Source organism: Hypanus sabinus, unplaced genomic scaffold (assembly GCF_030144855.1).
Source record: "Hypanus sabinus isolate sHypSab1 unplaced genomic scaffold, sHypSab1.hap1 scaffold_467, whole genome shotgun sequence".
NCBI classification, from domain to species: domain Eukaryota; kingdom Metazoa; phylum Chordata; class Chondrichthyes; order Myliobatiformes; family Dasyatidae; genus Hypanus; species Hypanus sabinus.
Window position 1 is genome coordinate 219,557 of NW_026781338.1, and position 58,742 is coordinate 278,298.

At 43.8% G+C, this 58,742-nt stretch overlaps 2 protein-coding genes across 3 annotated transcripts; one reads left to right on the forward strand and one right to left on the reverse strand.

Annotated features, from left to right (window-relative positions):
• Nucleotides 1-5,285: 5,285 nt before the first annotated feature.
• LOC132389052 (NACHT, LRR and PYD domains-containing protein 3-like) lies at nt 5,286-16,310 on the forward strand. The gene is made up of 8 exons (XM_059961464.1): nt 5,286-5,312; nt 6,014-6,185; nt 6,283-6,348; nt 12,459-14,196; nt 15,199-15,285; nt 15,433-15,603; nt 15,759-15,929; nt 16,085-16,310. The coding sequence occupies exons 1-8, from the start codon at nt 5,286-5,288 to the stop codon at nt 16,254-16,256; spliced, it is 2,604 nt and encodes an 867-aa protein (XP_059817447.1). The 3' UTR covers nt 16,257-16,310.
• An 8,817-nt stretch (nt 16,311-25,127) lies between these two features.
• LOC132389048 (zinc finger protein 235-like) lies at nt 25,128-36,954 on the reverse strand. Of its 2 annotated transcripts, none has more exons than XM_059961457.1 (2): nt 36,908-36,954; nt 25,128-29,014 (listed from the first exon to the last, which is right to left on the reverse strand). In XM_059961457.1, exon 2 carries the CDS (start codon nt 28,605-28,607, stop codon nt 27,477-27,479), a length of 1,131 nt encoding a protein of 376 aa, XP_059817440.1. In that variant the 5' UTR covers nt 28,608-29,014; nt 36,908-36,954; the 3' UTR covers nt 25,128-27,476. The 2 variants fall into 2 exon arrangements, with proteins under 2 accessions (XP_059817440.1, XP_059817441.1); XM_059961458.1 differs by lacking the exon at nt 36,908-36,954 and adding an exon at nt 34,811-34,994.
• Between the last annotated feature and the right edge of the window lie 21,788 nt (nt 36,955-58,742).

A 58,742-nucleotide genomic window follows, 5' to 3' on the forward strand; every position in this document is an offset into this window, starting at 1 on the left:
GCTCAAATCTGTGATTTTAGGTGGAATAAAATGGAGATTACAGTGTGGAAACTGGTCTTCAGCCCAACTAATTCATGCTGTTCTAAATGTCTCTGAGCTTGTCGAATTTCCCAGCAGCTTTTCCCAAATTTCCCTTGCAGACTTCTTCTATCCTTTTTCCTTCCACATATTCTCAACTTTGTAATTTTATTTGTGTTTGCACCCTCCCCTGGCTGCATGTAACCCATCACCCGCAATGTGGCAAAATGCCCCTTCAGTCCCTTTTAAATTTCTGCCCTCGAGTCTCAGACTCACCTACCCTGAGGAAAAGACTACGACCATCTACCCTATCTGCACCCTGATTATTTTATGTACGTGTATAAGGTTACCCTTTAGCTCCCATGAGCGGCGGCAAACTGTCCCAGCCGAACCATATAACACAAAAACCAAACAGCCCCGTCCAGTAATGTACTTGTCAATCTCCTCTGCACTCTCTAGCTGAATCACACCCATCCTATAGATTAGCAACTGCAAGAGGGAGACTTGAAGTTTAGCTCCTAGAACTTCACTCAAGACTCTCCCTTTGCCAATGACTTGTATAGCTGTTCCATGACAATCACCATCCAGGAGACCGGATGGGTCCTGGGGACCAGGCATCACGGGCTTCAAGGTTATGGTCAGTCTGTAACCCAGGGGACTGGACATTGTTCCTCTCAAGGCAGTGGTCATTCTGTGACACAGGGGACAAGACTGTGTGACAAAGCAAACGGAGAACGTGTGATCTAGAGGATCGGACAATGAGTAATCCAGTGGCTTGTCTGTGAGTGACACAGGTGACTGGACAGTTTGTGATCCAGGGAGATTTATACTTGTGGAAGATAATCCCAGTGATAATTCCCAGTATCACCCGGGAATTAACTAATGCGTATTCTGATATCAGTATTACTGTGTCTTTCCAGTTCCTTTTCTGGGTGTGGATGTGTCCAGACACCGGCTTATCATAATGTTCACCTGGCAAGAATTGTGGTTCACACTTACCAGCACAGTCCCACTCAAAATCTGGTCAGCCGAAGTCTCAGCTCCATTGCAGACACCCAATGTTAATCCTTGTTTAAGTAGAAATTTCTCTAAACCTGCAATTCATCATTTATTTCAGGTGGGAAATTGAATCGGATACGGAAAGTACTCAAGAGGTTTATTTCAGGCAACTCATCGAGGGAAGATGATCAGGACATGGGAAGCAAGATACTAAAGCGGGGTCAGACTGAGAGCAATGTCCCAATGGAAAGCAGTCCAGCCGCAGAAAAGGAGGAGCAAATTCACCCCAGAGACAGTGACGTCAGAGACACCAATCAGGAATCTGGAACCAGCACAAGAGAGGTGATCGCCTGTCAGCTCAGAAGCTCATTGATCACGGAATTGTCCAGGCCCCACCAAGGAGCAGGTGAGTGAAACCTCAGGGTGATGTGCTTGCAGAATGAGGCAGGAAGCGGGTAAATGCTATTCCTTGTTGGAGGGTTGTTCAGAAAGGTGAAATGCGTGGGAGTGGTGTATGTGGCATACTGAGGCACCCGTTACCCTACTACAGGAAATGTACTACCTGCTGAGATGATTTCCAGGATGTGTATCGGAGGAAATGCAGCAATCCGGATAAGGGGATATGAGTTATGGGAAATGTATTCACCAGGATGGAGAGAGTATCTCTGGGAAGCGACTATCATTGACATTCCCAGCATTTATTGCCCATCTGAAACTGAAATCAGTGAGTAGGTGGGACGGTAGGAGAGACAGGTTTCTAAGGAATATGTTCTTTCTGGTAACGTCATGCCCAGCACATTGATAGGTGGGTTATAAGGCCAGTGTTGGAGATTAGGGCAAAAGATGTGTTTCCAGCTGAAAGCAGGTGAACACTGAGGTTCAAGAGATGACTGGTTTGTTGAGTTGGGTGAGAGCGGTGGAGACAAGCGATATTTGAGTTTGTGATTACATTCACTTTTATATTCCCAGAGCCAGAGTTTACAATCTCCGACCTCCTGGCAGAGGGGGGCGAGTATCGACTGTACCAGCTGACAAAGTTCTACAGGGACAGACTCAAACAAGCGATTGAAGAAAAAGTTGAAAGACTAGGTTGGATGTTGACAAAGGAGGGACATTTCAGTAGAGAAGAAAATGAGGCAAGTATAGTTTGTGTATTGTCACCAAACTGCTGGTATCATAGGTAATAGTGATCGATATTAATCTCCTGCACATTCTAGGTGTTCTACATGGCAATGGAGACTTTGATCTCTGACGTCTCCAGCAGATCTGGTTTCAGCTGTTAAGGTGGTGAGCACTGGGAACTACAGGTTCAGCGTCACCATTTCCTCTCACACCTGCTGTATTTATCAGTGTGATTTAAGAGCAGTGGCTGCATACCTGGACTGTTGAACAGACATTCAGTCTAAATTTAATTTTTCATCTTATCAGGACCGTCGGTCAAATTCACCTCAGCTCATTAATCCAGGATGAATATTAAACTGTCAGATTGTAAATTGGGTCAACTGGCTTCACTGCGGTACTGCTGGTCTGGTCTCCGTCTAAGTTCCTGCACAATAAGTGGCTGATTTGTCATAGTCATAGAAAAGTACAGCACAGAAACAGGCCATTTAGCCCATCTATTCCATGCCAGACTACTTAAACTGCCTATTCCCATTGGCCTGCACTGGGCCATAGTGTTCTATACCCTTATCATTCATGTATCTATCTAGACTACTCTTAACCATTTGTGCCACTTGCGCTGCTAGCTCAGTCCACACTCTCACCACCCTTTGATTGAAGAAGTTTCCCCTCATGTGTCCCTTAAACTTTTCACCACTCATCCTTTACTGAAGACCTCTTGTTGTAGTACTTCTTTACTTTGTTGCAGAATGTCTGCTTGCATTTTCCTTATCTATACCCGTCATGATTTTGTGTACCTCTATCAAATCTCCCCTCAGTTTTCTGCATTCCAAGGCATAATGTGTTCAATCTTTTCCTGTCACTCAGGTCCTCCAGTCCCGCAACATCCTTGTAATTTTTTTCTGTACTCTTCCAAACTTCTTTACATCTGTCCTGTAAGTCGGTGACCGGTAATGCACAGAATCTCAAAATTAGGCCTCAACAACGTCTTACACACATTCAACATCAATCTTACCTCCTGTACTCAATATTTTCATTTATGAAGGCTTGTGTGCCAAATACTTTCTTTCCGATCCATCTACCTTTTCTGCCACTGTTAAGGAGTCGTGGACCTGTAATCCCAGATCACTTTGTTCTACCACACTACTCAGTGCCCTACTAGTCACTGAAGAAGATCGACCCTGCTTGGTCATTCGAAAGTACAACATGTTGCACTTGTCTGCATTAAATTCCATCAGTCATTTTTCAGCCCATTTCTCAGCCGGTTTAGACACCACTGCAAGCTTTGGTCGTCTTCCTCACTCTCCACTACACGTTCCCACTCTTGGTGTCATCAGCAAATTTGCTGATCCAGTTAATCACATTTTCACCAGATTGTTGATATAGATGACAAAGACAATGGACCCAGCACCGATCCCAGGCAGTGATTCAACCATCTATAACCACTCTGTCTTCTTCCAAAAAGCCAGTGTCAAATCCAATTTACCATTTTACCTTGAATGCGGAGCAAATAAACTTTCTTGACAACCTTCCTATGCAATACCTTGTCAAATGCCGTGCGAAAGTCCATGCAGACAGGACCCACTTCCATTGATTCATCAACTTTCCCGGTAACTTCCTTGGAAAAACTTTAATATTGGTTGGACATGAACTACCATACACAAAGCTGATATCTCATGACCCCAAAAATCAATAGGTTGTCCGAAAAGAACATATATATCAGGAAAACCTTTTGGTGAGCCATTTTACATTATTAGGTAGCCTACTTTCATATTTCATATTTTGTATACTTACAGCTTATTTGTTGTTTTCTGCTGGTTAGTAAAAGCTTCCCAGTCCTCCAGCTTTCCACTATATTTTCCTATATTCTATGTCCTCTCCTGTGCATTTGCACTGATATTGACTTCCTCATCAGCCACGGTTGCTCATCCTCCCTCTGGTATAATTTTTCATCTTTGGGATTATCAACCTCTACCTGCACCTTCCGAATCCCTCCCAGAATCTTCATCTATTCCTGCTTTGCTGTTGCCTCTGCTAGTGTCCTCTTCCAATTAGGTTTTGCTCAACTCCTCTCACATGCCTCTGTAATTCCTTTATTCCACTGTAATATGTATACATCTAACTTTTACCTTCTCCCTCTCAAACTGCTGTGTGAGTTCTGCTATTTGCTGATCACTGCCTCTTAAGGGTTTATTTAGCTGAAGCTTCCCAATCAAATCTGGTGCAATACACTACACAGACTCAAGATACGCCATTCCTATAGTGGGCTCAACCACAGGCTTCTCTCAAAAGCCATCTCAGAGGCATTCTATGAATTATCTCTCTTGGGATTCAGCACCAACCTGATTTTCCAAAGCTACCTGCATATTGAAATTCCCCATGACTATTTTAACATGCCTCTTCTCTCTCCCACTGGAATTTGTAGCTCACATCCTGGTTACTGTTCCATCAGGGTCATTTTCAGGGTCCTATGCAGTTACTTAACATCTACATCGTCCAATCCGATTTCACCTCTTTATAAGGACTTTTATTTTCATGACAACAGAGTCAACACAACCCTTTCACCCACCTGCCTACACTTCTGGTGAAATATTTATCCTTGGATGTAATCACCAAAATATGATCTTCTTTCATCCAGAATTCAGTGATGCCCACCATCCATTTTTGCTCTGTCGCTCTCCCCTCACTTCCATTCTTGTAGTCACATCTTTTTGATGTAATGTTGCACATTGATGGACAAGTAAATTAATCATGTTGAATATTCTGTAGGTTGTCAGTGAATCCTTATCCTTACTGGCGGGGTCCTGAATTACTCCTGTGAACTGTGTTTTTGAAAAGAGAGGGAGTTGTTGTTGAACCGCGGACACTGTGTGTGTGTGTGCGTGTGTGTGTGTGTGTGTGGGTGTGTGTGAGAGAGAGAGAGACTGACTGACTGACTGCTCGGAGATGGTGTTATGATTTCTCTGCAAGCTTGTTTACACTTTTACAAGGACATTGCCTGCTTGTGAGTTCTTACGGAGAGAGAGCAGTGAGCAGCTCGTGGGTCGCCATGGTGACCGAGGGCGGCATTATTTGGTGGACAGCTGGAGTTCAGCACGGTGAGATAAGTAGGAGGTCCGCTGATAGACCTACAGACACATGGACGCTGAATGAGCTTTGTTGTGGCCACAGAAAAGGTGGGTTTTGTAGGATCGATAAGGAGAATCGAACAGTGGCTCTCACAGTGTGAAAAAGGTGTGACCGGTGGGGGGGTTATTCGTGTGTCCAACCCTCACCTGTGTTAATAATTCCACGACAGAATGGTCCCCTTTGTTGCGGTCACAATCGGTGACTTCCAAAGGATTTCGGACCACAACAGGATGATCGATGGTGTCATAACCTGAAGACTCAAAACTCTTCCTCTCTTTCTCTCCATCACTACTTAACTCAATACCACGAACTGAACTGAACTTCATTCATCATCATAAGACTGCATCCATTTACCCCTAGGATTGAAGAAACTTGGTTTTCCTATTTCCACACTTATATATACTAACTATATATATTGCTAACCTGTTTGATATATCTGCATTTATATTAATGTATTGCGTAGTTACTAATAAATAGCATTAGTTTATAGCAAAACCAGACTCTACGGTATTTTCTATTTCTGTTGGTTTTTTAACCAGTCACGGGGTACGTGACACTTCCACAATATTGATTTAGAATTTCCTTCAGTTATGGTTTCTCTGTTAATGACTGAACCCAGAGAGGATGAGGCAGCAGCCCAGTGACTGCATCTGTTCTGAAGCTACCGGGACCAAGAACAGATATTTTCCTGCACATTCTCCATGTCTGTCCGTCTGCTCCATAATAAATTCATTTTTTCCTTTTGTAGAAAGTCACTGAACTGACAGAGAAGGGAAACCGGACCGAGAGTTCCAGACTCTTCCTCAGTTTGGTGAATGGCAAAGGCTCCCGGGCCCGGAGGGCCATGTGGGAATCCTTTGTGACATGGAGGACTGAGTTACTGAAGTTGGACAGAATACTGAGGGAAATACAGGAACTCGGTATGTTAAAACCACACACTGAACACACAGGCACATTGAAATAAACAGGTTTATTTATTCGAGCTCTGTTTTCATGGACATATTTTGATTCAAACAGGTCCGGATCCACAGGAATACATGAACATCGGCCAAGTGTTATCTGAGTTACCTACTGAACTGCTTGGTGAGTGATGAAATTGTCAGTTCAAACCGCATCTCAGAATTTTGACTGTGACTTGGTGGAATCTGGGAAGGAAAATTCACCATTAATCACTCACTGATCTCTGGTTTCAAGTTACAATTCAGAGAATCTCTCGTTGCAACCTGAATATTCTACATTGTATTTTACTATTAATCCAACTGTTGATTCTGGTGAAGCCTTCACTCCAGGTCCTCACGTTCTAGGAATCCCCACACACTTCTGACAGGCTCCTGATACACTTTATGACCCAGTCCAGGTGACTTTTCTATCTTCAGACCTTTCATCTTCCAAGCCCCTTTTCCTTTGTAATAGCACTACACACAATTCTGTTCACTGACGTTCTTCACCTTTTGTAATTCCGCTAGTGACTTGCACAGAGCTTGTCTGGCATTTCCTTTTCACCCGCTACTGCAACTACAGCATCATTTGTCAGGGTTCCCATACAGCCCTTTCTCTCTTTTTTACTCTTTATATATCTGGGAACGAAAAAAATGACTTTAGTATCCTTTCTTATATTATTGACCATATCCTTGCATTTCATGCACATTCATGTATAACTTGGAGCACCTTTAGCATAGTTGCCCCCGACATGACCCAGACAGTAAATTCCAGGCACCTGCAACTCTGTGAAAAAAAAACTACCCACAAGTGCTGTAAATTTACCCCATCTCACCTTAACCAAATTCCCTCTGGTATTAGACACAGGTCTTAAGTAAAAAAATAACAAACAAAATACAGGCTGTCGACCCAAACTCTTATCTCTCAAACCTGTACACCTCTGTTAGATCTCTGTTCTACCACCAGGGTAAACAAACCAAGTTTATCAAACTTCTACTTGTAGCACATGCCACCGAATCCAGGCAACACCCGATGAACCTGTTCTGCACCCTCTCCAATCCTTCCAAGAGCTGGACAATCAGGTGTATAAAATTCCCCAGATTCTCCCTAAAACCATAAGATCCAGGAGCAGAATTAAGCTATTCGGCTCAGTGAATTTGCTCTTCAATTCCTCTCTACCCCATTACCACAGTAAACGTTGACACTTTACCTCATCAGGAACATATCGACTTGCATTTTAAATATACCCAATGTCATGTCTTCCATAATTTCACAGATTCACCGCCCGCCAGCCAAGAAATTTCTCCCAGTGTGGGTCCCCGCCAGCCAGGACAATTCACACAGTTCCCAGGCATGTTAATATTCTGTATGAGCCTCCCATGTGGGGCCTTGTCAAAGACTCTACCAATATACAAGTAGACAACATCCATGTGTAATCAGGTTGGCAAGACGCTAACCCCACCCAAAGCCTTGCTGCTGAACCCCAAACCACCTCAAATATTCTTTCTTTCATACTCCCATGGGGGCAGAAGATATAAAAGGCTTAAGGACACCAGCCTCAAGGACAGCTTTAATTCTGCATTTATAAGACTACTGTTATTATTGGCTCTTAATAATAAGACCATTTTTTAATATGTAAATTGCAGCATCGTGCATCTTGTAACTAATTACAACTCACTTAGATAACCACAATATACTCACAGGAGAGCAGAAAGAATACCGGTCGGGTATGAACAACAGAAAACAGCTTATGTAATTCTACTTCAAACTCTGTGGAAAGCAGAAATCTTTCAGTGTTTTACTGTCTATCAAAAAACATTTGTTTCTCTCCCCCACATGGTTAAGAGATATTCCAAGTATATATAAGATTCATCCAATATTTGTGAAATTTCCACACAATCTGATGAATCATTGGTGGAAAATAATCGTCCTATTAACAACCATGAAGGAACAACCACCATTATCAAAATAAATTGAGGGATTTTCCAGAGTGATTCACTGAACCCACCATGGCTTTGTCTAGCTTTAAACCCGCTCATTATTCACTGAAACGGACAAAAATCAGGTATCAAATCAGAAGAAAATACGAATTGTACCTTGAGACAGCTATATATTGGTGCTTTGAAATTATTTGCTCTTGCTAAAGCTAAAACAATTAATTCAAATAATGGAACTAATTTCCAAATATATATAAGGATGAACTTCAGACTAGAAAAGTGCAGAACGTTAAACATAAAGAAAGGTGCAATAGAGCCAGTAGAATTTCAAACAGAGCATCAGAAAAGCAAAGCAACAGAATATGAAACATATATTTAGGGTATCAATTAGCAAAGAAAATAGATCATCGTGTGATAAAGGAAAACCTTACAACAAAATTTACTTCAAGGCTGAAGAAGATCTGAATTTACATTAAGGATCAAGAAAATCTGCCAAACAGAGCTGAACAGTAAAAATATAACAAAGGTTGTAAACACTCACTGTGCCCATATTGACATATAATTTTGGTACAGTATCCTGGTCTGAAGCAGATCTGGAAAATATGCAAAGAAAAATAAGAAATAACAATTTGTAGAAAACACCATGTGCACTGGAGCGCACTTAGATTGATATGCAAGAGGACAGTATGAGGATGATGAAGGACAGATCTAAAAAAATGAGACAACAGCCAGATAAAAATTCTCAGAATCAGGGTTAATATCACGGACACATGTCGTGAAAATTGTTTTTCTGTGCCAGCAGCACAATTACGTGTGCATGTGTGGTGAGCGTGTATTTATGTATACAATTATAGGGATAGAATTGTATCAGCGTGAATTAATCAGTCTGATGGCCTGGTGGGAGAAGCTGTCCTGGAGTCTGTCGGTCCTGGCTTTTATGCTGCGGTACCGTTTCCCGGATGCTATCAGCTGGAAAAGTTTGTGGGTGGCGCGACTTGGGTACAGGATGATCCTTCGGGCCCTTTTTACCCCCGTCTATGAAATTACCTGAATAATAGGAAGTTCACAACTACAGATGTGCTGGACTGTCCGCACCACTCTCTGCAGAGTTCTGCGATTGAGAGAAGTACAGTTCCCATACCAGGCAATGATGCAGCCAACGATGCTTTCAGTTGTGGCCCTGTAGAAAATCATTAGCATTTGGGGTCCATACCAAACTTCATCAACCATCTGAGGTGAAAGAGTTGCTGTTGAGCCTTTTTTCACCACACAGCTGGTGTGTACAGACCACGTGAGGTCCTCAGTGATGTGAAAGCTGTTTACCCTCTCAACCCCAGATCCACTGGTGTCAATAGTGGTTAGCCTGTCTCCAGTCCTCTTGTTTCTGTGACATTGCAACCAGCTCCTTTGTTTTTGCAACATAGACGGACAAGTTGCTTTCTTGTCACCAGTGTGTCAGGGTGATCACTTCTCAACATAATCATACATCACATAATCATACATGATTATGATTTGAGATTTGGCCAATAAATATAGTATCATCTACAACACAATCATGCGTATACAGAGAGTAAAGGAGGGAGCACAGGACTCAGCCCTGAGGGGCTCCTGTGTTGAGGGACGGAAGTGAAGGAGCCCACTCTTACCACTTGCCGGTGATCCAGCAGGAACTCCAGGATCCAGCTGCAGAAGGCAGGCTCAAGGCTGATGTCTCTGAGCTTCTTGTCAAACCTGGAGGGAATGGAGGTATTGATTGCTGAATTGTAGTTCAAGAACAGCATTCTCACATAAGCATCCCTCTTCTCCAGATGTTTAAGGTGGTGTGCAGAACAGTGACTATTGTGTCATCTGACGTTCGGTTGTGTCAGTAGATGAATTGTAGTTGGTCCAGTGTGGGTGACAGCATGCGGCAGATCTAGTCCTTGACCCGCCTCTCAAAGCATTTGCTTATTTTTGAGGTGAGAGCGACAGGACGCCAGACGTTCAGACATGTTGCCTTCGTAGTTTTAGGTACAGGGACAATGGTGGATGTTTTGAAGCAGGACGGCACTCGACACTTGGAGAGGGAGAGATTAAAATTATCCGTAAACTCACCAGCCATTTGCGCCGTGCACATCCTGAGTGCCCGCCCTGGGATGCCGTCCGGTCCCGCAGGCTTGCGACTGTCCACTCGTTGGAAACACATGTGAACTTCAGCCTCAGAGATGACCAATGTGCAGGTCGCTTTGTCAGCTCTCCTCGGGGCCTCAGTGTTGGCGATATTGAACCGAGCGTATAAAAGATTTGGCTCATCTGGGAGAGATGCAGCGATGCTTGGCTTTGAAGTCCACGATGGTGTGCAGACCTTACTCTAAGCTGTGTGTGTTGTTGGAGGAGAGTTGTGCCTGAATCCTGTCTCGGTGTTGTCGTTTCGCTGTCTGGCTGATATTCCACAAATCGGAGCTGCATTTCTTGAGCTCCTGCTGATTACCGACAATGTAAGCTGTCAGTCATGCAATACGTGCTGTTCGCACGGAACTGCTGATGCAGCATTTCTGGTTTGGGCAGTCCTGACCGGTTTCTGGTGGAAAACATCACCCTCTGTGATAATAACACACAGGTAGGTGTGTGTGTGTGTTTGTGTGTGCGGGTGTGTGTGTGTGTGTGCGAACGTACGTACTGGATGACGGCACGATCGTTGCAGACTGCTGGGGCCAATGCTGGATCTGCACACCCGGGAGCAGTTGGAACACAGATGTCGCTAGGAGACGAGCATTTCGGTAGTTGGATCCTTCTTGCATCTCCTCTTCTTTCCAGCAGTCGCTCTTCTGGGTTCCTCTGAATTCTTGGTTTTTCCGTGGACAACCTCCATATTTGCCTGAGGGAGCTGTTGCTTAATTTGGTCCTTGTATCTCTTGCGTTGGACACCACCATCTCTCTTGCCCTGAGTGAGTTCTCCTTAGATACTGCTTTCGGTAACCTGGAATTGTCCATGCGAGGCACGTGGCCTGTCCAGTGGAGCTGGCTGAGCAGCAAAATGGCATCAGGGCCTGAAAGTTGTGCATGTAGAGTTATGCATGACTGCGTGATTATATGAAATGTTAAATTAAATAAGTTGTACAGAAATGGAAATAAAAAAAGTGATTTCTGAGGCACTATCGAGGGGTTGAATGTCCATTAGGAAACTGGATGGCAGAGGTGAAGTTGTTCCTGAATCGTTGAGTGTGACTTACTCTGATCCTGTGCAGTGGTCCCCATGAACCAGACGGTGATGCAGCCAGTTACAATGCCCAGTTACAAATTCGAGTGATTTTGGAAATTCCTGATAGCCACTGTTGTGTCTTCTTTGTAGCTGTATTGATATACTGGCTCCAGTTTTGATCCTCAGAGATATTGACAGCCAGCAATTTAAAATTGCACACTCTTTCCACTTCTGATCCCTCTATGAGGATTGCTGTGTTGTGTACCCTCATCTTGCCTTTTCTGAAATCCACAATTAGCTCTAAGGATAGATTTTCATCAACACAAGGGGGATTCAGCACTCCATACAAGCATATGCAAATATGATCATGGGTAGACATTGCTGAATGGAAATGAAGGGGTCAGGACATCCATGGTCGACTTTGACAGACGGAGGCCTCATAAGACAGCGCCCCACACCGCCACAGCAAGACTGATGAGTAGCAGTTGCCAAGACTTCACCACCCTCTCCACATAAACAATGTCCATCACTGAGACAGACGCTTCTGGCTTCTTCCAATAACAGAGATTTCACCTTTCCACCAATCCTCCATCACTGCGATTGAAAACTACCCATTTTCTTTCTTGTCATTCTGATGGGTTATCAATCCGCAATGTCACTGTGATTCTCCCCCACCCGCTGCCCGACTTGAGTATTTTCCATATATTCTGCTCTTGTTGTGATGTAAGAGCAATGGACTCCCCAGTGTGCAGCTTTGCCAAAATTCACAGTGTCCTTCTCTCCATATTTCCATGCCAGATCAACATTAACATCATCTGTTAATGATGCAAGCAATGCTTGAAATATAGTGAAATGTTGTTGCAACGGGAGTGCAGTCAGGATTGGAATAGGATATCAGGGGAAAGTTCACCTTCACAAATAACTAGTATCAGAATATGAAAAATGGACATTTTCTGAGACATCCATCGCTGTCAATTCCAGTGTCTGTGAACAGAATTTTACTTTCTGCCTAATATCCATGTAAGCATTGAATTAATTCATGTAATCTCAAACACTGAATGTTGAAATGCAGTTATAATATTCTTTGTCCGTTGAACCATTTAACATTTTGACTATGTTCTCTGTTCCCATGGAAGATGTTCAACAGAAACACAAGGAGACTCTGCGGGCACAAACTGAAACACTGAGAGTGAACACGATCCTGATGAGGGAGAAGGTGAAGGTTTTCCAGCTGGTTGATCGATACGCTGAGCTCACGGTCATTTCTACTGTTCGAGATCGGAGACTGGTGGAACATGAGCTGCTGGCAAGAGGCAGAGACCACGAGGAGTGGAGACAGAAACATCTCCGCAGAGAGCTGGAAAAAATCCGGACTGATCAGTTACTCCAGAGCAGCTTTTCCCGGAGTAAATCCAAAACTGGGAATTCAGCAGCAGTGGCTGGAGTCCTGGGGATTGGGAAAACAACAATGGTACAAAAGATTGTTTATGACTGGGCCACGGGGAAAATATACGAACAATTCCAGTTTTTCTTCAGTTTCAAATTCCGGGATTTAAACACCATTAACTGTCGAATAAACCTGAGGGAACTGATTCTGGATCAGTATCCTTACTTTGGGAATATCCTGAGAGAGGTCTGGAAGAACCCAGAGGGATTGCTGTTTATATTCGATGGTTTGGACGAATTCAAACACAGAATCGATTTTGCTGACAGTCGGAGAGATACAGAACCCAAGCACCAGTGCCCAGATCCCGAGTGGTGGTGTGAAGTGTCTGACATTGTGTACAGTTTAATCCAGGGCAAGCTGCTCCCAGGGTGTTCAGTGCTGGTGACCACCCGTCCCACTGCGTTACATTTATTGGAAAAGGCAGAGATCAGTGTCTGGGCTGAAATCCTGGGATTGGTTGGTGAGGAAAGGAAGGAATATTTCAGCAGGCATTTTGAAGATCAGACGGTGGCGGCAGCTGTTTTCAAACATGTGAAGGAGAACGAGATCCTGTACACCATGAGCTACAACCCTTCCTACTGCTGGATCCTCGCTCTGGCACTGGGCCCCTTCTTCACACAAAGAGTCAGGGACCCGCAGCGAGTTCCCAAGACCATCACCCAACTGTACTCCTACTATATTTACAACATCCTGAAAAACCACGGCCGTGAGATTGAGAACCCCCGTGATGTGTTACTCAGGGTTGGTCAGATGGCCTTCAGTGGAGTGTCCGAGAAGAAGATTGTGTTTACAGATGATGATTTGATCAACCACAATCTGCAGCCTTCCCAGTTCCTGTCTGGGTTCCTGATGGAGCTTTTGGAGAGAGAGGATTCTGCCTGGTGTGTGGTGTACACATTCCCACACCTCACCATCCAAGAGTTTGTAGCTGCAGTCGCACAATTCCTGAATCCACATCCCGGGGATATCCTGATATTCCTCAATGAAGCCCACAACACGACAGATGGACGATTTGAGGTATTTCTTCGTTTTGTTGCTGGTCTCTCCTCCCCAATGACAGCTCGGGGCCTGGAAGAGTTTCTGGGTCCATTTCCTCATGAAACAACCTGCCAGGTGATTGACTGGGTGAAGAAGAAGGTTAAACACCAGAGTTCAAACACAGAGAGTGAAGCTGGTAAAAGAAGCCTCCTGAACACATTGCACTATCTGTTTGAGTCTCAGAATCTTGGACTGGCTCAGGCCGCACTGGAATCAATGGAATCACTTTCATTCCGTGGAATGACACTGACCCCGATTGACTGCGCGGTCCTGTCTTATGTCATCGGACTCCGTGACACAATAAAACACCTCGACCTGGAGTACTGCCTTGTTCAGAGTGAAGGAATCCAGCGGCTGGGACCCGGGCTGCACAAGTGCCAGGATTTGAGGTAACTTGACTTATCTATCACTCTGTTCCATTGTGTTGTTTCAATGTCAAGGGATTTGGTTAAAACTATAGTAAATGAGGTTCTGAAAAATTGTGACAAATGCCCTAGTGATTGGCCACTAATTCCCCAAGTACAGGAGGTTTCTGTGATTCCTTGTGAAGGGCTGTTAGAGACTTTGTCAGTTCTGAGAACACCGGCCTTTGGTTTAATGATAATAAATCACAGGAATGACCGTGTTTCTCGCTGCCTGTGACACGTCCATTGACAATGTTCCTTCTCACTGTTACTGACACCCAGACCGACACTGACTGCAGCAGGTGGGTCAGAGATTCACACTCCCTTCCCGGTGAGGGACAAGAGACAGTCCTCAGACTGTCCCATTGAGAAGGAAAGAAATACCATTGTGAGATTGTCCTCCCCTGCCCTTCCTCTTGTGTGACTATCACCATCAGTCCACCTGTGTGACTGTGCTCACTACCAGATACCCAGACCCCATGGGCAAATCTTCTCTCCCGACTGTGGGCCTCAGTTCAGACCCACCTCTTCCATGAAATCTTTTTCTGTATCCTCTCGTCTTGTAGGATTAACTTTTCCCATCCTCCTTCCTCCTGTGGGATCTCTCTTCCCATCGAGTTTTCCTCAGGTGCGGTCTCTTCCACCATTCCCATCGACAGTCTCCCAGTCATAAATTTTCCACACTGTGGGACTTTCATCCATCATTCCTCCCTGCTGCTTCTGATGCTCCCAGGCCAATAACACTTCTCTAACCGTCAGAAATGAGACAGAATATGTGTATTTTACAGGATCACACCAACAGATTAAATTACTGATACTCGGTGAATACCCTGGAGCTGGGCAGAGAGGGACGTTGACAGTGATGGGAACACTGATCAGTGATTTACTGAAGGGTATAGTGGTTCCTGAAATACCTGATTGAGAGTAATTCCCTCAGACCCTCATCAATTCATCAATTTGTTTAGCAATCTGTCTGTTTGTGTTTAGACTTGTGGGGAATGAACTGGGAGATTCAGGAGTGAAACTGGTGTCTGCGGCTCTGAGGAACCCGGAGTGTAAAATACAGAGACTGGGGTAAGTACCAGTCTGTGGGAGATTGTGTTTACAGTCACTGAGTGTCTGACACTGAACATTAATGTGAACAGTAATTGAGATACAGATAAATTCTGGGAATTTGTACCACCTCCTCTCTCTGTGTCCTTCACCTTCTCTCATCTCCAGGTTGGACAATATCGATCTCACAGTTTCTGGTGCCGAGAATCTTGCCTCTGCTCTCAAAACAAACCGATCACTGATGGATCTGAACATGGGTCGTAATAAACTGGGAGATTCAGGAGTGAAACTGGTGTTTGTGGCTCTGAGGAACCCGGAGTGTAAAATACAGAAACTGTGGTAAGTACCAGACTGTGGGAGATTTTGTTTACAGTCACTGGGTGTCTGACACTGAACATTAATGTGATCAGTAATTGTGTTACTGATAAACACTGGGGATTTTTACCGTCTCGTATCTCACTGTGTCCTTCACCCTCACTTTCTCTCATCTGTAGGCTGAGAGATAACAGTCTCACAGATTCTGGTGTCGAGGATCTCGTCGCCGCTCTCAGTACAAACCCATCACTGACAGAGCTGGATCTGAGTGAAAATAAACTGGGAGATTCAGGAGTGAAACTGGTTTCTGCGGCTCTGAGGAACCCAGAGTGTAAAATACAGAAACTGCTGTAAGTACCAGACTGTGGGAGATTGTGTTTACAGTCACTGGGTGCCTGACACTGAACATTAATGTGATCAGTACTTGTGTTACTGATAAGCACTGGGGATTTGTACCATCTCCTGTCTCTCTGTGTCCTTCACCCTCACTCTCTCTCATCTCCAGTCTGTACAATGTCGGTCTCAGGGATTCTGGCGCCGAGGATCTCGCCTTCGCTCTCATTACAAACTCATCACTGATGGTGCTGGACCTGGGATTAAACTCGCTCACAGACAAATCTGTCCCGGCTCTCCGCCGCGTCATACTGACCCTCCCGAGTCTGGTGCGGATCGGGTGAGTGCTTGTGTGAATGTTCAATGTGATGAAATATCAGCGGATCCGCGGGTTTTCTGGTGAACTTTGTCTGTGAGTGGTGTTGAAACATTATCCCCGGTCCCCTGTTACTGGCACTGTTGTGTAATCTGTTTATTTCATCGCTATTCCCGCATCTGTTTCAGTTGCACTGGAATCGGTTCAGTCCAACAGGAGAGAGGGAACTGAGATCTCTGCAGGAACCCAGACCAGCACTGAGAGTGGAGTTGTGAAGATCTGAATGTGTGAACAGCCCTGCTCGCTGGATGAGGACATGTTGGCCGATTTCCTGCAAAACACGTTTAATTTCTAACTGTTCTAACAGATCCTGGCTTCAGCCGAGCTCTCTGTGATCTCAGAGGCGGTGCCGCAGTGACATGATTCCGTGCCCTATCTAGTTCAAACATTCCTTAATTTACATTTGTCATGATGAAATCAATAAACTGCTGTAACTTCCTGCATTGGTGTCGGACCTGAGTCTCACTAGGGGAGAAACAGTGACCTGGGGTTACTGCTGCCCCCCGCACTCGGTGAACTGCAATAATGGTTCTGAGCTCCTCACACTGGTACAACAGCGTCTCAGAGATTAGGCGCCCACAGACAGTTAACATCTACTGTAATGTCAGACGTGATTTCACTGAGTTCCCAAGTACGAATGGGATGCGGGATGGAATACCGGCATTCAGCACAGGGTGAAGTTCCAACCGCATCGTCCCATCACACACTCCCGGGGTCAGACACAGAGTGAAGCTCCCTCAACATCATCCCATCACACACTGTCGGGGTTAGACTCAGAGTGAAGCTCCTTCCACACCTTCCAACACACACTTCTGGGGCAGACACAGAGTGAAGCTACCTCAACACCGTCCCATCACACACTCCCGGGGTCAGACAGAGAGTGAAGCTACCTCAACACCGTCCCATCACACACTCCCGGGTTCAGACACGGGGAGAAAACACGTCTCTGCAGTGTGAGATATACCAAAAGAGTTCTTGAGCTGAAACAGATTACAAAGGACATTCTCATTGTGTTCACCTTGGAACTGTAGCATAGGGAACCACAAACACACACACACACGCACACTCAATGAAGTGGTACAGCTGCGCCTCAGTTCCAGGCTGAGATTGTCCAGTCCCCAGGATCTCTTCAGTCCCTATCCCCATCCAGGCTGACCACCGCTTCCTTGCACCCGAGATACACCAACTCTCCTGACCCCAGCCTTCCTGAGCACTCTCCTGGCTTTGCAGACAAAATTGACAAAAGAGATTGGAAGCTCATATACGGTATACTATCAGACCTGCATCCTCAATGGTCGGAAACAGCAGAGGGTCAGACACAGAGTGTATGCCCCTCCGCAGGGCCCCATCACGCTCTCCACGGATCAGATACAGAGTGAAGATCCCTCTGCAATGTCGCATCACACAGTCTCTGGGTCAGACGCAGAGTGAAGCTCCCTCCGCATCGTACCATCACACATTCCCAGGGTCAGACACAACGTGAATCTTCCTCCACACCGTCCCATCACACACTCCCACGGTCAGACGCAGAGTGAAGCTTCCTCCACATCGTACTATCACACATTCCCAGGGTCAGACACAACGTGAATCTTCCTCCACACCGTCCCATCACACACTCCCACGGTCAGACGCAGAGTGAAGCTTCCTCCGCATCGTACTATCACACAATCTCTGTGTCAGACAGAGAGTGTGGTTTACTCCACATCGTCCCATCAGAACCCTCCAGGGTCAGACACTGAATGAAGCTCTTTTTAAATCATCCAATTACATACAACTGGGGGTCAGAAACACAGTAAATCTCCCTCTCCATTATCCCATCACACACTCCCGGGTTCTGAGACAGTGAAGTTCTCTCCGCACCATCCCATCGCACACTACCGGTGTCAGACACAGAGTGAACCTACCTACACCACGTCCCATTACACACTCACAGGGTCAGACATTGAGAGAATCTCTGTACACACCATGAAATAACCCACTACCGGGGTCAGACATTGAGAGAATTCCCTCCACACTGTATAATAACACAATCGCAGGTCAGACTTTGAGAAAATCTCCCTCCAGACTGTCCCATCGCACAATTCCTGTGTCAGACACAGAGTAAGGCTCCCTCCACATTCACCCATCACACACTGTTTTAGCGTGGAAGCTTCGTTTGGAGTTTTTCTGCCAGTTTGGACTGGGTTCGTTGACGGCTCCCAGCTGCAGCTGCTGGCAATTCGCCAGGAGACCGGTTTGCTCCAAACAACGGAGACAAACGCCATTGCTCCCCCACTGACATCGGGACAACGCCCCTCCTCTTTTATCGTCGTGATTCTCGTTCGGAGTAGGAGCCGGAGCATCTGTTGAGAAGTCTCGACCTCTCACGGCCTGGAAGTTCTGCAGGACCGACGGAGCCTTTCCTGGCGCTGGAATTTCTGGCGCCGAGCCAGCAAGTTACCGTCGAGTACAAACTTTTCAGGCCAGTCACTCAACTCGTTCCAGGACTTATAACCGACACATCGGTATATCTCCAGATTTGGACATAGTGTCACCATGCCGGGCCGTTCTCCACGGAGTTGCAGGCCTTCGGGGAGTTGGACAAAGGCGGCTGCATCTCCGGCCTCGGACAACGCCTTGTTTTGGTCGGTGAAAGGAGAACGCGAGTGCAATGTATTTTGAATCTAAGAACCGCCCTGCAAAATATATGTGGCGGCTCTGGAGGACTTGTTTGGGAAAGGTGGCATTTTGGCCACAGAGAATGAGTTCGGGAAGGCAGTGTTTTATCTAGAGAATGATGAGTTAGTACACCGGGATCTTAGTTGGGGGGGATCACGGTGGAAAACATCCTTTTAAAGATGGAGCTGGTGACATTTCCACGCAGCGAATTGTCTTCGGACACGTTAAGCGTTTAATCCCCAACGAGGTCCTGCTTCCCGCACTAGACAGCTTGGGACAAGTACGGTCAGATATAACTTCAGACTCAAATTTAAGAGACACACCCTCCGTAACGTAATCTCTTTCCGGCGTCAGGTGTTCATGCAGCTGGAAATGGAGGACGAAGTTGAGGGCCGGTTTACTGTCCGGCCCGAGGGGGTAGACTATCAGGTGTATTGGAACTCTGAGCGCCCACGGTACCATGCGTGCGGGGAGGTGGGGCACTTTCGGAGGGACTGTCCTAGCACTCGAAAACCCAGGGAGTCCATTTCGGGAACCAGTGCCCCAGCTAACTCTGCCCCTGATCCCATCCCTGTTCCTACACCTGTGCCGGCCTCTGCTCCTGCCCCTGACCCTGTCTCTAACCCTGTCCCTGTTCCTACGTCTGTTCCAGTCTCTGCTACTACCCCTGTGGTTCAGGCGGGTGCTCCTGGGGCTACGTGCAGGAAGGTGGGGCACTTTCGGAGGGACTGTCCTAACACCCGAAACCTTAGGGTGTCCACTTGGGGCAACAGAGCCCCAGCTACCTCTGCCCCGATCCTATTCCTGTGCCTGCACCTGAGCCGACTCCTGCTTCCTGCTCCTATTCCTACGTCTGTTATAGTCCCTGCCCCTGCCCCGTGGTTCAGGTGGGAGATCTTGAGGCTACGTACAAGGAGGTTCAGGCGAGGGACGGGGAGGAGCTTGTGCTGAGAAAGAAAGCAAAGAAGAAATCCAAACACACTAAGAAGTCGGCCCCCGAGACCGCAGAGCTCCCGCCTATTTGCCCTGAAGTGGAGCGGGAGGCTCGGGAAAGTGCGCAGTTGGAAGCGGAGAGCACCGCGTCATTGGTGAATCCGGCACCTGTGTGCGCCTCAGAAGAGAAGGGTATCTTCCCCCAAGAGGGTAGGGAATGTAGATGCGGGAAATTCCCAGGAAAGGGTGGGAATCCGGGTAGAGCTTGTGTCTAACCCTGAATCTCCAGATGTAGCCACTAGTCCTGTGGTAGGTGGTGTGATTGTGCTGAAAGTTAGTGCGAGCCCTGTTTGCACAATCGCGACAGCCCTGAAGCCCTCCACCCAGGACTTAGTAGTAAGCGATTCCCTGGGGGCAAGAGCATTAAACAGTAAGAGCGGAGAGGAGACCAAGCTCTCTCACTCTCATAATCGGGCTGCCGGTGGATCCCTAGGATCTGAGCTGCTGAGACCCAACTCATACCTGCCTCCTGGGGAGGGTGATGTACTCTGCATGCCCCATCAAATAACGACTAGCAGGGAGACCCTGGGGATGATCCCTCCATTGTCGTAACTGTGGATAAGACTGATGCGACGGTGCAGCGGAAAGGTATGAGGGAGGTACCCGCTGCGCAGTGTGGGTTTTAAGTGCAGCCGTCTGTTCGAACACACGGGGATGAAGACGGGGGGAATCTATCTGTCGTGAGGCGGTGGAGTGAGACAAAGGACATCCTCACCCCTCCAGAGAAATCCCCATTGATACCTGTGGAGGAAATGAGAGAGTTCATTCTCACCTCTGAGGGTGCAAAGCATCGGCCTAAGCTAGCCTCGCTTCGCTGGTCTGGCAAGCCGAGGCTGATGAAGTCCCTGCGAGTCATCCTTAGACGGAAGGTGAAGGGGAAGGGGAATGCTGTGTCTGGGAATGTCAGGCGGCAGCTGAAATCCTTTCCGGATGACCTGGTGAGGGACATCAGAGTGGGAATCAGCCTCGCTCCTTCGGGAGACGGTGGGTCACAGGTGAGTGGCGTTGGCACCACTGGGGCCCGGAAAGCAAAGAGAATTCTTGTTTTTTTTTCTCTCGGGCTAGTGTGGTTGAGGGCGCCTCCGCTCTCACCGGGAAGGGTGCAGGTGCTGAGTCCTAGTAAACTCCTTACATGAAGCTCACTGTAGCTGGTCTAAATTTTAATGGTAGCAGGGGTTCTCTCGGCAGATAAAAGAATCTCTCAGTCCTTTGGGATGGGTGATATACGGTGAGGTTCCTGTAGGGAACCCATACCACCGCGGGGGACGAGTCCGCTTGGCTCCTGCAGCGGCAATTAGGGGTCTACATGAGCCTCCTCAGCTCCAACTCTAGCGGGGTGACGATCCTGTTGGCCTCGACCTTCCAGCCGGAAATGGTAAAAGCTCAGGATGTCGAGCCCGGCCGCCTGCCCCATCTGGCTGTGCGCCTGGATGGTGAACCTCTGCATTTCATCAACGTGTATGCCCTGAGGGGCGGGGTGATGCAGACGCACCTATTCCCTATTCCGTCAGCAGTCCACTCTACTGAGCTCCATGGATCCTGGGAGTGGGGACTTCAAATGTACCTTCGAGGTGGGGAACCTCTGCAGTCTCCAGCGCGACACAGCATCGGGAAAGAAGCTGAAGGAGTTAGTCGGCTCCTTTGACTTGGTGGACGCCTGGCGGGATCTACATCCTGACTCTGGAGCCTTCTCGAGAAGGTCTAGAGGGAGAGATTCCCGAATAGATCGCCTCTATGTCTGTCAAGCGTACAGCTCCCCCGCGATGGCAACCTGCATGTGGCAAATGCCGTCCTCGAACCATCACCTTGTGTGGATGGAATTTGCCCCTCGGCACTGTGAGGCGTCGTGGCATCAGCGCCCGACTCCGGAGCGAACGGTCCCGAGTTCAAGGCCAGCCGGCTCCCTTGCACGCTTTCCATCCGTGCTGGCAACTCGACCTCGTGAAGATAAAACTGGAGAATGCCGCAGAAACGCCATGAGCAATCACCAGAAAGATCGGTGCAAAAGCTTGTCATGACGGCGCCCGATGACTCCACCAGGAGTTAAGGACATTCTTCTTCTTCTACTCTGAGCTGGGATCCAGACACTGGCGCTGTGAGAACCAGCTGCTGGAGGAAAGCCGACTTCGAGCGTTCTTGGTCGCCTGGAGAGAAAGACAGGGTTAATTGTTTTCATGTCGGGAGTACACTGAGACTGAACGGTTTGAGAGAACATTGCCTGACCCAGTGTATCGGAGGGGTCGTGACTGTCACGTGACATCACTGCCCACTGCCCGGTCGGAAGGCACGTCACCTGCCAATCAAGGTTTAACCCCTCCTCGCCCATCAATGCACTGTTACGGACCCGCAGGTTTCGTTCACTGTGGACTGTCACTTTAACAGAGCGCTTCAGTGAGGCAGGACTATGATGTTGTTCACTGACCGACTCGCAGCTTGTTTACCTTTAAAACAAGGACACAGACAGTCACGGTCAGGAGTCGGAAGAAGAGAGAGAGAGAGGAGCGAACCTGGAAAAGGCAGCAGTTCCAGCTTGTCGAGGCTGGGGATTTGGTACTCTGCTACACCCACAAGGGTGGAGTGATCATCAATCCGGAGCACATCGGATGTGTGGCTGTAACTCCGTATAGTCCAAAGGAGTGGATCTGGGAATGTCCTGTGGGGCCACTCGAAGTTACCCCTGCCTGGGTGTGTGATGTGGTAACCCCTTGAAGGCGGCATCCCTGTGACAGATCACTCTGGTGGTAATTCGTGTGTGGCTTTGGAACGGCTCGACGGAGGATCTTCCACCACTGATGTTTATTAATTACCACCGTGGAATTCGGCGTGATTGCCTTCTCTCTACGTTTTACCTCTCGTTATCATCGCTGTGTGTATGTTATTCAGAGCACGTCTGTCTTTCTCTAGTTCTGTACAGTCACATACAGCGTTAACCTTAGAAATAGTTAAGTGTAAGACTTCCATTAAGATATAGCACTTTCCTTCTCACTCTGTTACATGTAATGCTTGGCGAATGGCGTGGATCCGAGGGGTAGACTGTATTGGAGGGATTGTGACTGTCACGTGACAAACCTACGCACTACCTGGTCAAGGCACACCACCTGCCAAATACACACCTCACCATTGGCCCCTTTAATTAGCCTTGTACTTGGCCTCGAGCAATCGGCCTTTGTAATCGGCTTAACTCTGCTGGCACGGAGCCTTTGGCCCCTCTGTAGATTACCTGGGCTGGACCCTCCATCCCTGAGCACTATAAAGGAGCCGCGTGTGCTTTCCCTTTGCCATCTCCGAGAGACCACCCTGCTTCACTCCAGGCTGAGAACCGTGGAACGGCGCTGGAGAAATTGTTAGTGAGCTGAGCATTGAATAGGGTTGGGAGCGTTGATTACTCTCTTTAATAACACAGAGCTGTGCCTGCACAGGGTCAAGGGCTGGCGGATATCGTACAGAATTTTCCTTTGTGTGTTTGCGTGTGTGTGCGGGTGTTATGCGCGTGCACTTTGTTCCCAGGCGATTTTCCCACGTTCGTTAGTAATTGTCCGTGTGTGTTTTATTGCCGAACCGACTTTCCCCACGACTGCTGTAAATTGTGCGTGTTGCTTCTGTTGCCGTTTTCCCACGTTTGCCTTCTGTAAATAAAATCATTTTCTGTCCAAAGTCTTTGCTTCTGAGACATATCGAATCTGTTTCCCCACTTACAACACTTGCTCAGCCAATTTACATTTTTCTATGTTCATGGAATATTGGTGTTGTTTAATCGGTTTGGCTTGAACAATATCTACATCACGTACTGCAACCGCGGTTTGCTTGGGAACATTGGGAAATAAATCCTTAAACTTCAGAATTAATTCTTTCAGCTGTTGTTGTTGCTTTGGCTGCAGATGAGCCAACCTGTTATCAATGTTTTCCAGAACAACCGAGTTCATTAGCCTAACTGGGACCATGTTTGGCTTGTGAAAAGTCTCAGATGAGTCAATTGTTTCATTCTTAGGGTTACCAGATTCATATCTTTTGACAACAACACTCACAGATGGTGCCTGCTTGTCAAAATTAGGCTTTATCATATTTATGTGTACCACCTGTGTTAGTTTACGTCAGTCGGGCGTTTTAATAACATAATTCACATCATTAATTTGAGAGACTATTTCATACGGTCTGTTGAATTTCACCTGAAGTGGATTCGTCAACATTGGAGGTAAGGCAAGCACCTTATCCCCCACCTGGTATTTTCTTTTGCAAGCCCGCTTATCAAACCAACACTTCATTTTGTTTTGAGAAATCTTTAGGTTTTGTCTCAATAGACTACAGGCTTGATGTAGTTTATTTCTGAACTTCAAAACATAGTCTAACATGTACATCCCCATCAATCCACTGTTCCTTTAACAAGGTCAAAGGTCCCCTCACTCTCTGACCAAATACAAGTTCAAATGGACTAAAGCCCAGTGATCTCTGTACAGACTCTCTTACTGCAAACAAAAACAAATGTATACCTTCATCCCAGTCTTTTCCATTTTCAACATTTTAATGTCATAATCATTGTTTTGAAGGTAGAATTAAATTTTTCTAAAGCCCCTTGTGATTCTGGATGGTATGCAGATGATGCAAATTGTTCAGCTCCCAGTTCATAAACTAACTGCTGGAATAATCCAGATGTAAAATCATGTCCTTGATCAGACTGGATTTCTTTACGCAAACCAGAAAATGTAGAAAACTTGGTAAGAGCCTTCGCCACAGTTTTAGCTTTAACATTTCTGAGAGGTATTGCCTCTGGGAATCTGGATGCAGTACACATAATAGTTAGCAGATATTGATGGCCAGCTTTAGTCTTTGGCAATGGGTCAACACAATCCACTATAAATTTTGAAAAGGGTTCACCGAATGCAGGTTTAGACCACAGTGGGGCCACTGGTGTGACCTAATTAGGTTTACCCACAACTTGACAAGTGTGACAGGTTCTGCAAAAGCTCATAACATCTTTCCACAGATTAGGCCAGTAGAATTATTTCATAATCCTGTTTACCGTTTTATTCACTCCAAAATGGCCACCTAAGGGTATACTGTGGGCCAAAGTTAAAATTTCAGCCCTGTAAACTTAAGGAACTATAACTTGGTGAACAATTGACCATTCCTCACTCGCTGGTATAGCAGGTGGCCTCCACTTCCACATTAACACACCATCCTTGAAATAATACCCTGCTGGCACTTTCATAATCTCATCATCTGAGACAGCTGTTTCTTTTAAAGCTTCAATCTCAGGGTCTTGGTTCTGTTCTGCTGTAAGCTCGTCTGCGCCGGCAGACATTTTAGCCATACTTCGAGTTCCTGTGCAGGAAGGATAAATGTTAAAATCCATCTGTGGGTCGTCAGTGGTTGAGTTAGTTGTCAACTGCACTGCAGGAACAACTTTACAATCTGCCAGGTCATTCCCTAACAGCAAACTAACATCTTCCACCAGTAAACTGGAGCATAATCTGATCTTAACAGGTCCTGAAACCAACCCTGACAGTAAAGTTACCTTGTGCAATGGCACGGAAACCATGTCGCCCCCAATGACTTTAATGAGATTTACCTCACCAGTGTTAGAATCATCACCAAACTTTAGAACACCGTCTGATATAAGTGACTGAGAAGCCCCAGTAACTCAAAAAATGTTCACTGTTACCGGGGTTGACCCTTACTTTACTAATACAAACCCATCTGACATAAAATGATCCAATCCCTTCTTAACTCGGTCAGACCTCTCAGACCTTAACTGAGCCTCAATAGAATGTTCAGGACCCTGCGGATTTATAGGTGCTTCAACGTACTGACCACGGGCATTTGGGACTGCCTCCTTTTCCTTTTTCATCTTCAGGACAGAACAATCAGCCATCACATGACCAGCTTTCTTACAATAGTAACAAGTAAGACCAGAATATTTCTCCTTCAACTGTTTCACAGACTCCTGCAAAGTGGCAGCATCCTTTTCATCTAAATATGTCTTTATGTCATCAGGGACGCACCTTTTGAATTCTTCAATTAAAGCCAACTCTTTCAAGCTGTTAAAATCATCATTCACATTTTTATATGTGCACCAGCGGTCAAAACACACAATCTTCTCATAAGCAAATTCCATAAAAGTCTGTTTCACAGATTTCCTAAAATTTCTAAACTTTTGCCTGTATGATTCTGGGACGAACTCTGAGCAACCTTCTCAAAATGCTGAAAGTATTTATCAATCTCTGCCTCGTCAAATGGAGGGACGAATTTAACTTCCCAACTGGCCTCAAATTTATCACCAGAGAAAAATGCTGGACTCCTTTGCTGCAACCGCTTCATCTCCCTCTATTTTTCTGCCTCTTCTTTGTTTTTCTGCTTCTCTAGCCTCAAACTGCCTCTGCCTTTCCGCAGCCTCCAGCTTTAATTTTTCTTACTTGTACTGGCCTCAAGCTCACTAGGTTTACTTTCAGGAAACACCTCCAACTCCTCTACTTTAAACACACCATCAAATTCATAATGTTCAGCTATTATCGTCTGCATCTGTGCCCTCCTCATTGTCAATTTCACCTTAGCAAGTTTTAACCTTCTAGCAAGACTCAACAACTCAATCCTTCTGGCGTCCTCTAATGCCTCAGAGGTTGGTCAGCATCCATTGCTGCTGATTTTCCACACACAAATCAATGAAAAGGGATGAAATTGATAATTAATGAATACGCCTCCAAATCTGTTCATATACTGGATGCAGGCCCCAATTTTGTTACGAATCATAACGTTTTAGAAACGAACCAGCAGCAATAGACTATACCTGGAGTCTGTTTTTGATGTTAAAACTATCTTTATTCGAATCTACTTGTAATATAGTAACTTAAGCAAGATAAACAAAAGTTAACAGTGTTATGTGTATATATGTGTTTAAATAAAACTCCCAAACTATTGAGCTCGGGAGAAACAAGGCTTGGAGTCTTGGGATGGTAAAATATAAAAGTTCAGTTCAACCACAGAATAGGTGATGAGAGAGATATTTGAAATCCAGGGTAAGTGTTGAGAGAAGGCAATTATGTTGAATTCCACAGGTTCCATGGTGGTAAAACCACACAACAGTCGCTGTCGATTTTATTTGTCGTCATTCCAAACCCTCATAAGATTTATCACCGAAAGTGACTTGTCACAAGCGGTATCGTCTTCAAGTGAATTACCACACCACTCCCAGGGAAGGGTTAACACATCAGTGGTCTTCATAGGACACCCCAAATAAGATCCACTCCTATGGATCAAACACGGTGACAACTACAAATTTGATGTATGGTGAATTGATAATTAACCCGACCTTGTGGGCATAGGAAAGTTCCAAACTCTAGTTGGCCTCTAGTTCCCAGGTGTCGATCCTTCCATTTTTCCTCCTTCGTCTCTGTCTGACTCTGATTGTCTGTGTCCTTGGTTAAAACGAAACAAGCTGCAAGGGATGTAAACAAGCTGCAAGTCAGACTGATTCACCTTCGTAATCTCTCTCGCTCTATCTTAAAATGACAGTCCGCAGCAAACGAAACCCAGGGATTCATAACTATGGCCACTCCCCATTGTGAACTGACTGGTGAGACAGTAGTTGGGACGACTGAGTGAATCCCTTCCCACAGACTGAGCAAGTGAACGGCTTCTCCCCAGTGTGAACTTGCTGATGTCTCTGTAGGTTGGATGATCCAGCGAATCTCTTCCCACATTTTGAGCAGGCGAACGGCCGTTCCCCTGTGTGAACTCGCTGGTGTTTCAGTAGTTGGAATGACAGAGTGAATTGTTTCCCACAGACTGAGCAAGTGAATGGCTTCTCCCCAGTGTGAATTCGCTGGTGTGCCTGTAGGGTGGAAGATTGAGTGAATCTCTTCCCACATTCTGAGCATGTGAATGGCTTCTCCCCAGTGTGAACTCGCTGATGTCTCTGCAGGTGGGATGACTGAGTGAATCCCTTCCCACATTCTGAGCAGGTGAACGGCTTCTCCCTAGTGTGAACTCGCTGATGTACCAGTAGGCAGGATGAATCCGTGAATCCCTTCCCACATTCTGAGCAGGTGAACGACTTCTCCCCAGTGTGAACTCGCTGATGTTTCTGCCGGGTGGATGAATCAGTGAATCCCTTTCCACAGACTGAGCAGGTGAACGGCTTCTCCCCAGTGTGAACTCGCTGATGAACCTTCAGATGGGATGACTGAGTGAATCCCTTCCCACATTCTGAGCAGGTGAAGGGTCTCTCCCCAGTGTGAACTCGCTGATGACTCAGTAGGCTGGATGACTGAGTAAATCCCTTCCCACATTCTGAGCAGGTGAATGGCCTCTCCCCGGTGTGAACTGGCTGATGATTCTGTAGGTTGCATAAGTGAGTGAAGCTCTTCCCACAGTCTGAACAGGTGAACGGCTTCTCCCCAGTGTGAACTCGCTGGTGTCTCTGCAGGTGGGATGACTGAGTGAATCCCTTCCCACATTCTGAGCAGGTGAATGGCTTCTCCCCAGTGTGAACTCGCTGATGATTCTGTAGGTTGGATAACTCAGAGAATCTCTTCCCACATTCTGAGCAGGTGAACGGCTTCTCCCCAGTGTGAACTCGCTGATGACTCAGAAGGTGGGATGATTTAATGAATCTCTTCCCACAGACTGAGCAAGTGAATGGCCGCTCCCTGATGTGAACTCCCTGGTGAGCCATTAAGTCAGATGACTGAGTGAATCTTTTCCCAGAAATTCAGCAGATGACCAGCTTCTGCCTGGTGTGAACTGACTGGTGTGTCCACAGGTGGGAAAACTGATTGAATCCTTTCTCACCCACAGAACAGGTGAATGGCCTTGCCCAGTGTGAACTTGCTAATGTACCTTCAGTTGAGATGACCGAGTGAATCCATTCCCACTGTCTAAGAAGGTGAATGGCCTTTCTCCTGTGTAAAATGACAGACATGCCAGTTGGTCAGTTAACCGAGTGAATCCATCCCCACAGTCTGAGCAGGAAGGATGGTCGATTGAATCCCTTGCTCCACTTCTTAAATATCTAGACAGAGACAGCAAAACTGGCGTGTCATGTTTGAGCTTCCTGGAGACAAATTCCTTCTCGTTTTTAACCTGTAAAAAGATTTGCAAAATCCATCAATGGGTGTAGGACAACATTTCAGATGAGATTACTTGAGTTGCCAAGGTTTGATCTGGTATCACACTGTGACAGTGAGGTTCAAAACAAGCTGGACAGAGATATCATCTCCTGACTGGGCAGAGTGCTGGTATCTGGAATGACCATCAATTCTCTGATGCTCTTCCTGTCTCTATAAGAATGGGGCTTTTGGCCACCTCCAATTTGAACCCTCGCTCAGTTTGACTCTCTCCATTGGTATTATTCCCTCCTCCTGCTGAGCTGCATGGGTGCCTGGCCCCACAGTAACTGAAACAGTCTCACACAAATAGTCTTTCTTGACGTGCAACTGGGATTTTCTTTTATGTATTATTAACTTAACATGCCACAGTTTTAACACCATATAAAAAATTCCTGCTGAGCTGAATGGTTGGTCCGCACGTCTGTTAAAAAGGATTTAGAGTGAATTTTTGTATTATTTCAGGTTCTTGTCACAGTCATAGAAAATTACAACACAGAAACAGGCACTTTGGGCCATCTAGTTTATGCCAAACTATTTAAATTGCCCACTCCCATACCCTTACCATCCAGGTACCTACATGAACCTCTTAAATGTTGAAATCGATCTCGCATGCACCAGTCGTGCTGGCTGCTCATTCCACACCCAGATGACTGTCTGTGTGAAGAAGTTTCCCCTCATGTTCCACATAACATTTCACCTTTCACCCTTAACCCATGGCCTCTGGTTGTAGTCCCACCCAATCTCAGTGGAGAAAGCCAGCTTACACTTACTCTATCTATGCCCCTCTATCACAATCAAATCTCCCCTCAATCTTCTGCATTCCAAGGAATAAAGTCTGGACCTGTTCAATCTTTCCTTATAACCCAAGTCCTCCAGACCTGGCAACTTTATTGTGAATTTTCTCTGAACTCTCTGAACCTCTTTTACAGCTTTCCTGTAGGCAGGTGACCAAAACTACACACAATACTCTAAATTAGGCCTCACCAATGTCTTCTACAAGTGAACATAAAATCCATCTATTGTTGTCAGTACTTTGGTTCATGAAGGCCATTGGGCTGAAATCTTTTTTTCCGTCTCTATCTGACTGTGATACCAATTTCAGTTAATTAAGGACCTGTACTCCCAGGTCCCTTTCTTCTACAACACTCCTCCGTGCCCAACCAGTAAATGTGAAAGACCTCCCTTGGTAGGTCAGACCAAAGTGCAACAACTCACACTGGTCTGCATTAAATTCCATTTTCCATTTCTCAAACCATTTTCCCAGCTGGTCCAAATCACACTGCAAGCCATGATAGTCTTCCTCACTGTCCACTACACCATCAATCTTGGTGTCATCCACAAACCTGATGATCCAGTTAACCACACTATCATCCAGATTACAGATATAGATGACAAACAACATCAGATCCAGCACTGATTGCTGTGGCTACCACTAGTCACAGGCCTCCAGTCAGAGAGGCAACCATCTGCTACCACACTCTGGCTTCTCCCAAAGACGGTGTCTCATCCAATTTACTGTCTCATCTTGAACGGTGAGTGACCGAACCTTCTTGACAAACCTCCCATATGAGACTTTGTCAAGTGCCTTGCTAATGTGGACAACATCTGCTGCTTTGCCTTCATCCATTTCCCTGATAACTTCCTCGAGAGACTCTATAAGATTGGTTAGACATGACCTACCATGCATGCTGTCTATCCTTAATCAGTCCACATCTATCCAAATACTTATATATCGGGTTCCTGCACATAACATTCCAAGACCTTTCCCACTACTGATGTCAAGCTCACCAATGTGCAATTTCTCAGTTTATTTTTAGAGCCTTCCTTGAACAGCAGAACAATATCGGCTGTCCTCCGATCCTCCAGTACCTCACCTGCCACTTAAGATTATTTAAATATCTGTGCTTGTGCCCGGACAGTTTTAGCACTTGTCCTCTTCAGGATCCTAGGGAACAACTTATCAGGCCCTGGGATTGATCCACACTAATTTACCTGAAGACAGCAAACCCCTCCACCTCTGTAATCTGTACAGGGTCCATGAAGTTGATGCTGCTTTGCCTCACTTCTACAGAATCTATGTCCATCTCCTGAGTAAATACGGATGCAAAAAAAATCTCCCACATCGATTTTGTCTCCTCATATGGATTATCATTCTGATCCTGCAGAGGATTAATTTTTTTCCCTTGCAATCTTTTTGCTCTTAACATATCTGCAGAATCCCTGAGGATTCTCCTTCACCTTGTCTGCTGGGGCAACCTCATGCCTTCTTTTATTTCTTTCATATGTGTTCACTTGAATTTCCTGTATTTCATAAGTACTCCAGTTGTTCCTATCTGCCTGTACCTGGTATGCATCTCCTTTTTATTGATCTGGGAGAGGAAAGCCAAAGGGGTGATAGATCTGCACGGTGGAAGGTGGGGGTTAGGAGGGTTAAACTAAAGTTGCAGGGGGAATGGGAGCCTGAATAACAGAACAGATAGTGGAGAGAGTTTGTGGAGACAGATGTTGTTCAGTCCTCAAAGTCAGGAACGAAAACGTTGAGCATGGTGCAGTGAATATGCCGAGCCCTGTATATTTCAATACAAGGAGCAGCGTAGGAAAGGCAGATGTGTTCAGGACATGATCAACACCTGGAATCAACACTAGAATCTGGCAACTGTGGATTGGGACAGGCTGCTTTATGGCAAAGGTGTGCCTGGTAAATGAGAGGCCTTCAAAGCAAAATTTTGAAAGTACAAAGCGGGTATCTCCTTGCCAGAATAAAAGGTAAAGATAGAAAATGTAGGGAACTTTGGTTTGCAAGAGATATTGAGACCCTGGTGAAGCACAAAATGGAGTTGCATAACAGGGATCGACAGGCAGTTTCTTATGGAGTATAAGAAATGCAAGAGAACACATAAAAGATAAATCAGGATGGCTAAAAGAAGGCATGAGGTTGCCGTCACAGAAAAGGTGAAGGATAATCCTCAGGGATTCTAGAGATAGATTAAGAGCAAAAGGATTTCAAGACACAAAGTTGGTCCTCTGGATGACCGGAATGGCAATCCACGTGTGGAACCAAAGCAGATGGGGGAGATCTTAAATAATTTTTCATCTCTGTTTACTCAGGAGATGGACAAAGATTCTATGGGAGTGTGGAAAAGCCGCATTAAAATCATGGACCCTGCACAGGTTAAGGAAGAGAAGTTAATTGGCTGTTCAACATAGAAATCTACAGCATATTCCAGGCCATTCAGCCTAAGATGTTGTGACAGCCATGTAACTTTCTCTGGAATCTGCCTAGAATTCCAATCTAGTGTTCTGTGCTATAAGAAATAAATCAGGATGGCTAAAAGAAGATGCCGAGCGCATCATTGGAGCCTCCCTGCCCTCTATTGTGGACCTGTACTCTTCCAGGTTGAAGAAGAGTGCGGGGAACATCATAAAGGACTCCTCCCATCCTGCGCATGGACTGTTTGAACTGCTTCCGTCTGGTAGGCACTTCAGATCCCTCCAGACTAAGACTAATAAGCACTGGAGAAGTTTTCTCCTTACTGCGGTCACTTTGCTGAACAGTTGACTGCCAGTTAACTGTCAGCTAACTATTACTTGGATTGCACTACCTGTATGTATAATCTATATTTTCATTTATATTTATCATTATTATTGTTATGAGCAGAGAGGCAACATCTGCTGGAAGTAAATTCCTTGTGTGTGTACAGGTACTTGGTGATTAAAGTCTGATTCTGATTCTGAGGTTGCCCTCACAGAAAAGATGAAGGATAATCCTCAGGGATTCTAGTGATAGATTAAGAGCAAAAGTATTGCAAGGGAGAAAGTTGGTCGTCTGGAAGACCAGCATGGCAATCCATGTGTGGAAACAAAGCAGAGAGGGAGATCCTTATTTTCTTTCATCTCTGTTTCCTCAGCAAATGGGAGACAAAGTCAATGGAAGTGTGGAAAAGCAGCATTAACATTGTGGACCCTGTACACACTAAAGTAGAGGAGGTGGTTCCCATCCTGAGGCAGATTAGGGTGGATAAATCTCCAGGGTATGGCCAGGAGCTCCCTCAGACCCTGTGGGAGGCAAGAGCAGAAATTGTAGGGGCCCCAGCAGAGATAATTAAGTCATCTTTAGTGATGGGGGTGGTAATAGAGGATCGGCGAATAACCGAAGTTGCTTTGCTCCTTCACATAGGACAGAGATATCTACAGCACATTACAGGCTCGTTGGCCCACAATCCTGTGCCGACCATGTAACCTACTCAAGAAACTGCCTAGAATTTCCCTCGCACACAGCCCTCTATTTTTCTATGCTCCAAGTACCTATCCAAGAGGCTGTTAAAAGACCCCATTGTATCTGCTTTGACAACCACTGCTGGCTTACATTCCACGCACCCACCACTATCTGAGTAAAAAAAAAACCTTACCCCTGACATTGCCTCGGTATCTATTTCCAAGCACCTTAAAACTATGCCCCCTCGTGTTAACCATTTCAGCCCTGGGAAAAAAACCTCTGGTTATCCACACGATCAATGCCCCTCATCATCATATGCACCTAAAAAAGGCTCCAAACATACACAAAGAAATTATACATTGGATGGACGACTTGTTAGAAGTATATAGTACCATGAGAGTATAGATAGGGCAAATGCAAGCAAGAGCTGAGTGATCCCAAGGAAGTGAAAACATTGAGGACACAACAGTGGCTGGAATGAGAAGCCAGAGCCAACATAAAAGTCAAACAGAGGGCAAACAAAAGAGCAAAAACTATTCGGAAGCTTTTAGAACCTAACAGAAGATGACAACAAAAAAGTCAGATGAGCTCAGTGTGTGGAATTGTGATTTGTAGTCATTAATGGATCTCAGTAGCACCCAACAGTCTGAGGCATTTAGAGGAACAAAATATCCGGGGCTTCAATTTCTCTTGAAAATCAAGGTTCCCTGGACCAGTTACCTTTCAACTTTTTACTTTGGCAGGCACATGCAAGCTCTATATCCCTAAAATTTCACTTCTGAACAAGTCCCCATTTACCAAGTACTCCGTTGCCAGGAAACAGCCTGTCCCAAACCACACTTGTCAGATCCTTTTTGATACCATCAAAATTGACCGTTCTCCAATTTAGAATCTCAACCCGTGGTCCAGACATCTCTTTTTCCAACTTTACTTTGAATCTCATGGTATGATGTTTACTAAATTCTGTCAGCAGCCCTGGATCATTTCCTAACAGCTTATTGCACACTTCTACGTCGGGAATTCTACGTACTAAGGGCACATTTGACAAACTTTACTCCATCTAGTCCTTTTACAGTATGGGAGTCCCAGTCAATATATGGAAAGTTAAAATCACTTACTGAATTATCCTTTGTTCCTTGGCATGGTCTGTGATCTCTCTACAAATTTGTTCCTCTAAATTCCTCAGACTGTTGGGTGTAAACAAGTCCCAATAATGGCTACAATATCACAATTCCTGTCCTGAGCTCATCTGGCTTTCTTACGAGGCTTCTTGCATTGTGATATACACAGCTCATCACAGTCATTGCACCATGCTCAACCATTTGATTGCTGACTCTGCCAGCAATTATTCTGACTGGTGTCAAGAAAACAAACTCTCCCGCACTGTCACCAAAACAAAGGAGCTGATTGTGGACGACAGGAGGAATGGAGACAGGCTGATATCATTGGATCTGCGGTTGATACTGACATCATTGGATCTGCGGTTGAGAAGGTGAACAGCTTTAAGTTCCTCAGCATAAACGTCAGCAGGCATCTCAGATTGTCTGTACATACCGGCTGTGTTGTGAAAAGAGCACAGCAGCACCTCTTCCACCTCAGATGGCTGAAGAAGTTCGGGATGGGGCGAAATCCTAGGAATTTTCTACAGGGAAACAATTGAGAGCACCCTGACTGGCTGCATCACTGCCTGGTATGGGAACTGTACTTCCCTTAATCACAGGAACCTGCAGAGAGTGGTGTGGACAGCCCAGTGCATCCGTAGTTCTGAACTTTCTGCCATTCAATACATTTACACAGACACGTGTGTAAAAAGGGCCCAAAGGATATTGGGAGCCAAATTCACCACAACCACAAACTGTTCGTGCTGCTACCATCCAGGAAACGGTATCACAGCAAAAGGACCAACAGGCCCTGGGACGTCATCTTCCACCAGGTCATCAACCTGATTAATTCATGCAGATACAATTGCATTTCGATGTTATATTGACTGTCCTATGTACAAACTATCTATTATAAATTACTATAAATTACACATTGCAGATTTAGAAGGAGATGTAATGTAGTTTTCTCCCTCTCATGTTTATGAAGTATTTATGTAATAAAGTGAATTCAATTCGATTCACCCTCTCCACTATCTGTTCTGTCATTCTGGCTCTCATTCCCCCTACAACTTATTTTAATCATATCACCCCCCCCACCCCACACACCACGCTACATCTAGCAAGCCTAAGATATTAGTCGCCTTTTGTTCTGTTCCCCTAACTAACGAATCCCCTATCACCCCTTTGATTTTCCTCTGCCAGTTAATTCTCCCCACAACACTTTCTAAAGTGGTCTACCTGTTGTTGTGGGGGATGGCCATAAGATTATTCAATGATGACCATTTAACCGCATTCCCCTTCCTGACTCTCACACAGTTTCCTGTGCCCTGCACCTTAGGTGCAACTCACCTCACTTCATGTCACATCCATCACCACATCCAACTGCCGGATGATGTGGAATTCATCTACCTCAAGTTCCAACACCTTAAAGTGCAGGGTTACAAGCTGCAGCTGGATGCACATCTTGTCAGTGAAGGCATCAGGGACACTGGATGTCTCCCCTCCTTCCCTCTAATATCTCCTCTAATTTGGAATAACCAGTGTGCACATAAATCTTGTACTGTGCATTTTGTTGCCAGTGACAATATGTGCACAGTGAGTTTTATACAGAGAGGTATTCATCTTATGAGCTAGCAAATCACTGTCAATAGGAACTTTGATCTCCTCTGGGTCCAGTCTAGTTCATCTGCACTCTCACACAACCTATGTAGCAGGCTTGTAACTGGAAATGAAGGATTTTCTCAACAAAACTTTTGCATACTGTCCATATGTAGTTTGCTTGCTAAATTATGTTTAAAAAGTCAGATTTCCAAATATAACTCCACTTCTTCCACCTTGCAAATTCTCCAGCAATTTTTCATCACCAACAATGCACACAGGTATCACCAGTTTCTGTATTCTACATAAATATTTTCCCTGAAGTCTCCCCCATGTGACTTACAGTGATGGTAAAGCCAATGAATATGAAGGGAAGGGCAGTAGTCTGTCTCATTGGAGTCCGGCACATTTGTGATGTGAAAGTTACTTGTTGCCCAGGACAAAGGTGTTTGATATCATTATGTACCCAAAGAGAATGGGACAAAACATATTCTCACCGGTAGAAAAGTCCAGAACAAGAACACACACAAAATGCTGGAGGAACTCAGCAGGCCGGGCAGCATCTATGGAAAAGTGTACTAAAGCTGAGTTCATCCAGCAATTTATGTTGCCAGCAATCCAGATGCAATCCAGCATCTGCAGATGTTCTCTTGTTTGTGATTGAGGAAAGAACAAAGGTGATATTCTCAACTGGTGATGTAAAAGATTTTGTTCCCTTTCTCCGAGTTCCTGATCCTTGCATTTAGATAGCTGGAGCTCAGCTCTGTCTGAGAGATCCATCGGTTCCCATTCCCTCATCAGCCGGAAGCATCCCGGGGTCCGTGTACGGATCGTGGGGCTGAGAGAGGGGAGAGAGCAGGACTGTCCCGGGAGTGCGGGTAAGGGTGTCCGGATTTCACAGGAATCGTCCCTCAGTCGCTGTTTACTTAAAAACGTAGAGGATCGCTCTTACCTGCACCCGGTATTTGCAAGGCCTTCTGTGCACTGTGCGCATGCGTGGTACTTGGGGACGTCATCAACCCTGACGCTTGCGCATTTGTTCGGTGCTTCAGAGTAAGCGAAATTTTAAATGCACTGCCTTATGGGTAATCACACTGCCATTAAAGATTTCTGCAGGCACTGTTTCAATATACATACCTCATTTTTTTCGTGTGTGTATAGAAAATTCTGCAGCTGTTTTAACGCAGAAAGCGGCTCCCATAAACAATATACTCAATATCAACGTGTATCATATGCCAAAGTAAAATGCAGTTATAAAACACAGGAGATTCTGCAGTTGCTGGGAATACAGCGACGCATACACACACAATGCTGGAGGAATTCTGTAGTTCAAGCAGCAACTAAGTAGCGGAGTACACAGCCTAAGCGTGCAGAAGCGGCGCGGCCTAAACGTTGTCCATTTCTTCCTCTCCACATTTGCTTCCGGATCTGTTGATTTCCACCAGAGTTTTGCAGAAATTAACCACATTTCTTTAGGTCAACCAGTTTCCAAATGTTTCTGATCTTTCTTTTGTAGCCACATCCTGCTGGCTTGACTCCTCCTCTTAAACACTAGACCCCATCTCTCTCTGGAGCCCCAAAGCCCCGACTCAGGCTGGCAACACTTTGGTTTCTGACTCGAAGTTTCACTCGCTAGTCTGCTGTCAGAATTTAGTGGAGCATTTTGTTGCGAGACCGCAGATTCGTTCACTGTGAATGTCGCTTTAAGTGCCTGAGTGAGGCGGGACTGTGACGTCAGTCACACACTGCGGCAGCCTGAGGGAGAGGGAGTGGAGAGAGAGAGAGAGAGAGAGAGAGAGAGAGAGAGAGAGAGAGAGAGAGAGAGAGAGAGAGAGAGAGAGAGAGAGAGAGAGAGAGAGAGAGAGAGAGAGAGAGAGAGAGAGAGAGAGAGAGACGAGAGAGAGAGAGAGAGAGAGAGAGAGAGGGAGGAGAGACAGACACACACACAGGCACAAGCTGTTGGAACTTCAGCTTGCCACTTCTAAAGTTGGAGCTCTTCCACGCCCAGAAGATTGGGTTGATTATCGGCACGCAGTGCACAACGGATGTGTGACTGTCACTTCGTATCATCCATATGTGTGGATTTGCTGGAGTATCCTGTGGTATCACTTTTGTTGGCCCCTACCTGGAATCGGGGGTGTTCTGTGGTAACCACTTGGAAACGATATTCCTGTGACTGTCACCTGGTGATATTTCTAAGTGGATTTCGGAACTAATCGACGGATAAGATCATCGGCGACTGTTATTTTGTTTACCCAGCGTGGAATGTGTGTGGAATTCTTCGTAATTGCTTTCTCTCTACATCTTCGTGTGGATTTACAAATCTCTCCTTTCACTCACTTATTCCGTGGATTACTGAACTTTTTCCACGTTACCATCTGGAGACATTAAGCATTGTTTCCCAAGCTTGATAGTTTGGGAGCTATATATACGCATTACACTGTTAACTTCTGTTCATTTCGTTTAATCTTTTATATTTGGAGTAGATACTAATAAAAGATAGTGGGTTTCACATCGAAACCAGACTCCATTAGTGATCTATTGCTGCTGGTACGTAACAATTGCAACAACCCAGCTGTCTGAGGCACAGTCCTTTAAAATTGGTGGAAAATGACCCAAAACGTTGAAAAGAGCGCCGAAGAAGGAGTTTTAATCAACTTCGTCCGGAGCCCTGAACAACGTCACAACCACAGTGAGCTCATCGTCTTGTTCAGCCCGGAGACAATCATGCAGGGAATTCATGCTGGTGTATAAGATGATGAGAGGCATTGGTCGTGTGGATAGTCAGAGGCTTTTTCCCAGTCTGAAACAGCTAACACGAGGGGGCATAGATTTAAGCTGCTTGGAAGTAGGTACAGAGGAGATGTCAGAGCTAATTTTTTTAAGCAGTGGTGTGTGTGTGGAATGCACTGCCAGCGACGGTGGTAGAGGCGGATACAATAGGAACTTTTAAGAGACTTTTAGATAGGTACATGGAGCTTAGGAAAATAGGTGGCTATGCGGTAGGGTAATTCTAGGCTGTTTCTGGAGTAAATTACATGGTCGGCACAACATTCTGGGCCAAAGCATCGGTAATATGTTATAGATTTCTGTGATTTTATGAAATTCAAGGGAAATCTCCTATCCCCCAGAGTGGTGACTAGTTGCAACCTGTAATCTCAGAGAGAGTGAAAGGGGAACGGCATATACTGATATGGAAATGAAACTTGGGCAGGAACCAGATGGGCCGAGTGGCCTTCCTAGTATACAGTGTGAGTGTGGTGGAGACAGTAAGTACCTGAGACGCGGGATTTGATACAGAGCTGATTTACCTTTCACAGATCCACAATATTAAACACCAGTCTAGTTTAAGGCTAACATCAGCAGAACAGACTCCTCCAATGCTCAGTGACCAGGGTTCAGTCCTGGGTGCGATGAGCAGCCGCCAGAACTGCAGAATCTGACAGTAACAGTCCCTCATGAACCTGCAGCTGTCTTCAGTCACCGTGATGGTTAAACATTTAACACGGAGCTGATTTGAACTTCCTCCCTGATGTGAAGTTGCTGGTGTTGCAGCAGCTGGGATGATTGAGTGAAACTCTTTGCTCACTCCGGACAGAAATGTGGCCTCTTTTTATTGTAAACACACCGGAGCGTCACAAGGTGGGTTAACTGAATGAGTCTCTTCCCACACACGGAGCAGGTGAACGGCCGCTTCCCAGTGCGATAGCTGTTGGTGTATCTGTGATGGCCAACTGAATCCCTTCCAAAATGAGAGCCAGTGATTGACGTCACTGTGCTCGGAACGTCATGGCGATGTATCCAATCAGATCACGGACATGGTCACGTGTTCGGGCTCTCCTTGTCGCGAGTGTGGCGCTGTCTTCTCCAGCATCTCCGCCTCCACATTCAAGGATCGGCGGCATTCAAGCGCTGGTGAACTGACAGATACAGCGGAACTAACGTGTTGTTGTGTTTGTGATTCCCATACACAAATCCTTTGCCTTTTCTACACTGTTAAAAGTTTACAAAGCACGTCAGTGGGTGAAGGACAACATTTCAACTCAAATAACTTTAGCGTCCATGGTGCCTTCGTATAAATAAAACATTTTCACAGTTCAAAACAAGTTGGAGGAACAAGACTTCTAACTGGCCACAGTTCCGACATCAGGCACAATATCAAACTCTCCGCTTCCCTCTCTGTGTCAAAATGGATCATTCCTCCCCTTCATCAGTCTGTGACTTGGCTCAGTCTGTCTGTCTCCTTCGCATTCTGAGCATGCGCCACACACCCACTGAGATCACATTTTATTTACACGGCTGTGACTAGAGACTTTCTGATTTTTATGTCCCTCGCGGCATTTGACGGTGGTAAACTCAGAGACAGCAATGGTATTGAACATCGGGAATAGGTGATTAGGCTTTTTCGTTGGAGATGATAAACTGCCGGTAGTGTGTGTCTGGATGAGTGGATCGTTTTCAGACTGGAAGGAGGTAGCGTTTGGAGTTCCCCAGAGATCAGTCCCTGACCACAGTTGTTCACAGTTTAATGTCCTGGCGGAGGCAGCGAGATGTGTGATGCCCCAGTCTGTTGGTGACGCAGAAAGAGTGGAGTTGGGGGAGGGGAGGCTATTCACATGCAATTTCGTAGCTTTGCAATCAGTACATAGTGCACTGTGGGTCTGCTGTGGCGGGTTCCAATCTGCTACTTAGATTTGCTGACCACAGAACATTGATCGACCGAATCCCAAATAATAACGAGGCAGCCGACAGAGAAGAAGTCATCACCCCGACACAGTGGTGTCAAGAAAACAACCTCTCTCTCATTGTGACTGTAACGTTCTCCTTCGGGTGTACTAATAACGCCGAATTCAACGTCCGGATAAACCACAGTCAATGAAACCAGATCGCAGTAAGATTAACCATTTACTGTTCACTCTTCACATTAACATATGGTGAAAACTGTTGATAAAACAATACAAGATTGATACAGTATTTGTTCCTTCCTTAATATCACATTTCAAGTGTAAATACTTGCAAAGGTGACTATAACTACATTACACTAAGGTGCAGTATACAGGGAGAGTTTACCTGCTCCATTGACTACTTTAAATACACTTCCATGCAAACTATCCGCGACTCTTTAACTAACGAAAGCATAAACATTATCTACCGTCGTTACTTCTAACAGGATCGGCATTAACATCTTAGTTCAATATATCGATTATCTATTAACTTACAGCGTTGCTCTCACTGTGATTTCTCATGCCTGCAAAACTACTTGTGCTCAGGTGAGCCTCGTGGAAAGCCCCCACCCTCGCGCTAATTTCAAACCGGTATTTTCCCACAAGACGCGGCGAAACCGGATGTGACGTCATCACATGCCGATATATTTTACATGCAATGAATATACTTTAAACACTCCTAATTCTAACTAGAAAATACTATTGAATGAATTACTAAGCGAAAATATTATAAACTAAATAACTGTCGTAAAGACAGCACACTCCCCGCTTGACCTTCGTAAGGTCACAATGAGCAGAGTACAAAACTTAGTCTCTTAATCAGTCATTGGGTAGAAGTAGAATAACTTCTGTAACTGGCCCTTGGTAAATTTTCACATCGCCTTGGTCGGTAGTCTTCAATTCGATCTTCCTGACATGTCCATCCCCGCTAGGGAATGTAGCAGTGATTCTGGCCGTTGGCCAGCTGTTGCGGGTGGCTTGCTTGTCCCTGAGCAGGACTAAGTCTCCAACTTGAAGATTCCTGCGGGGTTCTGTCCACTTTCGTCTCTGTTGCAACGAGGGTAGATATTTCTGTCTCCAGCGGGACCAGAACTGATTTGCCAGAGCCTGGACTTGTCTCCATTGCTTTGTGTACAAATTCTTGTCTGAGAAGTCTCCTGGTGGAGGAGGTGCTCCTGCCTTCTGCGTATGGAGCGTTGATGGCGAAAGTATAAAGGGGTTTTCTGGGTCAGAAGACACAGGTAGGAAAGATTGTGCGTTTATAATGGCTGTGACCTCTGCCATTAGGGTGCACAGTACCTCGTGGGCCAATCGGGTGTGTTGCTGCATCTCAGGTTTCCTTTTCCGGGTTTTCCGTAAGGACGTGAACCGTTTCACTGCCTGCTCTTTGTTATCTGGTGAGCGCTGGCATGGTTCTCTGATAGGCAATGGGGCAACCCCATTATTTGCTTCATCTCTGAAGACCTTGGTGTCTTTGTTTTTTAAAGAAATGGTATCTTGAGCTGATTGTGCAAGTTTGTTGTCATACTTCGTTAGAGCGAAGACTGACTGGCCCAGCGACTCGTCGCTTGCCTCGCGCTTGTTAACGCCTTGTTGTGCTTCCTTGATGCACGGGACACTCGGGCAGGGTTGAAAGATTGAATGGCGGCCACTCTCTAGCACATTGGTCTTGAGTGTGTTAACCATCGGTTTGTGTACGTCACCGAGACACACCTCTCCTATCACCACCCAGCCCAGATCCAGACGTTGCGCGAATGGGGCGTCGAGTGGTCCATTGATCTGCTGTCTAACCTTGTGTACCTGGATAACATCTCTTCCTAATAGCAGGAGTATTTCCGCTTTCGGATCCAGTTCTGGGATGTGTTTGGCGATGTGGTGGAGATGCGGCTGGTGTAGCACCGCACTTGGTGTCGGGATCTCAGCGCGGTTATTCATGATTTCATTGCACTCTAAGAGCGGAGGGAGACAGAGGACGACTTTACCATCCAGGGACTCGATCTGGACGCCTTCTGCCTTCCTTCCTTGGGTTTCCATGTTGCCTGAGCAAGTTTTGAGGTAGTATGGGAACCGCTCACTCTCAATGTTGAACAATTTAAAGAACTCTGGACTGACTAGTGAACGATTGCTCTGATCGTCCAGAATCACATAGGCTTTGATGGCCTTGTCATTGGCTCCTTTAGGGTACACCTTAGTGAGGCAGATCTTGGAACAAGAACGACTTGACTGAGCTTGACCGCAAACTTCTGTACAGTTCGTGCTGACAGCTGTTAACCTAGAGTGAGCCTCTCCCTCCCCGCCGTCCTGTTGTGGGGGTGAAGGAGCGCTCTCGGTTTGCGGTGACAGGTCGGGATGCATGGCCTCGACGTGATCTGGGCTATCACATTCCGGACACTTCACGGCGATCGTACACTCTCTGGCGAGGTGAGAGGTTGAGGAACAGCATCTAAAACATATTCTTTTCTCCTTGAGAAGAGCCGTCCTCTCTTCAAGGGGTTTTTCCCTAAACATTCTGCATGCTTTCAGGGGGTGAAGTTTGTTATGCAATGGACAATACTTGCCAGGGTCGTTGTTAGTTGTAAGGGCTTCGGTCTTGAGCACTGACACGGGTTTATCAATGTTGAAAACATTCGAAGAGGATCTACCTGGACCCACGAGGCTAGGGTCGTTTCGCCTCTTCGCCTCCTTGCACACAAACTCAGTGAGGTGCTCAAAGGGAGGAAATCGACCACCGTGTTCTTCCTTGTACTCTGAGGCAACAGTCAGCCACTTGTCCTGCAGCCCAAATGGAAGTTTGTCCACAATTGGTCTAATCCCGGATGGAGTATCTAGGTATACTAGACCAGCTGAATAGCCATCTTCTTTGGTGCCTTGGATCTCCATGAGTAAATCTCCGAAGTCTCTTAACTTAAAGTGGTCTTTGGCTGACACCTTAGGAAAGTTTTCCAGACGTCGATATAGCGCCGCTTCAATAATGTCGGGGGCCCCATATCTCTCCCAAAGTCTCTCCCACGCTTCGCTTAAGGCTAGCTCAGGTTTGTTGATGTACACTGAACGCATGCGTCTCACCTGGTCGCGTGATTCTTTCCCCAGCCATTTCGCCATAAGGTCCAACCTTTGGGTTGCACTGAGCTGGACCCCGTCGATCACGTTGGTGAATGTGGAGTGCCAAGCACGGTAATTTTCGGGTTTATCGTCAAACTGGTACAGTCCCGAAGTGACGAGATCCCGTCGTGCTAAATACTGCAGCGTGGGATCGGCTGCAAGCGGCATGCGGGCTGGAGAAGTACGTTGGCGCCTATATGACTGAGAACGCGCGTTTCTCATGGAATTTGCCATCCTGGATTCAACCTCCGCGTCTCTTCGCATCGAACTTCGTAACTTTGGTGTCAAAGAATATCGGTTGTCAGCTCTTTCATTCTTGACTTCATCGCGGAGCCGCGAGGGTAAATTCTCTTCCTCGTAGCTGGGGAAGTTATCGAATAGGTATGGAGAGGGGAGACGAGCCTGCCTGTCTGCTTGATATTGTACATAGTCGCTCGTGCGTTCCAGTCTGGTCCTTTCTAAAGCAGAACTTGTTTCGGTCAGATCACGCGACCCTTCAGCTTCTTCTATGTACTCTGCTTCCGCCATGGCAGCTTCTCCTTCTCTTTCTAGCTGCAGCACTTGCAACTCTGTCGATATTTTTGTCATTTCCAACTGGGTTTCGGCTTCTCTGGCGGCCTCTTCTCTTTGTCTGGCGGCCCTTTCGGCTTCTTTGGTGGCCAGTTTCATTTTCAAAACTGCTTCTTGTTTGGCGTAATGCAGTCGCACCTTGGCGGCTTCTGCCTTGGCTCTTGCCTGTGTGGACTTACTTGATGTCGTTCTACTGCCCTTGTCGCTGGGCGCCATCGACTTGATCCCGGATCGAGCTGACATTGCAGCACTTGGAACACCTGATAACGCCCGGGGGGCTTACCACGAGGCTCACCTGAGCACAAGTAGTTTTGCAGGCATGAGAAATCACAGTGAGAGCAACGCTTTTTCACTGTAACGTTCTCCTTCGGGTGTACTAATAACGCCGAATTCAACGTCCGGATAAACCACAGTCAATGAAACCAGATCGCAGTAAGATTAACCATTTACTGTTCACTCTTCACATTAACATATGGTGAAAACTGTTGATAAAACAATACAAGATTGATACAGTATTTGTTCCTTCCTTAATATCACATTTCAAGTGTAAATACTTGCAAAGTTGACTATAACTACATTACACTAAGGTGCAGTATACAGGGAGAGTTTACCTGCTCCATTGACTACTTTAAATACACTTCCATGCAAACTATCCGCGACTCTTTAACTAACGAAAGCATAAACATTATCTACCGCCGTTACTTCTAACAGGATCGGCATTAACATCTTAGTTCAATATATCGATTATCTATTAACTTACAGCGTTGCTCTCACTGTGATTTCTCATGCCTGCAAAACTACTTGTGCTCAGGTGAGACTCGTGGAAAGCCCCCACCCTCGCGCTAATTGCAAACCGGTATTTTCCCACAAGACGCGGCGAAACCGGATGTGACGTCATCACATGCCGATATATTTTACATGCAATGAATATACTTTAAACACTCCTAATTCTAACTAGAAAATACTATTGAATGAATTACTAAGCGAAAATATTATAAACTAAATAACTGTCGTAAAGACAGCACAGTGACAAAAACACAGGAGCTGGTTGTGGATTACAGGAGGAATGGAGACAGGGACCAAATTCAACATTTCCAAGTCTGTTATTGACACAAATGCACATTTTAGTATTGATCATGACACAATGTATTTTAAATATCGTTAATGACATAAAACATATTTATAAACAGTTACTGACAGAGAATCGTATAATTTGTGTTCCGCGTGTTATCTGAATGTACTTGCCTGTGATGCTGCCACAAGTCAGTGTTTCTCTGTACCTGTACCTTCCCGTACTTGTGCACTTGGCAATAAATTCAACAGGACCTGAGAAATCTCAGTGAGATTTGATTAGTGATGATCATCTTGGCAGCTCGCAAATGTATGCGACAGTACACTGTTAAACGCAAAACATTGAACATTGTCGATGATCGTATAATCGTATAATTGAATCGTATAAGAGAATCGTATAATTTATGCTCCGTGTGTTATCTGAATGTACTTGCCTGTGATGCTGCTACAAGTCAGTGTTTCTCTGTCCCTGTACCTTCCCGTACTTGAGCACTTGGCAATAAATTCAACAGGACCTGAGAAATCTCAGTGAGATTTGATTAGTGATGATCATCTTGGCAGCTCGGTAGGTCGAATGTATGAGACAGAACACTGTTAAATGTAAAACCCTGAACAGTGTTGATGATCAGAGGGATCTTAGACTCCAAGTACATCGCTCCCTGAAAGAGTCTGCACAGATTGATCGGGTGGTTAAGAAGGCAAATGGCATGGTTGTCTTTATTAGTTGAAGCACTGAGTTCAAAAGTCGGGAAGTTGTGTTGCGGCTGTTACGAGCCTGCGTTCGTACTGTGACTGTTTCTTTAAGAGCGCCGGCGTGAGGAGGCGGGACTATGACGTCAGTCACAGGCTGACAGCGCTGACTGTGGACTGAACCATCAGAGAGAGAGGGAGAGAGAGAGGAGAGGGAGGGGGAGGGAGAGGGAGAGGGAGAGAGAGAGACTGGAAAAGCTGATCGCTTCAGTTAGTCGCAGCTGAGGCTTGGAACTCTCCTATGCCCACAGGAGTGGGTTGATCATCGGTACACGGAACCACAACGAATGTGTGTGGCTGTCACTTCGTATAATCCATAGGAGTGGGTTTTGGAATATCTTGTGTTAACCCTTGCCTGGGAATGTTGTGTGATAACCCCTGGAAGACGGTATTCCTGTGACAGGTCACTTTCGCTGATAACTCGTCGGTGGACGGATTCAGCGGATAAGAACTTCGACGGTGGTTGTTTTGAGGTAACGGCCTTTTCTCTACGTTTCACCCTGGATTACAAATATCTCTCTCCCATCATTTATTCTGTGTATTACTGAACTTTCCTACTTTACCATCTCAAGACTCTGAGCATTGTTCCCTCACGCTCGATAGTCTGGGAGTTATATTTACACATATATACACATAACACTGGTAACTTTCCTTTATTTCGTTAAGTTACTATATTATCAGTCGATACTACTAAAGAGAATGGTTTTAACATCAAAACCAGACTCCAGTGTGAATTCTATTGCTGCTGGTTTGTTTCTAAAACGCTACAGTTTGTAACACAATTTTATAAAACTAGTTAGCCCACATCTGGAGTGTTTCATACAGTTCTGGTCGCCCCCATTCTCGGGAGGATGTCGGGGCTTTGGAGAGGGCACAGAAGAGGTTTACCAGGACACTGCCTGGATTAGAGAGCAGGAGCTATAACGAGAGGTTGGACAAACTTGTGTTGTTTTCTCCAGAGCGGCGCAGGCTGGGGTGAGACTGGATGGACGTTTATAAGATTACGAGAGGAATAGATAGAGTGGACAGACGATATATTTTTCCTGGGGGTTGAAATGTCTAATACATTTAAGGTGAGTGGAGATGTGAGCGGCGTTTGCGTCTTTCCACAGAGTAGTGGGTAAACGGACATCTGTCTGGGGGTGAGAGACCAAAGCGGCCATGTGATCCCGTTTCCTGTTCACGTTTCTCTGCAGATCTGCAGCATCTGCGGGTCACTGCTCTACCTATACGTGTAGCTTCATCTTTCCCCGTTCAGACAAGGCAGTGAGATCCGGATCTGTCACGTCCTCTCGTTGTGGTGGACAATATGGTTTTTTTCGGCAATATTTTCAGCATGTTTCATTCCACTGTTTTTACCTGCTGAAGTGCTGCCGATGTTTCTGGGTGTCTGACCCACTTATGTGAGAATTTAGTTTTTTATAATTATCTGAGCTTCTCATCATTGTGTAAAGTTCAGTTAAGCTTCACTCCACTACTTCCAAAGCAACAACCCAGTCAGTCAAACAGTCGGCACAGTTAAAATAGTTTATTATATCTTTTTTTCATTTTGTACTATTTATATAATTTAACAATGTGATATTTATATTCTTATATTAAATCACAATTGTTAAAATCTATGGTTAAAAATTAGGTTCTACTTCTGAACGAATTTCATGACATATGCCGGTGCTATTAAACCTGATTCTGATATTGATATGGGAGACCCACCACCAGTCACCTGATCCCACTTACCTCAGATCGTAATGAGAGATTAACGCCTTTTCTATTCATTTGCGTTCCTCAGAAAGAGAACTGTTCAGTTTCCTTCTGTGGTTCCAGAGCAGAAGCTCAGTCTGTCTAATATTTGCACACAATTAAAATGGGGAATTTGTTTATTATCAACATGTACTGAACGACAGTTCAAATCTTCCCTGACGTACCATCCACACAGATCGATACATAACAACGGTACATCGGTCTGATATACGATAAAACAATAACTGTAACAAAGCATTATGGCTGCAGAGAAAGTGCAGTGCAGATAGACACATGGTGCAGGGTCACGTCGAGTTACATTGTGAGGTCGAGTCCATTTAATGATTCATTTGGCTTATAACTGCAGACAGGAAGCCATCCTTCAGCCTGGTGTTACGCACTTTAAGGCTTTTGTATCTCCTCCCCGATGGGGGAGCGGGTTTGCAGCGAGAATGTCCAGGTTGTGAGGATCTTTGAGTACATGGCCTGGTTCTCCGAGGGAGTGGAAGTGTAGGGAGAGTCCATGGAGTGGAGGCTTGTTTCTCTGATGTTCTCTGCTCTCCAAAGATCTCTGCAGTTCCTTACAGTCATGGGCAGAGCAGTAGCCATACGAATGCGTGAAGTATCGACAAGAAGCTCAGAGACCTCGGCCTTCACCCTGCCTTGTGTAGCTGGATCCTGGACTTCCTGTCAGATCGCCGGCGGGTGGTAAGAGTGGGCTCCATCTCCTCTGTCTCTCTGACCCTCAGCACACATACCCCACAGGGTTGTCTCTTTGGCCCACTCCTTTACTCTCTGTGCACCCATAACACTGTGTTGCCACCCACAGCTCCAACCTGCTAATGAAATTGGCTGACAACACTACATTAATTGGCCTAACCTCAAATAATAACTTTCAATCGATCAAATGCCTCCTGACAAGGTTCACTCCAAACAAACTTTTCACGCTTCTTCAGGAGATTGGTCAGAGGAAGAGCGATAGCAGCAAAGTTCTTACAATAATATCCATCCATTCCCAGAAACCTTCTAAGAGCCTTCTTAGCAGTCAGAATAGGAACTTGAGAAATTGCCTGGACTTTTGCCCCAACAGAGCCAACTTGCTTTGACCAACAACATAGCCAAGACAGGTCACAGTGGCATGGCCAAATTCACTCTTAGCTAACTGTAAGGTTGTCCTGGGAAAGCCTGTCAAACGGCTTCTCTACTGCAGAGATATGCTTTTCCCAAGTGCCACTCCCTGTGGCTAAGTCATCAATATAGGCATCTGTATGTTCTAACCCTCGAATTAGAGAATCAATCATCCTCTGGAATGATCCTGGACCATTTTTCCTTCCAAAAGAGAAAATATTGTATTCACACAACCCAGAAGGTGTCACAAATGCAGAAATTTCTCTACATCTGTCCGTCAATGAAACACAACAATACCCTTTCAACAGATCAATCTTTGTAAGAAATTTAGCTTTTCCAACCTTATTGATGCAATCATCCTCCCTAGGGATAGGACAGAATTCTGTTTTTGTTAATGAATTTACCTTCCCATAATCAGTGCAATATCTAACACCACCATCAGGTTAAGGCACAATAATGCAGGGTGAGCTCCAATCTGATGCTGAAGGACTCATAATACCATTTTCAGCATATATTCAATTCCTTGCTCAGCCAATTTACATTTTTCAATGTTCATACAATATGGATGTTGTTTAATCGGTTTGGCTTGACCAATATCTACATCATGTACTGCGACCGTGGTTTGCTTGGGAACATCGGGAAATAAATCTTTAAACATCAGGATTACTTCCTTCAGCTGTTGTTGTTGCTTTGGCTGCAGATGAGCCGACTTGTTAACAATGTTTTCTGGTACAACCGAGTTGATTAGCCTAACTGCGACCATGTTTGGCTTGTGAAAATTCTCAGACGAGTCAATTGTTTCATTCTCAGGGTAACCAGATTCATATGTTTTGACAACAACACTCACAGATGGAGCCTGCTTGTCAAAATAAGGCTTTATCATATTTATGTGTACCACCTGTGTTAGTTTACGTTGGTCAGGTGTTTTAATAGCATTATTCAGATCATTAATTTGAGAGACTATTTCATGCGGTCTATTGAACTTAGCCTGAAGTGGATTCTTCAATATTGGAGATAAGGCAAGCACCTTATCCCCCACCTGGTATTTTCTTTCCAAAGCCAACTTATCAAACCACCACTTCATTTTGTTTTGAGAAATCTTTAAGTTTTGTCTCACTGGACTACAGACTTGTAATTTATTCTTGAACTTCTACACAAAGTCTAACAAGTTAAGATGTATATCCCCATCAATCCACTGTTCCTTTAGCAAGGACAAAGGTCCCCTCACTATAAATTTTAAAAAGGGTTCACCGAATGCAGGTATAGGGCAGAGTGATTCAGTTTACCCACAACTTGACAAGTGTGACAGATTCTGCAAAAGGTCACAACATCTTTCCTCAAATTAGGCCAGTAGAATTATTTCATAACTGTTTACAGTTTTATTCACTCCAAAATGTCGACCTGATGGCAGACTGCAGGCCAAAGTTAAAATTTCAGCCATATAACTTTAGGAACTACAACTTGGTGAACAATTGCCCATTCCTCACTTGCTGGAATAGCAGGTGGCGGGGGGTGGAGTTTCAAGATGGCGACGTAAGCATCTGCCTTTTAGGCGCTCTTTATTTTTTCAACTATAATCACCCTTTAATTAAATCTTTTCGAACTTAATCATATGAGTTGCTACTTCTGATTGACCCTTTTTTCCTAAAATAATATTTGATCTAATTTTGTCAAACTTAAAATGGCTACAAGTAAGAAATCGGCTAAGGATCCTTTATCTATCGATACAGTTGCTAACCTTCTGGATTCTAAACTTGCGGGTTTGGAAGGCAGACTAGAAGGTAAATTGGATAGTAAACTGTCAAGTTTGGAAAAAAGGCTTACCACGAAAATATCCGATCTTGAAGGAGTTGTTAGATCGCTTGAAATTAAGTTTCAGTCGCAGGCGTTAGATGTTCAGCGGCATGAAAATATGATCACGACTCTTGAACAATCAATTTGTGAAAAAGCACGTACAATTGAAGTGTTGGAGAAGAAGTTAGAGTCGACTGCTAAAACTTTGGATCAGTATAAGTTTAAAATTACTGATCTTGAAAATCGATCTCGCAGACAGAATTTGCGCATCATCGGATTTCCCGAAAAAGTTGAGTCCGGTGATTTAACTGAATTTTTCTCTAAATTACTGTGGGAAATTTTCGGTGGTGAAGGTTTGCAAAATGAACCTGTTATCGACCGCGCTCACAGAGTTGCGAGGTTTTCGTCTGCGACTGATAAACCACGAGCGGTGATTGTTCGTCTTCATTATCCTCGTGAGAAAGAGCTTCTAATTCGATTAGCTCGTAAAAAAGGTATGATCTCCTACAAAAACTATTCATTTCGAATTGTTGAGGATTATTCTTATGAAGTAATGAAAGCCAGAATCGCTTTTAAACCAGTGATGGCAGAGATTCATTCGATTGGACTTAAACAAGTTTTAATGTATCCAGCGAAGCTTAGAATTGTGCTGAACGACAACAGTCTACGATTTTTCAACACTCCGGAAGAAGCGAAGAAATTTGTTGAAGAATATCGATCCTCTAGTGCAACTTGAACTATGAGTTACATTGAAGATTTTTTTTTTTGGAGAGAGGATGCCATTTCATTTTAAGTTTTAACCCTTGAAGTTGGGTTATAACTTCTTATTTTGAATTATGGGTCTGGGTTTTTTTTTACTACTATTATCATTGCTTATAGATGCTGTTTTAATTTTTATAATATCCTTTTTTATACACATTTGTATTTTGTAATAATGAATTATTTTTTCAAAATGTCGTTTCTTCTGCCCATAAGTCTTTGCTTTTTGATAAGCGTTGATTTGCTTGCCTGTATTTAGAAATGGAACAAAGGTTTTGAATTCTTTTTTTTTAGTCTATTTTTTATATATATGTTGTAGTGTCTATTAAATCGTTTTTTAAAAAAAATTTATTTTGATAACTTTTTTTTACTAAATTGTCTTATTAGATTGCTGAACTTATATTCATATTTTGTAATATGGTTTTCTCAAAATGTCGTTTCTTCTTCCCATAAGTCTTTGCTTTTGAAACGCCATCTTTGTATTTGAATATGGAATTTTTTTTAAAGGTGTATTACACTTTTAAATTTTAATGTTCATTTTTTTTATTAATGATTTTTCTGGTTTTACTATTTTAGTTTTTTTTTAACTTGACTGATATGTGTATGTATGTGTATGTGTATGTATATATATATATGTATGTATTTGTATATATATATATATATTTTTTTTTTTGCAACTCTATATTTTAATTTGGGTGTTATATAGTTTTTTCTTAAAAAAATTTTCTTATGGAGCTGCCATCTTGAAATGGGGGTAATATTAGTATTAGTTTATGCGCTTGCCGCTTGGCTTTCTTTCAAAGGGTGGGGGGAGGGGGGAGGGATCTTTTTTCATGCTTTTGCTTTTTATTTTTTTGCTTTTAGTTTATGGGCTGACTTTAAATGATTAATATTGTTGAGGTGTCAGGATCTCCGGTTGCTCCTGAATCAATTTTCCTTCTTCCTAAATTGTGGGTTATGTGTCTTTTTAACCTTTTATGATACACACAATTAATATTGGTATGATGGATAAATCTATTAACTTTATCTCGTGGAATACTGATGGTTTAAATCATCCGATTAAACGTAAAAAAAATATTTAAAGTATTCCATAGATTGAACGCAAATATTATTTTTGCACAGGAGACCCATATTAGGAGGGAGGATAATCAACGTTTTTTTAGGTTCTGGAAAGGTCAACAATTTCACTCGAATTGTACCGCTAAAATTAGGGGTGTGTCTATTTTTATAGACCCCTCAATTTCGTTTACACACTATGAAGTTATTTCTGATCCACAGGGTAGATTTTTGTTGATAACTGGTTCACTTTTTAATCGGAAAGTTGTTTTAGTTAATATTTATGCTCCAAACTTTGATTGTGCTGAATTTTTTAAACGTTTATTTACTTCCCTTCCTAACTTGAATGAATATATGTTGATAATGGGTGGAGACTTTAATTGTTGTTTGAATCCTTCGATGGATAGATCTAAACCTATTCGAACTCTTCCGAATAGATCAGCTTTACTTATTAATTCTTTTATGGTTGATTCTGGAATTACTGAAATATGGCGGTTTTTGAACACTAAAGATAAAGAATTTTCATTTTTTTCACATGTATATCATAGTTATTCTAGAATTGATTATTTCCTTATTGATCATCGTTTATTAACAGATGTTATTGATTGTAAATACGATTCTATTGCTATTTCGGATCATGCACCTTTGAAGTTATCTATCAAGATTCCGGACTCTTCTATCAATACTAGATCTTGGAGAATTAATGCTACTTTGCTTCAAGATCCAGAATTTATTACCTTCATAAAACAACAAATTGACTTATTTTTTTCAACAAACTATACAGAAGAGATTGATAGAGGAATACTTTGGGACTCTTTCAAGGCTTTTATTCGTGGACAAATTATTTCATATTCCGCTGGTAAAAGAAAACAAAGATATTCAGATATAGCTTTATTGGTGGATAAAATTAAAGAAATTGATAAGATTTATTCCGTTACTCCTACCAAAGAACTTTATAAGAAGAGAGTTGAGCTTCAAATGGAACATAGTTTATTATTATCTTTTTCAATTGAGAATCAATTAATTAAGACCAGGGCTCAATTTTATATTCATAGTGATCGAACTGGTAAATTGTTAGCTAATCAATTAAAAGCTATTTTGACTAAGCGACAAATTATTAAAATTCGTAAACAAGACGGTAATTTAACTACTGATTATAAAGAAATCAATAACACTTTTCAAGATTTTTATAAATTTTTATATCAATCGGAATTTGACGGTGACCGGTTTATGATGGATAATTTTTTTAATAACTTGAATATTCCTAAACTGATAGATGACGATTGTAGCTTGCTTGATGCTCCTATCTCTATGGATGAAATAAGAGAGGCTATCTCATCAATGAACTCAGGGAAAGCTCCTGGTCCTGATGGTTTTATTGTAGAATTTTTTAAAACGTTTTCTTCATTGCTTTCTCCTTGGCTATGTGAAATCTTTAATGATGCGTTTGTTAAGAAGAGATTACCTCAATCTTTTTATGAAGCTACTATTTCTCTAATTCTTAAAAAAGATAAAGATCCTACTTTATGTGCATCTTATCGCCCTATATCATTATTAAATGTAAACTCTAAGATTCTTACAAAAATTTTAGCCATTAGATTAGAAAAGGTACTACCACAGATTATTTCAGAAGATCAAACTGGTTTTATTAGGAATCGGTATTCCTTTTTTAATATTAGAAAATTGATTAACATAATTTATACTTCATCACTTACAACCCCAGAATGTGTTATCTCATTAGATGCTGAAAAAGCCTTTGATAGAGTTGAATGGACATATTTATTTAATGCATTGAGAAACTTTAATTTTAGTCCTAATTTTATATCATGGATTAAATTAATATATTATAAACCTGTTGCTTCTGTTCTTACAAATAATTATAGATCCTCTTTTTTTCAATTATCTCGTGGTACGAGACAAGGTTGTCCTTTAAGTCCTTTATCATTTAATATTGCATTAGAACCTTTAGCTATTGCTATTCGTGAGTCTCCTAATATTTTTGGTATTATCCGTAATGAGAAGTTATATAAATTATCGCTTTATGCTGATGATTTGTTGTTATATATTTCTAATCCTAGTAGGTCTATTCCTGCTATTTTATCCTTGTTGGCTCAATTTGGTAGCTTTTCTGGTTATAAGCTAAACTTAGATAAGAGTGAGTTATTCCCTTTAAATGCGCAAACCTTATTGAATGACAGGATGCCATTTAAAGTTGTTACTGATAATTTCATCTATTTAGGTATAAAAATCACGAAGAAATATAAAGATTTATTTGGACTGAATTTTTTACCTATGCTTTATCAAATTCAACAACTTACTACAAGATGGTCTCCCTTATTTTTATCATTAGTTGGTCGGATTAATGCTATTAAAATGATGATTTTACTGAAATTTTTATATTTATTTCAAGCTTTACCAATTTTTATTCCTAAATCTTTTTTTGATAATATTGATTCAAAAATTTCCTCATTTGTGTGGCAAAATAAAAACCCTAGGTTAAGCAAAAGGCAATTACAAAAGTCTAAAAAAGATGGTGGTCTAACTTTACCTAACTTTAGATTTTATTATTCGGCGAATAATAATAGTAACCTTATGTACTGGAAATTAGATCTGGATTCACCTGTGTGCCCACAGTGGGTAAATTTGGAATGTAGTGAGGTAAAGGGATATTCTATATTTTCCGTTCTTGGTTCTTTTCTTCCTATTGATTTAGCTAAATTCAATAAACAGATATCTAACCCTATTGTCAAACATACACTACGAATTTGGTTTCAATTTCGCAAATTCTTTAATCTGAAAAACTTTGTTCTGGACAGCCCTATTTTATGTAATTTTTTTTTTTCAAACCTTCACTGACAGATCAAGCTTTTAGCATATGGAAAAGGAAAGGTATAAAATGTTTTCGTGATCTTTTTTTTTAAGGTACTTTGATGTCTTTTGATCAACTTTCCAACAAATTTGAATTACCTAAATCGAATTTTTTTAGATACTTACAAATTAGAAATTTCTTACATAAAATTCTTCCATCTTTTCCTAATTCAACTCCATCGGATTTTTCAGATTTGATTTTTACTGTTAATCCTTGTCAGAAGGGATTAGTAGCTTTTATTTATAACATGATTATGAAGATACAGCCAGAAATATCGGATAGAATTAAACAAGAATGGGAAAAAGAACTTCGATGTAATATATCAACAGATAAATGGGAAAAAAATTTACAAATGGTTAATTCCTCTTCTATTTGTGCTAAACATGTTTTAATACAATTTAAAATTGTACATAGAGCTTATATGTCTAAAGATAAGCTTGCCCGATTTTACTCGCATATCAACCCTCAATGTGACAGATGTCACTTAGAAGTGGCTTCATTGACCCACATGTTTTGGGCATGTCCCACTTTACATGACTATTGGAAGGACATCTTTGATGTCATTTCCTCAGTATGGAATATCGATTTACAACCCCATTTTATTACTGCAATTTTCGGTATACCAAATGAAGATGGCAATCAGCTTTCCCCTTCAATCAGACGAATGATTGCCTTTGTAACATTAATTGCCAGAAGGTCTATATTACAAAACTGGAAAGAAGTAAATCCTCCTACTACATCTCAGTGGTTCTCCCAAACTATTTCCTATCTGAGTTTGGAAAAAATTAGAAGCACTATTTTTGATTCTTCAATTAAATTTGAAGAAACCTGGGGACCATTTATTCGACACTTTCATATGAATTAATTTGGCCTATTTCAGATCCTTTTCTCTACTTATCCTTGTTCAGGTATGGAGTTCCGGAGTTTTTTTCTTGACACTATCATATATTTATAAACTGTTATTTATTGCCCATGTTAGTTTAGTTTAGTATTTTTTTCAATATATATTTTCTTCTATATATTTTCAATTTCTTTTTTCTTTTTTGATGATTATTTTTGTTTTTTTCTTCATATATATTTATATAGACTTGATTGATTTAAGTACCTTTTGTTGATTGATGTTTAATAGGATTATTATTATCCTATTACTAATGTAATTTCAAGTTTATTGAATTTGTAATCTATTCATTATCATGTGTTTTTTTTATATATGTGAAATTTAATAAAAAGATTGAAAAAGAAAGAAAGAAAGAAAAGCAGGTGGCCTCCACTTCCTCATTGACGCTCCATCCTTGAGATAATACCCTACTGGCACTTTCTTAATCTCATCATCTGAGAAAATTGTTTCTTTTAAAGCTTCAATCTCAGGGTCTCGGTTCTGTTCTGCTATAAACTCCTTCCGACACAGGGATAAATCTTTCTCATCAGACTTACGACCTGAATCCTGTTGAAACAATGAAGGCAGAAATTCCCTGACATCATAACCTGAATCCCGATGTTGGCTATCATGGGTATCAGAATCATGCTGCACAGAACCGTCTGCATCGGCAGACTTTTTAGCCATACTTCGAGTTACTGCGCAGGAAGGATAAATGTTAAAATCCATCTGTGGGTCGTCAGTGGTTGTCTTAGTTGTCAATAGCACTGCAGGAACAATTTTAGGTCATTCCCTAACAGCAAACTAACATCTTCCAATGGTAAAATGGAGTATAATCCGATTTTAACAGGTCCCAAAACCAACCCTGACAGTAAAGTTACCTTGTACAACGGCACAATGCCTTTAATAAGATTTACCTCACCAGTGTTAAATCTCATCACCAAACTTTAGAATGCTGTCTAATATAAGTGACTGAGAATCGCCAGTAACTTGAAGAATTTTCACTGGTTCTTGGGTTCACCCTTCCTTTACTAATACAAACCCATTTGACATAAAATGATCAAAAGCCTTCTTAATTCGGTCAGAACTCTCAGTCCATAACTGAGCCTCAACAGAATGTTCAGAACCCTGTGGGTTGATAGGTGCTTCAACAGACAGATCACAGGTATTCGGGACTGACACCTTTTCCTTTTTCTTCTTCAGGACAGAACAATTAGCCATCATATGACCAGCTTTCTTACAATAGTAACAAGCAAGACCAGAATATTTCTCTTTCAACTGCTTCCCTTCATCCTTACACTTGTCACTAGTCCCAGCTATAATTTCTCGTTTACCCTGGTGATCCCTGCTACTCTTTTGGAAGCTCTTATTCTGGGTAAACTTAAACTTATGAGTTAAAGCAAACTCATCTGCTAATCTAGCAGACTCCTGCAAAGTGGCAGCATTCTTTTCATCTAAATATGTTTTTGTGTCATCAGGGACACACTTTTTGAATTCTTCAATTAAAACTAACTCTTTCAAGCTATTAAAATCATCATATATTTATCATCATCATATATATCATCATATATGTGCACCAGCGATCAAAACACACAGACTTCTCATAAGCAAATTACATATGTCCGGTTCACAGATTTCCACAAATTTCTAAACTTTTGCCTGTATGATTCTGGGACCAACTCATAAGCTTTGAGCACAGCCTGTTTCACTATGTCATAATCAGCTGCTTCATCAACTGTCAAAGCAGAATAGGCTTGCTAAGCCTCCCCCTTGTAAGAGAACCAACCCTCTTTTGGCCACTTTAAATTCTAAGCAACCTTCTCAAAATGCTGTAAGTATTTATCAACCTCTGTCTCATCAAATGGAGGTACCAATTTAATTTCCTGACTGGCCTCAAACTCATCACCAGAGTCTAACGCTAGACCCCTTTGCTGCAACCACTGTATCTTTTCCAGCTCGAATAGCCTCTGTCCTTCTGCTTCCTCCCTCTGTTTTTCTGGCTCCTCTCTGACTTTCTGCCTCGATAGCCTCAAACTGCCTCTGCCTTTCCGCAGCCTCCATCTTTAATTTTTCTCACTCGTACTGGAGCTCAAGCTCACTAGATTTACTTTCAGGAAACACCTCCAACTCCTCCACTTTAAACACACTGTCAGAAACATAATGTTCAGCTGTTATCCTCTGCAACTGTGCCCTCCTCATTGTCAATTTCAACATAACAAGTTTTAACCTTCTAACAAGACTCAACAACTCAATCCTTCTGGCATCCTCTAATGCCTCAGAGGTTGCCGCTTCCAAACAATAATCAGCATCCGCTGCTGATTTTCCACACACAAATAAATCAAAAGGGACT

Bases quoted from the DNA above. Each gene is read 5' to 3' on its own strand.
- LOC132389052 (XM_059961464.1), top strand. From the start codon at position 5,286: ATGAGCTTTGTTGTGGCCACAGAAAAG. The intron at 6,349-12,458 runs GTGAGTGATGAA...TTCCCATGGAAG, and splicing joins GTTACCTACTGAACTGCTTG to ATGTTCAACAGAAACACAAG. The intron at 14,197-15,198 runs GTAACTTGACTT...GTTTGTGTTTAG, and splicing joins CACAAGTGCCAGGATTTGAG to ACTTGTGGGGAATGAACTGG.
- LOC132389048 (XM_059961457.1), bottom strand. From the start codon at position 28,607: ATGGCTCACCAGGGAGTTCACATCAGGGAGCGGCCATTCACTTGCTCA.